The sequence below is a fragment of the Lissotriton helveticus genome, chromosome 3_2, assembly GCF_964261635.1.
Source record: "Lissotriton helveticus chromosome 3_2, aLisHel1.1, whole genome shotgun sequence".
NCBI lineage: Eukaryota > Metazoa > Chordata > Amphibia > Caudata > Salamandridae > Lissotriton > Lissotriton helveticus.
Genome location: NC_136062.1, coordinates 61,250,408 through 61,322,496, shown reverse-complemented (window position 1 = coordinate 61,322,496; position 72,089 = coordinate 61,250,408).

Here is a 72,089-nt window from a genome sequence, read left to right as displayed (position 1 = left end):
CACTCCACCGACCATGGTCCCTACCTACTAACAGTACCTCTGACTTGTTGGAATTCAGTTGGAGGCAGTTGCTGCTCGGCCATTGCCACAAGGTCACCCTGAAATTTAAGGGCATCCCGCTCGGTGATATTAGAGGAGAGTACCACCTCCAACTGAGTATTGTCAGCGTAGGAGACCATGGTCAAGCCCCTGCTGCTGGGTACTGCCGCCAAAGGTTGAACATAGATAATAAATAGCAGGGGACTGAGGGAGGAGCCGGAGAAGCAAACGGGGGAGCAGTTACCGTAAATGACCTCTCATGGAGAAATGTAGCAAGTCACTCCAGAGCCAAGCCCGCAATTCAAAACTCTGTGAGAAGTTTCAGAAGTATATCATGAAACAGATTATTAAACGCGGCGCTTAGTTCTAGCAGGACATTTGCCCCTCATCTATTGCTGACCAGAGATGTTCTGTAACAGCTTGGAGACAGACACTGGTGACACCTCTGTTAAAAAAGCCCTCTCTAGACACTGCCTGCTCCAAAAACTATAGGCCAATCTCCCTTTTGCCTGTTTCGACCAAAATTATAGAACGAGTGGTCAGCACTACTCTTTCTAATCATCTGGAACAGCATAAACTGTATGTACAGTATGGCTTTCGGCCTGCCCAAGCCACTGAGTTGGCCTTGGTGACCATGATGGATGAGATTCGGATGCGGGCAGACAGGGGTCAGGCAGCTGTTCTTATTTTGCTTGACCTGTCTGCCGCCTTCGATACGGTTAACCATGCGATCCTGCTGAGATGGCTGAGGGAGTTGGGGGTGACGGACTGTGCTCTGAGTTGGTTCCAGTCCTTTCTTTCTGATAAGAGGCAATCAGTGTCTCTCCCCCTTACCAATCTGCCTTTACCAACATCACGCATTGCGTGCCACATGGCTCGACAATTAGCCCAATTCTATTTAATATCTATATGAAACCTCTGATTGTGGTCATAAAAGATCATAACATCAATATCGTAAATTACGCAGATGACACGCAGCTGATTCTCTCCGTGGAGGGAGATCAGTCGACATCATTGAAAGTGTTTCATGGCTGCCTGCGTGCCACGGCTCAATGGTTGAAGGAAAACTCTTCGCAGTTTAATGTGGGAAAGACCGAGGTGCTCTATTGCTCAGTGGGTAAGGTTCCATCTGTGCTGCCTAGCAATTTCTGGCCCACAGACACGTCGACAGCAGTGAGGCCGGTAGAGAAGGTCCATTACCTGGGCGTTATGTTTAACAACAAACTCACAATGGAGGCTCAGGTTACTAAAACGGTGGTAGGCTGTTTTGCCATTATTAGATCTCTACGGAAAATCTTCCCCCTGCTCTCTCCTCATGCACGTGCGTTAGTGGCACAAAGTACCATTTTAAGCAGATTAGACTACTGCAACGCATTATTGTCTCTGAAATATCTTCTGGATAGACTTGAGAGGATTCAGTCAATGGCAGCCAAGCTAGCCCTAAGATGGCCAGAAGTTCTTTTTCCTCATTGGCCTTGGCAGAGTTGCATTGGCTCCCGTTGAGACAGAGAATTCAATTTAAGTCTCTCTGTCCAGTGTTCAAATCTATGCATTGGGTCGGGACTTGCTTCCCTGCGGAGAAAGTTTGAATGGTACGTTCCAGCAAGAAGCCTCCGCTCCTCACTAGCGAGACTGGTTAAAATACAGAGAGTCAGAAAAGCAAAATTGGGTGGCAGAACTTTTGGCATAGCAGCCAGACTTTGGGATGAATTTCCATTAGAACTGGGACAAGTAAGTGATCTCTTTCCTTTTAGAAAGAGGCTAAAAACCTGGCTGTTCCCCAAAGTCTAATCTGGCTGTCAGCCTTCGGGCACACTTATATACTGTACTCTGAATATTCTAACGCCAGGATGCCTGATAGGTGAGAGAGCGCTCTATAAATGAAATAAATAAATGACACAGCCAAGTAACACAAAAACAACATGACTGCATTTCACGTTTGTAAAGACAGTCATTAGCCAATGATATAATGCCTTGTCATCGACATATACTTCAGTAGTTTCATTAAATCACCTCAAAACTACTGCAAAAAGTATCTGTAAGCTTTACCCCTATATAACTTACAAAATACCTGAATTGCCTTTAACCTCAAAAAAGGTTATCTGCACACAATAATCTATAATACTGCCTAATGTCATTCAAATCCGACTGGCTGTCTATTGAAATTACAATGGGGATAAAACTTAGTTTTTTGGCCCGTCCTTTTTTCTTTGCACCCCTTTGACCCATCACCACAAAATATTCCATCATTCGCCAATGTAGAATGACTAATAATATATACTCACATTTATATATATATATACACACATATAAATATATGTATATACATACCTATATGTATATATTTACAGCTACTACTATTGTCTGTTTCTATATATCTATATACTGCCTCATAGATTGCATGCTACACTTACTTTACAAATGGAAACATCATTACTCATGATTATGACGTGATCTCTTGTACCCCTTTGAACCCTGGTTTTCTTTCAATAACTTTTTCAAAATCAGTTCAAAAGTATAAACCATATATGCAAATGCACAATGTACAATTCTCATGGTGTATATAGTAGATATAATCTTGTGCTGACAGACAAGCTTGCTAATTGGGTTCTGCGGTGCAGAAATTTTCCATGCAAAACTTTCTCAAATCAAGGAATGGAGCATCCTCAGACTCAATTCATGATTGCAATGTTACAACAAAATCCTTTATCACTGAGGAGTTCTCAGGGAGGAAATATTTTCCCTTGAGTGGCAAGAACCTCAAATGGAATACAATTAAGAAACACCAAACATTAGACTCATCAATCACATACATTAAGGTATAAAAAAAATGGAATGCTGTTACCTAATTCTGTTTCCTTTAGGACTTCCTCACAGGTTGTCTACCCGCCCAAACAAGCGAGATGACTAGAGAGCCCATTTTGCGAAAGAAATGAGAAGTGAGGGAGATAGGGATGTTTAAGAAGAGATAAAGGAATTTAGGAAGGACCACCATTTTGGCTATTGCGATGCGGCCCGCCAGAGATAGCGGCAGATGGCTCAATGATGGGATCCTGGATTCAAGCCAGTCCACCGCCCGCCCGAAGTTTGACCTCCACAGTTCGATCAAATCCCTACTTAACCAGATGCCCAAGTAGCGCGTGGGGCCAGATGTCCACACGAATGGAAAATCAGGTGGGAATGGCACAGTGGCATCAGTCAAGGGGAATAGAACAGAGTTTCTCCAGTTCACCTGGATACCCGAGAACCCGCCAAAACGTATAATTTCCCGGACCAGGGGGCTGAGGTTTTCCTGATGATGGCGGACATATAGGGTGACATTGTCCGCATACATTGAGACGAGTAGGGAGCGGGACGAGAATCCAATACCCCTGTGTGTATGGTGCTGCCGAAACCTGGCGGCCAGGGGCTCCATTGAGATGGCAAAAAGCATGGGCGATAACGGGCACCCCTGGCGCGTGCCACAGGCAATACTGATGGGGTCGGAAACCTGACCATTAATGCAGAGAAGTGCCGATGGATTGGTGAAGAGGAGTTTAACCTTACGCAGAAAGATGTTGCTGAAACCCATACGCGGTAGTGTGTAAAATAAGAAGGGCCACTCCAGCGTATCGAACGCCTTAGTAGCGTCGAGTAGGGCAGCCACTGCCGGAAGATTCAGATTTATTTGATGTAAGACTGAGAAAATGGTTCGAAGGTTATGTGAGGTTACCCTCCCAGGAAAGAAACCAGATTGATTGGGGAGGGCGATGGTGGGCATTAGTAGAAGAAGAAGGGAGGCGATCAATTTAGCAAAGATCTTGTTAACTATGTTTATAATGGAAAGAGGGTGTTAGGAGACGCGGTGGTTGGCAGACTTGTCAGGTTTGAGAAGCAAGGTTATCAGCGCCTCACGCAAAGATGGCGGGAATAGACCTGTGTCAAAAGACTCATTGTACATGGCCGCCAGATGTGGTTCCAGGATGTCAGCAAACGTTTTGTAGAAAGAGGCTGGCAGACCATCCAGGCCAGGGGCCTTGTCACCTGGAAGGCTTTTGATGGCTGCCAGTATTTCATCCCTGGAAAATGGTTCGTCAAGGAATTTGTGATGATAGTCCTCGATCCAGACAAGGGCAATGGACTCAAAGTATTGATCAAACTCCTCACGTGGCAAAGGAGTACCAGCAGAGTAGAGATGTGAATAAAAACCGAGCAAACAGGATTTTATATCCTCCGGGGAGGTTGTCCCCCGGGCGGTCCCCCTCCCGGAAGCGGCACGCCCGACCCTCTCTGCCCAGAAAGGAAAGCTCACGGCCAGCTTCATCCGAGAAGTCGGGATGCTGTTGGCATAGCAGCGCCAATGTCTCAGGGCTATGGTGCGCCGCCTGGGAGGCATCCAGATCTCTAATTTCCCCCTCGAGCTTAGCCAGGGTGGAGCAAATAGAGCGGAGGGTGCCCGCCTGTTTAGAAAGACATTCGCCCCGAATGAAGGCCTTGAAACCCCCCCACAGTGTGGAGGCGGAATCGCCAGAACCTGTGTTTAACTCGAAATAGTGGGTGATCACAGTATGAATGACCGCACAGAACACAGAAACCCGAAGGGCATTGGGCGTAAGACGCCAAGTGAAGGCCAGTCACGGGGAGTGAGGAGGTCTAAAACAAATCTGGACCGGCGCATGATCGGAGAAGGTGCGAGCCATGTGCACTGCATCGGTGAGCCAGGACAAGACATCCGGCGAGGTCAGCCAGCGATCAATTCGCTACCAACAGCCCCTTGCACCAGTGACACAGGTGCCTTCACAAGCATCAGGACGGAGGTGGCGCCAGGCATCATAGAGAGCGTTGTCAGTTAGAATAGACGTAAGCACTGCTGCTACACGTGGATGGGACGTGTAAGAGCCAGAGCGATCCAGGGTAGCCAAAAGAGTAACATTGAAATCCCCACCCCAAACCACCACAGCAGGGCTGCAGGAGGAGATGAGGTGCCAGACGTCGTTAATAAATTCTGGGTCATCGAAGTTGGGGCTGTGGACGGCTGCGATCGTGACAGGCTGGGCCAATAGTAAACCACGGAGGATCGCATATCTGCCCTCCAGATCAAGGAGTACACGGGAAGTCTGCCAAGGAAGGCCCCGCTGCAGCAGAATTGAGACGCCCCTTGAATACGACGAATAAGTTGAAGTGTGGGATTCCCTCCAATAGCAAGATTGGAGTCTGGAGATGTATCCGGGCAACAGGTGCATCTCCTGTAAGAGGCATATATCCACTTTCTGGCGCTGTAGGTGTGAATGTATTAGTCGGGCCTTGCGGTGATCATTCAGGCCCTGGACATTCCAAGTCCAGCAGACGATGTCAGCCATTAGGGGGCGGGTCAAGGTGCGGCACTTGGTGGCACGGATGGCAAACTACACAAGCGAGCACAGCGCACACATGTATCAAGGGAGTCAAAGGGCCGCAGGGTACTGCACGGGTAGGTAGCAGCACAGGCAGATAGAAATAGCTCTCAGTGGAATACCACACACAGGGCAATGCGGGAGAGGTGCGCGAGCATCTGACTGGCAGGTGAGGATCAGAGGGCAGAGCGATCCGGCATGCGGCGAGAGCGCCCCACAGTCCAGTTCACAGGGGGGCGCTGCCCATAGAGGGAGGGAAGTGCCAGACCAGTACTACATGACCAATGAGTGTAAACAGGGCAGGTCGGAGATCACAGTGCTATGTAAAAATACAAACAATGCAGATTGCGGACTGAAATTGGCTTGCAGTGAATCTATGCAGGAAGCACAATGCAGTGTCAAGAACCATGCAGTGTAAGCAAATAATGAGGAGATGATAGTGGTGAACTCGAGTCAATAAGAGGCGAGGAGCACAGTGCAGTGTCAGGATCGTAACTTGTGAGAACAAAACATAGCAAATATAATGCGGCAAAGTGAAGCCACCGACCCAAAAAAGAAACAACAAACCCCAATGGGGGACCCCCCACCCTGTCCCAACCCGACCAACCCAGACAAAGAAATTCCACCAACCCCAAACCCACTACAACCCCCCAAATAGGATGAGCAACACACCCACCCCACCCCAGGAACCCGCAACTGAGAAAGGGAGAAACATCAGGCAGAGAGTGAATCATCCTGTGAGGGCATGGCAGGGCTCGGCTGACACCCTCGCTATGGAGCAGGGTGACCAAGCTAAAATCAGTTTAGGAATCCCTCAGAAAAGGAGTAGGTAATGAAACAATAGGGGCTGCACAATCAATCACAGGAGCAGCATGGATGTGCAGATCAGGTAGGAATTCATTCAGGATGATGCTGGATTCTCGAGCTTGGCCAGCAGAGCCCACTCAGAGTGTGGCCATCTTGCGGCCGGCCAAGCCACGCCCTCATTGATTTCAGGGAGTTGAGATGGGTCTGGAGAGCACCAGTGATTGAACAAGTGAATTCAGATCTTGCTCTGGAATGTGGTAGTGGATTTCCCAGAGAAGGCACAATTAATTTCGCACATTATTGACCATGGTGCTTAGGTTGAACCTTTTATCCAAATTGGGTGACTAATAGGGATTTTTCACTGTCTAGAATGGTGGATTTGCTGTCAAGGATGCTGAGTGTATCCATTCAGGATTGTACAGGTGTGATGATTTCAGTGAGGAGATGAAGATGGATTAAATTTTTGGAAGGGTTTAGTTTGAAATTATGAGAAGTCATCCAGTATTTAATGGACTTTAGAAGGGTGGTGAGATGTGAGATTTCATTTGTGGAGAAGAACTTTTGGTAGATTTGGGTGTCATCTGCATATTGATAATAGAAAATCGCAGCCTTTCTTAATCTATGAGGAAAGATTCAAACCATTTAAGGACCATCCCATTTAGCCCTGGCCCCCTGATATACTTCTGTAAAAAATTGTGTCCGAAGATTTTGTATCATTAGAGAAGTAATTTAGCATGGGTGACATCGCCAATCCAGGACGTATTTTTCTGGAAGAAATTTTTTTAAATGGCGGATGTGTTGCAGTGATGATATAATATCAAAGGAACCATCAATCAATCAGGGTTCTTTTAGGGCATGGCTAATCACCCCATTAGGTTCTTAAGGCACTAGGGGGTGGAGGGGTTTCTGCATTTAAGTTGAAGAGTCAGGTCTTGAGGTCCATCCTGAATTGTGGAAGTCAAGTTGATTGCTTAGATGCAAAGGTAGAGAGCTCCAGGTCTTTGCAATGAGGTACGAGAAGGATCTTCTTTTGAACAATGTCTTTAGGATCCATTGCAATTTCTTTTGGAGTTTTTGGGTGGTGCCGTGTAGAGTGCATTGGCATGGTAAAGCTTGTTGCTGAAGAGCACCTGGGTGACCGTTCTCTTGACTCGGAGGGGATCCACTTGAAAACCTTCCTTAATCAGGCAGAGCATGTGGAAGGAGGGGGAGGAGACAGCTCGCTTTGGCAGTACATTGAGATTGAGGAGTTGAGGATGATGCTGAGGTTACGTGCATGGTAGGTGGGTATGGAGGGGTTCTGAGCTCTCTGGGCCACCAGGAATCATCCCAGGCAGAGGGAGTGGTGCCCAGGATGAGGACTTGAGTTGAGTTTGAGACAGCTGATCTTCATACAGGCAGTGACTGCCTTCATCCCATTGTGAAAGTTGCTGTTAGCGGCTGTTGGTTCATTGGTGAGGGATAGAATCAGCTGGGTGTCATTGGCGAAGGAGACAATGTTGAGTCTGTGGATTCTGACGATTGCTGCAAGCGGGCCATGTAGATGTAGAAGAGGGTGGGACTCAGAAAGGAGCCCTGAGGAACTCTGCAGCTGATCTCTATAGGTTCTGATGAGAAAGTTATGAGCTTGACTCTCTGCCTTCGGCCGGTGAGGAAGGAGAGGAGCCACTCTAAGGCTTTGCCGTGGATGTCGGCGTCGTGGAGCCTTGTGCAGAGGGTGTGGTGGGAGACAATGTTGAAGGCGGCAGAGAGGTCCAGTAGTATGAGGTCTGCGGTTTCACATCATGGAGGAGAATGTGTATGTTGTCTGTTGTTGTGAAGAGTGCAGTCTCAGTACTGTTGCTTCTGAAGCCTGATTGAGAGGGGTGCAGGGCATGGTTTGTTTCAATGAATTCAGAGAGTTGTGTGTTGATGGCCTTCTCAATGACTTTGGCTGGGATGGGTTGCAGACAAATGGGTCTGTAATTCTTGAGATCCTCGTGGTCAGAAGAGGTTTCTTTCAGCAGGGGATTGATCTTTGCGTGTTTCCAGTCTTCAAGGAAGGTGGTATACTCAATAAAGCAGTTAATGGAGTGGCAGAGTTCAGGGGCAATGGTAGCCCCAGCTTTGTTGAAAATGCGGTGGGAGCAGGGATCCAAGGTGTCTCCAGAGTGGATGGTTTTCATAGTCCTAAGGGTGTCATCAGTGGTGAGGGTTGTCCAATTGAGCAGGGTCAGCTGGGATGTGGAGCATTCGGATGCAGTGCTTGCCGGTGGGGTGGGTGGGTCCTGGGTTGTGAAGCTGTCGGAGATATCTATGATCTTGCAGTGGAAAAAGGTGGCAAGGTTATCGCAGAGGTCTTGGGGAGTGGAGTCACTGTGCTGGGTTTGGAGAATTTTTTTGATCTCAGTGAAGATTTCTTTGCAGTTGTGTGTGTTGGCATTGATATGTGCGTGTATGGCAGTTTTCTTTGTGGTTCTGATGAGGTGGTTGTGTGTGGTGAAAGTAGTCTTGAAGGCTGTGGGGTCTGCCAATGTCTTGTTGCTCCTCCATCTTCTCTTGAGCTATATGCAGGTGCACCTGGATTCTTGGAAGGTGGGGGAGAACCAGCTGGATTTTTCGCAGGGCTGCTTGCAGGAGGGTTTCCTATGGGTGACCAGTGTGGTGGTGCAGTTGGAGATCCATAGGTGGAGATTGCGTGCTGATGCGTTGAAGGAGGTCAGCAGTAGGGTTTTATGGAGGGAGGCAGAGACTTGTTCTTCCGAGACCTTGTCCATCATCGGACCTATATAATTCATTTTGGTGTCAAAAAATGGTTTCAGAATCGAGTAGCATTATAGGGACTAAAAAAAAAAAACCCTTATCCCATTTTCTGAAATGGAGGCTCCAAAATGATGTGTTTTAGCCATCATATTGGTAATATATTTTAATACTGTTTTTGTTTCAGGTTTTCCATTGATTACAATTCGCAAACATGAGTGAAGCAAGTGTTAGCAGAGGAGAGAGTGTTGCTCTGAAAAATGTATCATATGACAAACTAAGCAGAACAAAAAGCTAATATCTACTGCAGCTGAACAGCAGAGAGTTTGAGATGCTGCAGAAATACAGCAAGACAAAGTTCACAAAAGAATGAAACTGATGGGGGAAGAGGAACAAATATTTTATCATTGTAACAACAAGAGCTACAAGTTGTATACAATGGAAGAAAACCCTGGAAAAAATGTGTCAAGAAATAGCAGAAACCAGTGAATTGCAACAAGGATTTGAGTCTTCTCAGAACGCAACACCACCCAAACCCAATGCCCATCTTAGAATGTCGATGGCTACCCCTTATCCACCTCCAACAACTGATCAGAAAGCAGAGAATCTCCAATGTGTTTTCTGTGATTTAGCCACAACAAGGGCCACATGTATCGATGACAGAAAAAAGTATGTGAGTCTCAAAGGACAAACATGTTGTATCTGCAGCGAGTTTCTTCCAAGATGAACTTATAAGCCGAGTAGCTAAAACGCAAGGTGAATGTATTTGCTGCGGATTTGTATGCCCACCTAAACTGCATGCGTGCATACATAAAAACGTACAATGGGCTCCTAGCAGCAACATAACCATCAGCCTTTAGTTAAGTTTGCACTCTTTGAAAAAGCAAATTAAGTTTTAAAGCCACTTTTGAATGTTGGCTACAGGTTCACTCCTGGTGTCAGAGAAATAATGGTGAACATTGATGAAACTGTATTGTCCATAGTAATGAAATTAAGATTTTCTGGTGAGAATGTAAATTGTCAGAATTCCTTTTTGTCAGTCTAACAAACAAAATTAGCCACTTATGGTGTTCTCAGCTGATTTGACTCCTGAAGTTCTTGCTGCGAAAATAAGATCACAGTATGCAGTAAAATCAGCAGAACCATTTTAAGAATCGTCCGGAAAGATTTTGATTTTGTCCTAATGACACATTTTGTGATGCGCCAGAGCTCCACAAATCATGGTGAGTCAACAAGAATGCTTGATGTTGTCTTAACATTTTTTACATCATTGTTTAATATCAGCAAAACAAAACTGTTACAAACTAAATTTCTTGAGTTCAGAACTGAAGCTGACAAAAGTGATGAAACAATTGAAGATATCATCGAAAAAGTGGAAGACAATCACATTAACCAACAGGCTTATGCTGTGCAAATGTACTGTCTTTTCCAAATCATGTTTTATTAATTACATCATGGCAAAAAGAAAACTCTGCTACACTTGACGACTGCCCACACAACCTCTGGCAAGTCCAAAAGTAGAGAGCTAATCACTTCAATGAATCGGATTGGCGTATCAACAAGTTATAATGACGGAGTGCGGAGAAGGAACTTGTTAGCTGCTCAAGCTGTAAACTCTTCTGAATCCAAAAGCAGACCACTTCTAAGTCACTTTACCAGGAAAGGATTTACAATTGCTGCTCTTAATGGTTTTGATGTTGTAAGACAGCTCTCCTTTGTCTGGAACATCCAGAACACGTGAAACTGCCATGGTGCTTTTTCAAAACTGTACCAATGAAGTAGCTTCTGGAGAACAAGCTGTGCCAGCTATAGGCATAAACAAAGGAAGCTGCAAACTTATACCCCAACTGCCTTTCCAATGTGTGCAGATACGGAACTGGAACAGAGATGACAGAAAAGCTTTAAGGTAATTGTTGGTCAAACACTAAAAACTGAATATGTTGCTCAATAGCAGCTAGTTTGCCATGAAGTCCTCCTTTTTATTTGAAATTTTTTTAGAAAGATAATAAGTTCAACTAAATTGACCATTATGAAACTGTTTGTCACTATTAACATGTAATAAACATGGTCCCAGGTGCTCCATTGCAATCAGCACACACTTGTGGTTGTCATCCACTCTCACAAGACTAGATAGCTATGAGTTACGCTTTGTGCTTTTTTATGCTATTTTCACTTAAATCTACAAAATCGCATTTTGCCATTTGTATAAATTTGTTTTTTGTTGTTTTGGTGTCTGAATATTTAATTAACAATTTAATTAATAGCCTTCTTCATTTTATTAAGTAGCAAGGAAACCACTTTGAATTGACTAAGGCTGTGTGACTAAACAATTTTGTGACCAAACAATATGTAGATAATACAAAAACACATCTACTATATGTCCTGAAACATGAATCAAAACTATAAGCAGAACTGAAGCAGGAGAGATTTGTATTGAAATAGAAAAAGCTGTTTTGCATATTAACTAAAGCTAATTGTCCACGCTTTAATTGCCTTAGAAAAAGATTTTTGTCCTACCAGCCACTACAAAACAGGTTATAAAAAAAAACTTCCGCAAGTGCATAGAGAGATAGATGCAGCAAAAGAAAGGGGTGAATTTATCAAGGACATTCTGTTGCATGATCTTCTTCCAGTAAACATGTTATTTGATGGATATGAAGCAACCAAACCAGTGAAGCACAAACTCGTACAAGAGCGTGAAGAAAGTTTCACCTGAAGAATTTCAATTAGAAAAGGTGGCTTCATTGAAAACTGCTAATGTTCTTGACTTTATGTCGCGATTGCAAATGGTCAAGATTTCATCCCTGCAAAACTTTGGAGTGGTCGTTCAGACTGTTCTACAGATATCAAAGTAAGTGTGCACCTTGCAAGAACTGCACATTGTCTTTGTCAGATATCTTGAATTTATTATCAAAGAATGTGAGAGATTAGACAAATGTTTACAGGTAGAACAATTGACCTTGCCTGCATCAAAGATTTGACACTATACCTGTGCATCTTGATATGATAAATTCCGGTCATCCACATCAAACAAGAGCAACTTAGAGATGTTTTTTGATGCTATTTTTGATTTTTGATGCTTTTTGATGCTATTTTCACTTAAATCTATAAAATTGCATTTTGCCATTTCTATTAATTTGTTTTTTCTTGTTTTGGTGTCCGAATATATATTACATTTTACTCTATGTTTCTAAATTGGTGACAGAATGTTCTTGTGCTGTGTTTTCACTTTATTGCTTCGCTTCGGTGAAGAGAAACATTAATTTATTTGTTTACTCGCCGGTTCACGAGAAGGAACAACAATGCATTAATTCCCATTTTGAAGTCATTGAAAGGAAAAGTTGTTACTGTCCTTTTGGAATCTGTTTAGGATCCACAAACTGCTCCACACTTGGCACGGCTACCCAAAGTGACAAATCTATTGTCCCTCACTTACACTTAAATAGTAGGAAGGAACCTATAAAGAGGACCTGTTACATTTTCCCCTTGGCCACCTCTGATCCACAAGTTGCATCGCCTGCATATGACCCCATACCAGCCAGGAGGGCGCATCTACCCGGCATATAGCTTGTGCTCTCTGTTACATGATTCATAATGGGCTGAAGGATTAATATACTGTGACTTCAGGCAGCACATAATTTTAGTCCTGTGGCAGACCTTTTTTGATGTTTTTAATAAACACAACTAAGAAGGGTCGAAATGTCAATTATATATATGTTGTACCCCGCATCTATACCAAACGCTGCAGAAAACAGTTAACAATTGAATTGTCTTTGTTTTTTTTAAATCACATTGCAGAATCACTTCACCTTTTTGTCACCATCCAAAGCAGCTTTGCTTTACTTTTTTCTGTAACTTCCATATATGAATGCTAATATACGAAGGAAAAATGAAAAGACAACGTATAAACTGCTGATGAAATATTCCTTTCCTAACAGAACCAATTGTAACTACATACTCTTTTCAAATGTCTTCAGAATTTGCTTGTTGTAGCTCTGTGGTATGGGATTGGGCACTCAATAACAAATAAAATACAAACCTTGAGCAGGTGAATCACACATGAATGCTGTCAGGTGGCAGAGCCGTAAACCTATGAGTCATATGGCAGACAATGTTTCTTTCAACATTTGGGAGTGTAAAACCTGTGCCACCTTCTAATTGACTTAAGGAACAAGATACTTGAGTGGAAATCCTTTCTGACAGAAGAATTAAAAAACTTAGACAAGTGGTGGATGTGGTGGATGTGGTGGTGGTGGTGGATGTGGTGGTGGTGGATGTGGTCCTGGTGGTGGATGTGGTGGTGGTGGAGGATGTGGTGGATGTGGTGCTGGTGGTGGATGTGGTGGTGGATGTGGTGGATATGGTGGTGGTTTATGTGGTGGTGGTGGATGTGGTAGATGTTGTGGATGTAGTGGATGTTGTGGATGTGGTGGATGTTGTGGATGTGGTGATGGTGGATGTGGTAGTGGTGGATGAGGTGGTGGTGGATGTGGTGGTGGATGTGGTGGATGTGGATGTGGTGGTGGATGTGGTGGATGTGGATGTGGTGGTGGTGAATGTGGTGGTGGATGTGGTGGTGGATGTGGTGGTGGTGGATGTGGGGGTGGTGGATGTGGTGGTGAATGTGTTGGTGGTGGTGGGTGTGGTGGTGGTGGATGTGGTGGTGGAGGATGTGGATGTAGTGGTGGTGGATGTGGTGGTGGATGTGGTGGTGGTGGATGTGGTGGTGGATGTGGATGTGGTGGTGGTGAATGTAGTGGTGGATGTAGTGGTGGATGTGGTGGTGGATGTGGTGGTGGTGGATGTGGGGCAGGTGGATGTGGTGGTGAATGTGTTGGTGGTGGTGGGTGTGGTGGTGGTGGATGTGGTGGTGGTGGTGGAGGATGTGGTGGTGGTGGTGGTGGAGGATGTGTTGGTGGTGGTGGGAGAGGATGTGGTGGTGGTGGTAGAGGATGTGGTGGTGGTGGTGGATGTGGTAGTGGATGTGGTGGTGGTGGATGTGGTGTTGGTGGTGGTGGATGTGGTGGTGGGGGATGTGGTGGTGGTGGATGTGGTGGTGGATGTGGTGGTTTAGGTGGTGGATGTGCTGGTGGTGGATGTGCTGGATATGGTGGTGGTGGATGTGGTGGTGGATGTGCTGGATGTGCAGGATGTGGTGGTGGTGGATGTGGTGGTGGTGGATGTGGGGGTGGTGGATGTGGTGGTGAATGTGTTGGTGGTGTTGGATGTGGTGGTGGTGGAGGTGGATGTGGTGGTGGTGGTGGATGTGGATGTAGTGGTGGTGGATGTGGTGGTGGATGTGGTGGTGGTGGATGTGGTGGTGGATGTGGATGTGGTGAATGTGGTGGTGGATGTGGTGGTGGATGTGGTGGTGGTGGATGTGGGGGTGGTGGATGTGGTGGTGAATGTGTTGGTGGTGGTGGGTGTGGTGGTGGTGGATGTGGTGGTGGTGGTGGAGGATGTGGTGGTGGAGGAGGATGTGTTGGTGGTGGTGGTAGAGGATATGGTGGTGGTGGTGGAGGATGTGGTGGAGGATGTGGTGGTGGATGTGGTAGTGGATGTGGTGGTGGTGGATGTGGTGTTGGTGGTGGTGGAAGTGGTGGTGATGGATGTGGTGGTGGTGGATGTGGTGGTGGATGTGGTGGTGTAGGTGGTGGATGTGTTGGTGGTGGATGTGCTGGATATGGTGGTGGTGGATGTGGTGGTGGTGGATGTGGTGGTGGGTGTGCTGGATGTGGTGGTGGATGTGGTGGATGTGGTGGTGGATGTGGTGGTGGTGGATGTTTTGCTATGGTGGTGGATGTGGTGCTGTGGATGTGGTAGTGGTGAATGTGGTGGATGATGTGGTGGTGGTGGATGTGTAGGTGTATGTGGTGGTGGTGGTTGTGGTGGTGGATGTGGTGGTGGTGGATGTGGTGGTGGAGGTGGAGGTGGATGTGGTGGTGGATGTGGTGGTGGTGAATGTGGTGGTGGCTGTTGTGGTAGATGTGGTGGTGGTGGATATGGTGGTGGTGGAGGATGTGGTGGTGGTGGTGGTGGATGTGGTGGTGGAGGATGTGGATGTAGTGGTGGTGGATGTGGTGGTGGATGTGGTGGTGGTGGATGTGGTGGTGGATGTGGATGTGGTGGTGGTGAATGTAGTGGTGGATGTAGTGGTGGATGTGGTGGTGGATGTGGTGGTGGTGGATGTGGGGCAGGTGGATGTGGTGGTGAATGTGTTGGTGGTGGTGGGTGTGGTGGTGGTGGATGTGGTGGTGGTGGTGGAGGATGTGGTGGTGGTGGTGGTGGAGGATGTGTTGGTGGTGGTGGGAGAGGATGTGGTGGTGGTGGTAGAGGATGTGGTGGTGGTGGTGGATGTGGTAGTGGATGTGGTGGTGGTGGATGTGGTGTTGGTGGTGGTGGATGTGGTGGTGGGGGATGTGGTGGTGGTGGATGTGGTGGTGGATGTGGTGGTTTAGGTGGTGGATGTGCTGGTGGTGGTGGTGGATGTGCTGGATATAGTGGTGGTGGATGTGGTGGTGGATGTGCTGGATGTGCAGGATGTGGTGGTGGTGGATGTGGTGGTGGTGGATGTGGGGGTGGTGGATGTGGTGGTGAATGTGTTGGTGGTGGTGGATGTGGTGGTGGTGGAGGTGGATGTGGTGGTGGTGGTGGATGTGGATGTAGTGGTGGTGGATGTGGTGGTGGATGTGGTGGTGGTGGATGTGGTGGTGGATGTGGTGGATGTGGATGTGGTGAATGTGGTGGTGGATGTGGTGGTGGATGTGGTGGTGGTGGATATGGGGGTGGTGGATGTGGTGGTGAATGTGTTGGTGGTGGTGGGTGTGGTGGTGGTGGATGTGGTGGTGGTGGTGGAGGATGTGGTGGTGGAGGAGGATGTGTTGGTGGTGGTGGTAGAGGATATGGTGGTGGTGGTGGAGGATGTGGTGGAGGATGTGGTGGTGGATGTGGTAGTGGATGTGGTGGTGGTGGATGTGGTGTTGGTGGTGGTGGAAGTGGTGGTGATGGATGTGGTGGTGGTGGATGTGGTGGTGGATGTGGTGGTGTAGGTGGTGGATGTGTTGGTGGTGGATGTGCTGGATATGGTGGTGGTGGATGTGGTGGTGGTGGATGTGGTGGTGGGTGTGCTGGATGTGGTGGTGGATGTGGTGGATGTGGTGGTGGATGTGGTGGTGGTGGATGTTTTGCTATGGTGGTGGATGTGGTGCTGTGGATGTGGTAGTGGTGAATGTGGTGGATGATGTGGTGGTGGTGGATGTGTAGGTGTATGTGGTGGTGGTGGTTGTGGTGGTGGATGTGGTGGTGGTGGATGTGGTGGTGGAGGTGGAGGTGGATGTGGTGGTGGATGTGGTGGTGGTGAATGTGGTGGTGGCTGTTGTGGTAGATGTGGTGGTGGTGGATATGGTGGTGGTGGAGGATGTGGTGGTGGTGGTGGTGGATGTGGTGGTGGATGTGGTGGTGGAGGATGTGGTGGTGGATGTGGTGGTGGTGGATGTGGTGGTGGTGGATGTGGTGGTTGTGGATGTGGTGGTGGTTAAAGTGGTGGTGGATGTGGTGGTGGATGTGGTGTTGGTGGTGGATGTGGTGGTGGTGGATGTGGTGGTGGTAGATGAGGTCGTGGTGGATGTGGTGGTGGTGGATTTGGTGGATGTGGTGGTGGATGTGGTCCTGGTGGTGGATGTGGTGGTGGATGTGGTGGATGTGGTGGTGGATGAGGTGGTGGTGGATGAGGTGGTGGTGCATGTGGTGGATGTGGTGGTGGTGGATGTAGTGGTGGATGTGGTGGTGGATGTGGGGGTGGTGGATGTGGTGGTGGTGGATATGGTGGTGGATGTGATGGTGATGGATGTGGTGGTGGTGGAGGATGTGGTGGATGTGGTGGTGGATGTAGTGGGTGTGGTGGATGATGTGGTGGTGGATGATGTGGTGGTGGAAATATTTTGAGACCACCATCTTTAAATCAGGCAGGATCTTCTATGTATACCTCAAAATGAAACATATGTATTATTATTATAATTATTTTTTAACTGGCAGAAAACTGCTTAAATAAGTAACAGCTCCTGCCTATTTACATGTGCTTACCTGTGAATGGGATGCTGCAATGCAGAAGAAATAAACAGAAAAGTACTTCCACTTCACAAATCCTAATTGTAACTTGACACATGAAGTACTAGTGTCTGCCATATTGGGAGGAGTGAAGAAGTTTTATTTTTTTGGGGGGTAGATGGAACGTCTGTGAGCAGGTGGCTAAGGTTCAGCATGTCATGACTGTGAGGACGTAGTGGGTCCTGACATGGAACACAATGTGCCCGTTGAGGAAGCGTGCAAATGCCCCTCCTTTGTAATAGGTATCTGAAAAATGTAATTTCTTACCAGGTCCCTAGAGATGTATGATCCCAGTAATGATCTAAAACGTTTGGAGGCAAAATGCATGGAAAAATGGGAAGTTGGTCTCTCCCACTTGCCTAAACCCACAAAGTGGCAATACTCCCTAGCCAAATGTCTATGAGCTGTCTTCGCCCTGCCTTATAAAACTATATTAATGTCTTATTTATTTCGAGATTAACGTATACAGATATTTTTCGGTGGGAGTAGACGCTCATTTTTTAGGTCTGGATCTAGATTTTAGGTCTCTTTTTTACCAGTGAAGCGTTGTTAGATAACTTGTATGTTTGTATTTGTTGAATGTATGTATTTATATGATATGAAACACTTTTGTATTTTTATTAATGCACGCGTCCTGACGCTTACTGCTGTGCTTTATAAATCTACACCTTTGCAGTGAGCGAGTCCCTTGGCTTCCTGGAAAGCATTTCACAGTGTGTGTAAATCTGATACAGCGGGGGCGGGACAGGTCTGTGAGACGCTCAACGGGGAATACCATTTTTCCATTCAAATATTGACTTCTAGTACTGTGTTTATGCCCTTAGATTGGATATCAGGGGTACCAGCACATTCCGGAGGACTTGCAGGGGGGCACCGTCTTTGGCTGCAAGCAGAGACCCCTGTGCGCCATCATTACTCAGGGCGGATTAGTCCGTCCTTCCCAAAGCCATGCTCTGCCATTTGCGCCACACTCGCGATAGTGTAAATTAGGTTTGAACCGAGGTACAGCGAGAGCCCCGCCTTCCCCTCCACGCCCTCGGAGCTTCTCCGAGTCCCAGCTCTGCCTGTTGTCCCCTCCCCAGGCGATGACCTGAGGCAAGTGCAACGGGAGAACAGATTTCACTTCTGAGGTGCTAGGTCAACACAGAGCTGGGGGAGGGAGGCTCCGCAAGAGCTGTCCCTCGCAGAAAGCCGGACTCTACTAGCAGCTGTGGAAGTGTTCATCCTGCTGCGGTGAGGTAGGAGACGGCCGCCGGAGAGGAGTGGGCTCATACAGCGGGAGGTGAGGAAGATGGCTATTGGGGAGAGGTATTGGTCATGCAGGGGAGAGGGCTGGAAGGAGGGCGAGGGCCAGACAGACCCAGCCACAGAGGAGGGGCAATGCGAGGAGGGCTGGTTGCAGAGTGTGGAGTGGGGACTGGCGGCGGGATTAAAGGGTGAGTGCTCACTAGAACGGAAGGGTCTGGGGGGGCTGCTGAGGGAGCAGTGCGGGGGACAGCACATGCTGTTGGGGAGTGGGGATGGCCCCGAGGCTGTAAGAGGAGGGGGCATGGGAAGTGGCAGGTTTGGTGGGTGGGCCCAGACGTGGAGCGGAGCACGCTCTGCAGCAGTGGCTGCTGAAGAGGGGGGTAGTACTTGGTACTGCCTAGTGCCAGTACTGGAAGAGGGATCCAATTGTGCCCGGTGCTGCCAGATTTTAGATGGGAGAGGCGGCGGGAAACCGAGCAGCAGAGGTCCATGGCGGAGGAGTAGGAGCTTCTCGCAGGAGTCTGTAAACCCCGTCCTTTTCAGACTGGGGGCGTGTTTTTCTTTCTCCCCTCTTCTCCATTGGCTGGAGGAGAGGAGAGAAAGAATCGAAAAAAACACTTCCCTCACTCCAAAAAGGACGAGGCTTACAGCGAAAAGAGATGTCACAGAGACCTCTTCTCCAATGGCTGACCCCAATGTGCGCAGCCTACGCCAGTCTCGACCTGGGCCAAAAAGTCAGCTGAGATCCAGCGCGGCCAGTCCTTTCAACATGGGAAGCATGTGCACTGCACCCTGCCCCCCCCCCCCCCAATGGACTGCACACTTGGGGTGGCCTATTCCCAGCTTAATGGGCATTTGAAAGCCCAACAGCAGCATCAAGCGGATACATTTGTTTGGCAGTTTGTCATGTTAAGTATTTATGCTTTGTTACAGCAATAAATTACAACACATGCCCAACCCAGAGGAAATGTTCTTGAAGGTTTAAGATTTTCACAAGGTGTATGATGATGTGCTTTGTATATTAGTTTGTGGAAAAAGATACCATCACATTTCTGACAGATTTGCATGATCTCTTACTTTTTCACAAATGTCTGTATTTTGAAAAAAGATTTTGATAGTCATACATTTTTTGAATAAACTGACAGGTGTAAAACATACCCCCCAAAAAAAATTAAATGTCTTTTTTTTATGTCTAGATGACAAATTAACATGAAAAAATAGGATACTTAATGGGACTTTTGCAGATGGAATGTTCGCTCACATATAATGCAGAGTTTCCTATCTCAAAACTCACAACCAAGCACAAAGCATCGCACATTTGGAAATTAATCAGTCTATGAAATATTTACTGTGATGTGCCAATTTTTGCCTAAAGTGGCACAGTCAGTATATTTTTCACAGTGCTTCACAATGGTCAAGCACATTGGAAAAAAATTCAGAAATTTGGGACTCAAATGTCGAAATTGTTTTGCTCTGTACTAAAGTGGTTCAGAAATGTATCATATGTATTTACTGCTGTAGAAGTCATTTGTAAATCCAGCAAAAATATTTTTTAATTTCTTCAACAGCACAAGTATATTCATATGGTGCAATTACGTAATAAGCAACTTCAGTGCTGAATCCTTATATTTTTAATGTTTGAAATAAACTTAAGTTTTTTTAAATAAGTGTTACCATTGTGAAATGCCCAAACAAAGGAAACAGGCTTTCAGTTCATATACGTTTTGGTACAACATTGTAGTAATGGTTGATACATATTAATTCATATTTTAATGCTTATGAATGAGAATAATTCAGCTTTTTGCCTTCTGCACACACTGTACAAATTAATTTTCCCTTTATATCATTTTTTGTGACATAAGTTCCCCGTTCTGAACAAAAAATCTTAACCATTCAGAGGTGTTAAAGAGTTCCTGAAAAGAATCAAAACTGGTTAAGAGACATGATCATAAATGATATAGGAGCAGTATTGGTTATTCACAAAAATGTTACATGGTTTCTGAAGATGTTCCCTAAATGTATGAGTTAATTCTAAAACGTAACCAAAGTTCGAAAGCATTGGAGCATGTGAAATCTGAAATATTGGAAACATTTTTAAGAAAAATTATCATTTCTATTTACGAAGCTCCAATAAATCTATTGTATATATCTTTTCAGCATCTTCAGGAGCAGGCAATTGGGATAGTGGCCAGGAAGGCGCTGATGCAGCTGGCCACTGCACTTTGAGCGGTGAGACCACAGTCACAAATCGACACAGGGGCATAGAGGGTGTGGGGACTGGAATGGAGGCCACCAGCTCATCAACATCTTTAGAGGCCTCCACAAACAACCAGTCTCTAGTGGTGGTGGGCCCTACAGGATCTGTACCACCTGCATCCTTGTATAGCACCAAAGACCCATCTCCACCATCCTTCTTGCTCCTCCCTAATTGGCCAAACCTGATCACCTAAAAGGGATAGGATCTCCTTTACCTCAGGCACCTCACCCCCTGCCCATGTCACCCTGGCTGCCGTGAGTGAGGAGGCTATTGACCTTTTGCACAGCATCTCTGTAGACCAGACTGTGATTGTGAAGGGCATCCAGGGCCTTAGTTGCACAATGCAAAAGATGGTTACATTTCTGGATGCCATTCACAGTTCAATCTCTGGCATGCAGAGATCACTTGCTAAAATAGCAAAAGCACTGACCACAGCCTCCCAAACAGCCCAGCCTTCTGCCCCAACTCAGGCCCCTTCCTCATCCCAAATCCCAAGTCCCAGTCCTAGCCAAAGCACGCTTATGTTGTTGCAGGCCCCCATTCCAACAGACACAAGTAGCACATTCACACACACACACCCACACATAAACAGAAACATAAGCACCAAAAGAAACACAAGCAAACACCCAAACATACACACACTATTGACACTACACACACAGGTACCACAACCACACCCACAATCCATCACAACCCATCACAACCACCAGCATACCCGCAAGCACAATAACCACCACCACACCACCAGCACATACACCAGTACTACAGACACAACATACTCACATGCACCAAAACCACACCAACCACCTCAGCAGACTCACCCGAATGCACACGTATATGCAACACAACACCAACCAAACACAAACACACACACACACTCACCTGATTACAAAACACCTGAGACAGCACACACATCCACACAAACACCAGAACCACATGCAACTGAAAATTATACACCCACATGCACCACAGCCGCACCAACCACCTCAAAATCACATGCATACAAACCAACACCCTCACTCACAAGCACACCTAAACACAAACCGCCGTCCACCAAACCCAAATACACACACTTGACCAAAAAACATACACCTGCCAGGAAAAAACACCCAAACCATACACAACATATACCAGACTGACATGCACCTGCAAAATCAACAGCTTCATGCACATCACACAGTGCAGCTCCCTCTATCTCCCAAAACCAATCCTTTCCCACCCCTCCTATCCATACTCCTCCTCCTGAATTTATGTCTTACCTGACCATAAGTTTTTTGAAAAAGTATACGCCCAGGCAGACTTTAGCTACAAGAAGCTGGCTAATTCGCAACACATATTGTGAACAACATATGATAAATAAACAAAGAATAAAACAACAAATAGGGCAATAGACTGATATGATATCAAAAAATTATTTTTTAATCTTGATTTTTTTTTAAAAAGGGTTAGTAAATATCACTTTGTGTATTGGATATATACAATAGAACATTTGATACATTAATTATGAGTGACAATTCCATGATACATTATTAAAACCAGAAGAGAAAAAGTGATTAAAAATTATTCTTTTTTTAAAAAATATTTCTCCAAATATTGATAGACTTGGGCTGTGTCAACGCGTTTCGACAAATCTTTTGTCTTCATCAGGACTTTAGAATGTGCAGACATTACCTGACCATAATCCCTGTCAAACCCAAACCCACCCCTCCCAAGAACAATCCTTAAAGTACCTGATCTGTGCCCACTAGATGCAGCTTCCTGAGGAGGTTCCCCATTGACTGACCGTTTAGGAGGCAAGTTTGGGGAAAAACTCCATCATGCATTGGTGATAATTACTTCTGTTTTACTGTTTTATGTTTTGCAATTATTGACTTGAGAGAAGTATCTCATTTCTTAATAAAAAATATTTTAATTTCACTAAGATTGTTCTTACATTTTTCATTTACAATTATTTGATTCCTAGAACTGTAATGATGAAAATCTGATTTACATATTTTTACGTACAATTATGACACAAAATGAAACCGTTTTTTAAAATGTATAGTTTGTAAAGTCCATACACTATTAAAAAAGTATGTGATGGACATATATATTTTGGTACAAGCCTTCATCATCATGAGGGACACTTACACCAACAAATTATTTTTTTATTTATTTTGATACGTATGTTTATTTGTACTTGATATGTGATGAAAATAAGCACACATCTATTGCACCTCAAGATAATAATGACACAAATAACATTTAATAAAATACAGGAAATGCAGTACATAAGGTGAAACTTTTATTCACAAATATATTAATTGATTAAAAATTGGAACTAACATTGATTCTACAGTTATTTTAAAACAAACGTTTCATCTTGTCTAGTGCAATTTTACATTATATTATATTTCAATTATCCAAATAATGTGTAATGCATATGTTTATGATTGTATAATTTACTAAAATTAACACACATGTATGGTCAGTTTCTCATTTTTTGATTGAAGTGACTGCTATAATGAAGGCAGCTTGCAACAAATTTAAAAATACAAAAAAATGTAATAAATGACAGCATTACAAACAGATGCATTACACATTGGTATGTGATAGAAATGTGGTCTCTAGTTGGCAGTGGTTTGCACCCTGTTCAAGTATGGGTGCTCACTCTCTTCAGGGTAAGGAAGTCACACATCTAAGATAACCTGTGCTCACCCCCTTGGTACTTTTGCACGAGCAGTAAGACTTATCTCAGAGGCAATGTGTAGAGAATTTGGCAATACACATACAGAAATACAGTGAAAACTTTACAAAAGGAGTCCACACCAGTTTAGAAACATAGCCAATATTTATCTGAATAAAACATGACCAAAACGAAAAAAAATCCAACATACACAAGTAAACATATCACTTTTCAAATATAAAATAAGTTCATTCCATAGCAATCTATGGATGCCTTTCTTTTAGCACAAAGTACAATGAATGCATCAAAATTCAAAGACAAGACAGGCGCAGGGGAGGTGATGTGCCAGATAAGCAAAGCAATGCGTTAGTTCCCTACTCCCATGGGAGGAAATGCATTGGTTCCTTACTGCCAGTGGAGGTGTTGTCTTGGTTCCTTACTGCTGTTAGCAGAGAAGGTGGTGTTTCAGTTCCTTACTGTCAGGAGAGGTGTTTTGTTGGTTCCTTACTGGAACGGGAGGTGATGCGTCGATCTCTGTACATGGGGCCTCAGTTCCTTATTGTTGGCCGACGTTAATTAAGAGAAGGTGTTGAGGGACGATGCGCTGAATATTCAGACGCTCTGAGTCAATGCAATGGTGGCGATTCAGGTCCTACCTCGTTTTCAGAGCTGTGAAGCAGGTAATACATTGATTCTTCAGCAGTGAGGCAGGAGCTGCATCGGAGTCAGAGGGGGTGCCTTGGACATCAGTGACATAGTGCTCGGGACTCGGGCTGCAGTGAGATTTCAGCCACTAAGCAGGTGCTATGTCAATTCCTAATGGGCACTGAGAATTGATGCATAGATTTTGTCACCAGGTTACATTTCTAAGGGCCCATAACTGGATTTGGCACCAATTGACAAGTCAGTCCTCTCAGGAGAAGGGCATAGGCTCTGATAAGGGAAGTCTTTTATGGCCCTGAGACTTCTTACCAGGAGGCAAGCACATAGAAGCCCTTGTAGAACATTGAAGGAAGAATGTAGAATGCATAGTCCAGTCCTTTCACTTCCAGGACAGAATCAGCAAGCAGCAGGTCAGTAGAGCAAAGCAACAGGCAGAGTGGCAGTCCCTCCTATATCATCCAGCTTTTGTTCCTGGCAGAATGTCCTTAGTCCAGTATTGTTATGAATTTGGGGTGTCAGAGCTCCAATACATACACCCCTCGATGCTTTTGAAGTAGGCACACTTTAAAGGAAAGTCTTTGTAGTGCACAAGACCCTGCCTTTCCCAGACGTGGCCCCAGAAAAACTTTAGGGGGATGGTTACAGCTTTGTGTGACGACAGTCTCAGCTCTATTAAGGTATCAGTGACAACTCCTCCCACCATTCTAGCTGAGGAAGGCCCTTCAGCAAACCCAGACACATATTCTGCAGACGGCAAAGGCACAGAATGCTTAAACAAGAAAATGCCCATTTTGTAAAAGTTTAGAACAAAGAAGGCTTGGGTCCTACAACGTCCTCGACTGGAGCACTGTAAATACTAGAGAATAGTGTGTCCAGAAGGACACTTTTAAGAGAATACCCTAGACCATCAATTCTAGGGTAAAATATTCACTCATGGTTTTGTTGTTTTTTATAGATACCAACCTTGTCCAAGTCTTGAGGAGACTCTGTGAATTGTGTGGATTCAAAACTTGTTGGCTCTTGTGAGCTCGGGGATTGTGTATATATTGTGCCTTATGGAATGGAGTAATAATTTTTTCCTCTTGTGTAGGCAACATTGTTTTGAAGACATAACCCCTGGTCTCTTTGCCTAGGCAGGACAATTTACAATGTTTAGTTAAGAATCTAACGTCCGCTTGGTGCCTTATGTAAAAACTAGGACTGGTGTTGTACTTTCAATGTTAATGTTATTTCACGCGATTGTCTAAGTTTGTTTCACTTGTCATTTTTGTCTTTGAATTTTTTTGTTTTTAAGTGAAATATAACATTGTGTATAACTGTGTTTTTGTAAATGTGGTGTTCTGTAAATTGAGGGTTTCTTTTCTGAGACATGAAAAAATATTTATTTGCTTTACTAATCTAAATAATTTAAAATAAGCTTAATAAAGCAATAAGAACCCTAGAATTGATGGTCTATGGCATTCTCTTTAAAGTGTGCAAACTAGTCCTTCTGGACACACTACTTTCTCTTGCATTTTGTAAAAGTGGTATTTTCAAACACACAATTTTACAAACGTCACCCAACAAATGTATTTTTAAATTGTGAGTTAAGAGACACCAAACACCACATCTCTATCGGCTCCAAATGGAAATTATACTTAAAATATATTTCATTGCAATATCCATGTTACCCTACAGGAGAGATAGTCCTTGCAATAGTGAAAAAAAGAAATTAGCAGTATTTCATCATTAAGACATGTAAAACACTACAGTACTTGTACTACCTTTTAAATACATTGCACCCTGCCTATGGGGTGCCTTGGGCTTACATGTAGTAAAAGGGAAGGTTTGGACCTGAAAATTGGGTGCACTTAACTGACCATAAAGGAACCACATTTAGGTGCCTATTCAAGTTGCACTGCCAAACCACTGAATGAATCCAATCAATCAATTTTTTTGTTCCTTAATCTTTTACTTAATCACATTTTACTCAGTTTCCTTTTCACCATTTTTTCCTTCTCTTCAATTAATTTTATCCATTTGAGTACAATGCAATGATGTTCACATAAACACAGGAGAAGTACTAGATTACATGTGTCACATATTTGTTAAAAATGCCCAATGCATTTCAAGATGTTCTCTTCATCAGGGACATCTAAAATACATAAAATTCACAGAATTCATCTCCGCTCATGTGCAGAAAAACTTTCTGATTGTGTCCCTTCCATGTATTCCTGATGCAGATGCAGTGGGGTGTGTTAGACCTGCATCATCTTCCCCATCAACATCTCAGGGCCCACACACTGTGTGAGTTGACATACCTGCACAACCACTCCACAGCACAAAACACAATCAGCAAGGGACAATGGCCTTCTGTGCACTGAGTCATTGCCACCTGGAGTGCTGAGCAGGGCATCAGGCCGATGATGGCATCCACGACAGGCCTAAGCAACTCCGTACGTTTGTCAGGACCACCGTTTCAACTCTAGCAGATGGCCGTTGGAGGTGGTCCTTGTGGTGGTGGCGTGTGCGTCCTGCAGTGATGCATCGTCCGGGCCGGTCTGGACTCACTTTGGTGTGTGATCCCTGGTGGGACGCATTAGGGCCCAGGGTCTGCGTACAGCGCAAGGCCACAGAGAATTGGCAATAATGAACCCAAGGCCTATGCTTCAGGGCCCATCCAATATCTCCAGAGAAGGGGTCCCGGACTTGACCAGCACAGAGTTAGTGGCCCCGGATGCACTGCGGCCAGCAAAGGCACCCAGCCACAGGAATGTGACTTGCGGTGCAGTCAGATGGGCCATGCGACCTGATCGGGTCACCATCAATGTCTGAGGTGTATGTTTTGGAGGGTTTTGGGGGACAGTGGAAAGTGTCCTCCAGTGCAAGACACCAAAAGATTTGACTTAATCCGGAAACAGCAAAGGGAGGAGTGGAATGCGACAGCCTTGTTGCCACCACCAATTCAGTATCAGCTACATGAGGATGAAAACTGCCCCATAGTCCATAGACTCAGACACCACCAAAGTTCGACCACAAAGTGTCCATGAATGTCGGGGAACAGACTTAGTGGCTCCAGGGCTGAGTGAGGAAGCAGTCTGCGATTATTATTATTATTATTATAATTACATTTGTTGAGCGCACAGCTACCCGAAGGTTTCCCGGCGCTAGAGAAAGACTGAGAGTAAATAAGTTTAAACGAAGAATCAGGACACAACTAAGTATTAAACAGCCAGGTCTTAATTCCTTTGCGGAATGTAAGGTAGCAACACTCAGATCGTAAAGATTGAGGCATGGAGTTCCATAGGGACGGTGCCAATAGAGCAAACGAGCGGCCGCCCATTTTAGCTCTATTGACCCGAGGAATCAAAAATTTGTTTTGAGTGGAGGATCTCAGAGTACGGGAAGGGACATAGTGCTGAACTAAAGAGGAAAGATATTTGGGAGCTTTACCCATTTTAATGTGGTGCATTATACATAGAGCTTTAAATTTAACTCGGTTCTCAATGCGCAACCAGTGCAACTTGCGCAGATGGATAGAAGCCGATGCCCTGGCCGGCAAGCTACAAAGGAGGCGGACTGCCATGTTCTGGACCACCTGAAATTTCCTTGTTACCTCCTTACAAGCACCCAGAAGCAGAATGTTCCCGTAGTCCATGCGAGAGGTGACAAGGGCCTGAACTACAATCCTCAGGGTATCAGCTGGAAGCATCCATGTGATTTTTCTCAGTCATCTTATGATGGTAGTACAGGTGGCCGAGACTTTTACAACATGTTGCTTAAATGATAGTTGGTTGTCAAAAGAAACCCCGAGGTTGCGAACTGAGGCTGAAGGGGTGGGAGTGGGACCCATCCGATGAGGCCAATGTTGAGGGCCCCAAAGAGAGGTGAGAGGACCGAATAAAAGTAGCTCAGTTTTATCACCATTCAGTTTTAATTTATGACTGAGCATCCAGTTGGCAATTTGCTCCAGCCCGGACCGAAGAGAGGACGTCGGAAGATGTTTATTGGTAGATAAAGAATAGATGATTTGTGTGTCATCTGCGTAAGAGTATATAGTGAGACCTGCTTGCTCAGCCAAAAAAGCAAGAGGTCTCACATAAAGATTAAAGAAAAGAGGGCTGAGGATAGACCCCTGGGGAACACCATGAGAAGATGAAAAGATGGAAGAGACAGACGAAGAAGAAAAAACTTGAAAAGTGCGATTAGAAAGAAAACTAGCAATCCAGGCCAGGGCCGGGCCAGAGATACCCACCGAATTCAGGGTAGACAGCAAGATGGAATGGGAGACGGTGTCAAATGCGGCACTCAAGTCTAATAGAATGAGTGCCACAGTCTCCCCGCTGTCCACCTGTTTTCTGATGGTCTCAGACACACCGAGGAGTGTAGTCTCGGTGGAAAAGCCAGCCCTGAACCCAGATTGCGAGCAGTGTAAAAGATTAGAGGATTCAACGTAAGAGGTAAGAAGAGAGTTGACGTGTTTTTCCAAAATCTTGGAATAACAGGGAAGTAAAGAAATAGGGCGAAAATTAGAAGGATTATTTGGGTCTGCGTTAGCCTTTTTTATCAGTGGAACCACCATCGCATGCTTCCATTCATTGGGGACAGTAGATTCAACCAGAGAAGCATTTAAGAGATTTAAAATGATCTGAAGTATGGCTGGGTCCAGAGTACGCAGAATTTGTGGAGGCATGGAATCAAGGGGAGATCCGGATTTAATTTCCTTAAGATAGTTTTGGAAAAGTGAGAGCGAAATCGGCTCCCAAGAATGCAGTAAAGGAACAGTGGTGGTTAGATTAACAGTATCAGTAGAAACAAGATTAGGCAAATGAGACACGGAGGCAGAGAGAACCGAGGGAGAAGCGTCGAGAATAGCATAAATCTTATCAACTTTCTCAAGAAAAAAGGTTGCCAGGGCATTACATTGGGTTGTGTCCAGACTAGGGTCTTTAGGCACAGAAGACATGCCTGAAAGATCTTTTACCACTTTGAACAGGGCCTTTGGCCGATTTTGAGCATTAAGTATGGTAGTATTGGCATAATTAGCTCTGGCGGTAGGTGGTAGGTTCGCAAAGCGTCCTTGTATTTTATTTTACTAGTCGCACAGTAATTAGAGCGCCAAATGCGCTCCAATTTCTTACAACGTGATTTTTCAAGGCGAAGTGCCTCATTAAACCAGGGAGCCGGAGGATGGTGAATCTGTGATTTATTTCTCTGAATTGGGAGACATAAGTCTAGGGCTGATGTCAACCAGGAGCTGACGATAGACACATCCTGCGTGCTGATGATAGGGCACGTAGGTTTGGAGGTGTCAAGGTAGATGTTCAGCTTATCCTTGTCCAGTCGTTTCCAATTCCTGCTGGCCTTATGGGGGTCAAGGCCAGAAGAAGAATTGTCAGTGGATATCCTAATTGAAAAATCAATAACAAAATGATCGGACCAAATAACCGGAGAGGAAGAGTGATAAGTGATGGATTTAAGATTCGAGATGAGAGGATCTAATAGATTACCGGCTTTATGAGTAGGGCCGGAGTTGAGTAGGTGGAGATCCAATGCAGCCAAGTCCAGTAATAAACGTGTGCTTATGGGGCAAGATGCTTGATTAAAATGAATATTTAAATCTCCCACTATGAGGAGATTAGTGGATTGTAAAATCAAAGGGGCAATAAGCTCAGGAAGAGCAGAGGCCCATGCTGAAGCTGACCCAGGGGGCCGATAAATGAGGATACCTGTCAGAGTGAAAGAGGGAGAGAGAAGAAGTTTAAAGAGACCTGCTTCGCAGCCTGGAAAGTCCAGGTCTTCCCATGAACAGGAAAACTCTCTTTTAAAGATAACAGCAATCCCTCCACCCTCCTTGAGAACACGATTTCTCCCCACAAAGGTGTAGTTGTTGGGGAGGGCCATGGCGATGTCAGGACCAGAGCTCTCGTTTAGCCATGTTTCTGTGACGAACATGGCTGCTGGGCTGGATGACTCAAGGAGATCAAAAATTTCTCTCCTGTGCCTAGGGAGAGATCGGCAATTGATGCTCATAAAATTCAGATCAGGGCATCTCGATTTAGTAAAAGGGACCTGATAAGTGGTAGACGGAGTGTCCCAGAAAGTGGATGAAGAGGAGTCTGTGCCCGAGGGAACCGAGTCAAGCGTCAGAGCACATTTAGGACATTTTAGTGGTGCATCCAGACAATTCATGTTGGGGCCAGAAGTGCAAGGGGATGGTTGGAGACTCAATAGGGCCACCCGTGAGTATCTAATGTGAGGAGGATCAGAGCACGTGGCCCCTGGGCCCGGCATGGCGCGGACGGGCGCAGACGGGCAGGACTTTGGCACGACTTCGGCGCGAAGTCGGCGCTCCCGCTGCGCTCGTCCGCTGCGCTTCCGGCCCAGGGGAACCATTTAAGCTTGTGGGGCGGGAGGCGCCGAGCACTAGACCGCTCGCCGGCTCCTCGCCTCACGCAAGATGGCGCCCACAGTAGTCAGCCCAGCCAGACCTTAATCTTCTGTGGTGGGGGCTACCGTGCTACAAAACGGACAGGTAATCTATAAAATGCAGCGCCAAGTGCGCAATGGCAATGAAAATTGGTTTTTAAAAATTCTTGGGCGAAAGTAAAAAAGTAATCATTTCGAGCAAACACTGTGTTAAAGTGATTAAAATCAGAGTCAGAGCGCAAACATCAAAAATTGTGCAAAGTACAAAGCAGAGTCCCGGCTTTCCGCCTCAGGACTTACTCACTCGGCTGTCAATCGCCGAGTGAGTGAAACGCCGGTGATTTTAAGCTTGTGGGGCGGGAGGGGCCGAGCACTAGACCGCTCGCCGGCTCCTCGCCTCACGCAAGATGGCGCCCACAGTAGTCAGCCCAGCCAGACCTTAATCGTCTGTGGTGGGGGCTACCGTGCTACAAAACGGACAGGTAATCTATAAAATGCAGCGCCAAGTGCGCAATGGCAATGAAAATTGGTTTTTAAAAATTCTTGGGCGAAAGTAAAAAAGTAATCATTTCGAGCAAACACTGTGTTAAAGTGATTAAAATCAGAGTCAGAGCGCAAACATCAAAAATTGTGCAAAGTACAAAGCAGAGTCCCGGCTTTCCGCCTCAGGACTTACTCACTCGGCTGTCAATCCGAGTACACTGATATGAACTCCGTCATTGCTGAATTATGACTCTGTTACCTACTGGAAACGCAGTGAAGGCCGGAGGCAGTGGTCAGCAGTGGCCCACAGCCACGTGTGATTGGCTCACAATGCACAGCGCTGGTGACACCGGGGCAGTTGTCTGTAGTGTACAAACACCACTGTAACGATGATCCTCTTCTCTCCACCAAGATGCAAGGCATCAACTTCTCACGCCTCTCCTTGCATGCAATGATATGTAATCTGCCTTTTCATACTCAATGTTCAGTTCAGAATCTGTGACCTACTTGAGCGCAGCCTAGGCCGAGAGTAGTGTGGGCCGGAGCAGCGGTCAGCACAGGCCATTCACCGAGTGTCGCTGGCATAGGTTGGTGGCACCACCGGCCTGCGTAGTTCAGGTTCAGTGGCACCACCTGTTCGGTCACCTCCGTGACCTGGCTTTTGTCCGGACTGAGCCGCATCTTCCTCTTACTTCTCTCTGTGCGACCACTGGTGTGTACTCTGCCAATCGTGATTCGTGACTAGGTGCTGGATGTGAGACTTACTGGTCTGCAGGGTAGTCCTGGTCCCTTATCCTCGTGTTGTCGGATGACATTGAACAGCGTTTGTGGCAGCACATGTTGCCGGATGGTGTTGAACAGGATTTGTGGCAGCATGTGTTGCCCGATGGTGTGGAACAGGGTTTGTGGCACCATGTGTCTCAAGATGCCCATATGGAACTATGCCTCACTGTTCAGGGGGGTGGGGTCTGGTGCTGTGGCCGCTGGTCTGGATTTGAGGTCACTGCTATTCATTAGCCAGGACAAGGTTTCACATATGGGACCCACTGGGCCGCAGAGGACGCCGGTAGAATATGTAAATGAGAAAGGAGTAATGTGGGCCAATGTCTTGGGGACAGCAGGGGTCTAAAAGGCTGTCCGGGTCACGGGCCTTGGGCTTGGAGGTTACACTAGCATGTGGTGGGCCCTACTTGACACACGCCAGTGTCTGCTGCTGATCAGTGTGGCCTGGCTGTGCAGGGTCAGCCCTGACGGGTCTGTGCACCAGCGGGCCAGGGTACAGCAGGCGCACAAGATCTCAGGCAACTCCACTAACGAGGACGGCGACTGTCTCATGGCAGAGTGGGAGGTGCCACCCTGGCAGACATGTTGGGCTTTCCAGAAGAGGACCACAGCTATGGGCTTTTTATTCATACCCCTACACTTGCCTGGCGTACACCGGCCCATCCAACTCTGCTCACGCTTACGGGGGGGCGTGACAGGCAACATTTCTGCAAGGACCCTCACTGTCTAGGGTGACATGGTTGCATCCACTACACTCCATGTCGCAGTGGATGAGGGTGTGTTCTGCATCCTGCAGTATATCTATTCACCAAGTGATTGGTGAATAGATATACGTGTCTGGTCATGACTATCTGACCATTCCAGAAAGGAGGGACGTTATACGTTCTTCAGAAGTAGAGCAGTAAAACTGTTCTCAATAAAGAGATAAAAATCCTCAAGGACAGCCAAAGCCTTGGACCCTCTCAGGGTCGCCAACTGACAGCCCGGCCCGCCTTGCACTCACACACCAGATGTAGCTGAGTCTCAAGCTATCTCCTCACTCCCAATACAGACCTCCCCCGCATGTGCTCACATCACTGAGCTGTTACAGGCCATGCTGCTCCTTCAAAGACAATCCCATATCATACTGAAAGCCACAGGCATATAGCTGGCTGGAAGTGCGACTCCACGTTGCTCTTTTTTGTTAAGCAAGACTATTTGTGTGAGAGTTGGTATGCCTCAGTGTCAGGTAAGGGTCATTAAGCCACTGTCCATCAATGCGACAGTATCACAGCCTAGAATGTCAGGGGCTCTGTAGAGCTGTAATAGGGAACACAAATGAAGGGTGGATATACTCTGCACCCAAGGAGGCCAGAACGCCTAATCTGTTGTCTATGGGACATATGTAGGAAGCCTAATTGCTCTTGCAAATGCTGAAATTCGTAGAATTTCAGCATTTGCGATTGCAATTAGGGCAGTGTGCTATGTAGCACACAAAAACCCACATGCAAAATAAGGAATCACAAAATATTTTGCAATTACATTTAAGGAATCGCAAAATGCAATGTAGGAAGCACCCAAGTTGTGTGAATTTTGGCTTAAGGAATCGCAAAATACCACCAACTTCAGGTTGGTGGTAATTTACGATTTCTTAGAAAAATGCACTTTTTGGCATTTTTTAAAGTGCCATGTGGGTCACATGCATGCCCTTTGGGCATGTATGTGGGCCACATGTGTACACATGTTAATTTCAGGGGTGCAAAAATGTGTCCTATTGACACCCTTGCAACCCTGAAATTGCATTTTCAATCTGCGATTCCCTAATTGAGAATCGCAAATTGAGAATGTCTTCCCATTCATTCCTATGGGCCTTCTAGCCCATAGGAATGAATGAGAAGGTATTCCTTATTTGCGAATCTCAATTTGCGATTCGCAAATAAGGAATAAGTGGGATTCGCATACCATTTTGCTAATCCAACCTACATTGCGTTTTGCGATTCTCTAATTGCAATTCCCTAAAAATCGCAATTTGAGAATCGCATAACACAAATTACCTACATATGGCCCTACGTGCGGAATTGCTATTGCGCCCTCTTGAATATCGGGCACCCGTCTTTTTGCATGCAGTCTGATAGAGTCTTAAAGTGAAATCTAGAAGCTGTTGCAGTAGTCATCGAGCGCATATGGCAGGCTTGTTGGCTTGATGTGTTGTTTACACCTCAGGAAAGGATCCCCTGGGGAGGAAAGAGAGCTGCGTGTGCTGCACAGAAGACCCCATGTTTGCCTTTTAACTAACGGAGCGTTAATAGTCTGCACTGTCCCCTCATTGGCAAGGATGGTTACAGTGCTTGACTGGGAAGATAGGCATTTTGTGTAAACGGAGTCGCAGAGCTTATATTTTCATGTCTTTCACTTTTATTTTGCAGATCACCCCCCTGCGTCTGTAACCAGAGACTCTCCTCAATGGGATTATCCACTGGGGAGGTATTTTCCCTTCATTGCATCACAGTATTTGTACTGATTGTGCGTTCCTTCCGTGGATCACTTTTCTTTCCTTGTTTAACCATTCTTCAACACCCTCCGGTCCCGCCGTGTTGTTTCTTCTCTTCTACCCACCGTCCTTGAGGCTTATTCCCCTCCCACATGCCTGTCAGTTTCGCTTCTTCCTCTACACCACATTTTGGGGCCGATTAGGATGGCGGTTTTTCCGCATCCTCCGGGCCGGCGGAAGTGTCCGCCGGCCTGGAGGATGCGGAAAAACCGCGGCGGAGACTCCAAAGACCCACCGCCAAATTAGGATGGCTGGTGGGTCTGGAATTCCGTCCGCCGCTTTTCCGCCGCGGTCGGCTTCCGACCGCGGCGGAAAAGCTATAACATGGCAGGCGGTGTCTATGAGACACCGTCCGCCATATTATGATGTTGGTGTAAATATGCTTTTCCACGGCGGCTTTTCCGCCATGGAAAAGCATACGGACATTCACTTTGGGGGCCCGTTGCGGGCCCCCTGGGTGAATGGGGGGTGGGGGGTGCACATGGGGGGTACCTATGGTACCCCCCTGCATTTGCGTACACAAAGCAGCAGGCACCGTGCGGTGCCTGCCGCTTTGTGCATGTAAATGCAACACATGCATTTTTAACATTGCGGCGGGTGCAGCTTGAAGCTGCACCCGCCGCAATGTTAAAAATAGAGGATGTGACCGCCACCCTGGCGGTCACATCCTAATTGCCATGGAGGGACCGCCGCTGCCCATGCGGACGGTCCCTCCTACTCAGGGGTGGCGGACGGACGCAAGTCCGTCCGCCATCCTAATCGGCCCCTATGTTTCGCTTTTCCCCCTCCGTGTTGCTTCTGTTCTGCACTGGTTTTATTTTCAGGGTCCTTGATTTTCTTAACACTTCATCCACAGTGTATTCTTCCATGTTCAGCTTATGTCAGCACTACACTTTACTCCATATAGTGCCCTACAATCCCCAATGTCACTCTCCTGCACCTACATATGAGCCCCCCATGTTCTGTACACGCACACACGTGTACACACGCACATGTGATGTGAAGCTGCCTAAAACCTAAGCTTTTTCTTCAAGCTTGGATGGTCTCTCGTATCGGTTACACCACTTATTATTATGTTTAAAAATATTTTTTGGTTCTTTAACAATAAAATACAGACTTGTTTTCCCATTTGCAGTACGAGCTGTACGAGGTGAAAGCCTTTAGATTGCCATATTTGAATAGACAAATACACAAGGACAAACCTAGCGCCACTGGAAGGATGAATGCATGAGCCACAGTGATGGCAGTGGGGGTACAGGAAGTCACCTGCAGCTCCATTGCTGTATCACAGACATGTTAGGTGATATCGGGTAAGCGACATCACTTCTCAGTGGTTCGGTTAATCCCAGATAGAATCTCTTCTTTCCCTGGAAAGAACAGACCTTGGAGGAGGATGGTTTCTTGACGGCACAGAACTTAAGTGCTTGCTTTAAAAACTAGCAGAGAATGGTAATATTAGCTTTTGAGGAAGATAACGATCTAATTATTGTGATGGCGCCCTTTACAACTGAACCCCCATCAATTTACCGAGCAGGAACCTCTGTGTCAAGATTATAAAATGGAAGGACAAAACACAAAAAAAGACTTGTTCTGTAAAATGCACATCTGAACTTGCCTACAAGCAATACTTGCTGATAAGGTATAGTGACAGACATTTTTCAAACAAGTTGCAACGTTTAGACTAAGGCATGACATTTCCTCTTTTAGCACTGAGTGTGCCTATGTGTCCGAAATAACATGTTTAAGCATGAAGTCAACAAGCTACCTTATCGCTGAACATGTCACCTTCTTGTACGAATACCTGTGGGCCCCACATGTGAGTCAAGGACGGGCTGTCTGTGCCTTTCCGTATACCCCAGTGGACAAAATGAGTACACTTGAGTTGGACTTCCTGCATATGTTTCTTTTTAGTGGCCTCATGGTTCTTTATTTACCTATATCTGATGCGCTATAGAGCTGCATGCTGTAGCAAGGTGTTCTTTGGAGTGGAGCGCTTTAAATAAAACGATGATCGACTGACTCTCTAAAGCAAAGCGTACACTCTCAAGTTCCACAATGTTGTTTACAGCACTGTCTGCATTGTGAGACACTCGGAGTTGTGCGTAAATATGGTGCCTTTGAAATCGCTACACTGTGAATGAACTCTGTGTGGCTGGTTTTCCAGGGGCTGCACTTTGATGTTAAAATATGCCATTTAAATCACAGGCACTGATGCGGTGAACGCAGGCGCTGTCAGAAGTTGTCAGAACACATGTGAGAAAGCATGCACGACCCTTGGCCTTGCCTGGTAGGTCGCTCCCCCACCACAAAGCTCCGCCTGTGCTGTCCTGCCCGCTGCTGCTGCTGGTAAGTTCGTCCCTCTGCTTTGTTGTCCCTGTGCCCTTTGCCGGCTGTCCCCCTCGCTGTCCCCGGTTTTCTGTGCCCGTTTTCCTCTGCTTGTTGCCCTTTTTTTCCTACTGTTCCCCTTGTGTGCCCCCGATTCTGTGCCCATTTTGCCTCCTGTTGCCCTCGTGTGCCCCTGATTCTGCAAGCGTTTTGCCTTCTGTGTCCCTGATTCTGTGCCTGGTTGCCCCCGGTTACCTCGCCGCTCCCGGTTCCCGCCGCGGTGCCCCATGCGGCCCGCCCCCTCACTGACCACTCATTGCCCCTGCCTCCCAGCTGCTCATCCCTCTCAATCCCCGGACGCGTGCAGCCAGCGCACCGCTGGCGTGCAGAAGGCAAGCACATCTGCGCCAGGACCGCGCCCAGCGCCAGAACACCTGGTCCTCGCGCCCCTGCGCCCACCACGACGACCACCGCCACTACGATGGCAGCACACTCCATGCTCTCAACCCCAAACGCACCCACACCTGCTTCAATGCCGACCCGAAATACACTCATGGTACCTTCACCTGCGGGAACTGTGGCTACACCAGCCGTAGAGCCGCCGAAGCGCCTGCCAAGAAGGACCTCAACCACCTCCGATGCATCCTACTGAACACCCTCTCCGTACGCAAACACGCCGTCGAGCTCTGGGACCTGCTCGACACATCATCACCGGGTGTCACCTTCCTGACAGAGACTTGGATGAACAACTCCTCCACACCCAACATTGCCATAGCCATCCCAGACGGCTATAAAATCACCCGCAGAGACTGCACCAACAGAGTAGGAGGAGGAACTGTCCACAAGAACACCATCAGGGTCTCGACCAGCACTGAAAACATTCTCTGCACCGCCGAACACATGCATTGCCAGATCCACAGGGACCCAAACAGCAACCTTAGAGGCACTCTCATCTACAGACACCCCGGACCCTGACCCCAGTTCAGCGACTCCATCACCGACTTCATCAGCAATGACGTCCACCTACTACTTCCTCCTCGAAGACCTGAACTTTCACCTGGAGGACAACAACAACAGCAACTCCACCACCCTGATTGACAACCTCGCCAACCTCGAACTGAGACAGCTCATCACAACGCCGACCCACTCCGCAGGTAACACGCTAGACCCAGTCTTCTTCTCAAGCTCCCACGTCTCCTTCAGCTACACCACCGAACTCCTCTGGACCGACCACCGCTACATCCACTTCACCTTCCAGAAACCCACCACACACCACCGCACCCAAAAGATCCCACGCCGCTGCAGGAATAAAGTCACAGAAGACCAACTAAAGGCAAACCTTGCTCTCAGCTGACCCACCGACCACTCTAACACCGACGACGCTGCCCACAACATCAGACGATAGATAGACGACTACACCAACACCCTCACCCACTGAATAAATCCACCTACAGAGACTCCAGCAAGAGAGCTAGCTGGTTCACCCTGGACCTCCTAGCATCTAAGCGTACCTGCTGGAAACTACAGAATAAATGGCACAGTGAAAAGATACCGGACAGCCACGCAGCCCACAAAGATGCCATCCGCAACCACCATCACCTCATAAGGTCCACCAAGAGGATCTCCTTCAAAGACCGCCTCGAGAACAATGCACACAACAGCAAGTAGCTCTTCAACATCATGAAGGAACTCTCCAACCCCAGCTCCAACACCAATGACATCCCACCATCGCAAGCCCTGTGCGATTCCCTCACCACCGTCTTCCACCGCAAGATCGCCAACATCCACAACAGTTTCAACACCCAGACAGCCCCAACAGATACCGACACACCAGACTGAGCCAACATGAACATCGATGACACCATTAAGACAATGAGCACAATCCACTCCGGCTCTCCATCAGACCCTTTCCCGCACCACATCTTCAATAAAGCCAGCAGTTCCATCGGACCCCACCTGTGCAACGTCGTCAATCTCTCCTTCGAGACCGCGACCTTCCCAGAGAGCTGGAAACACACCGAGATCAACGCCCTACTCCAAAAACCCCAGGTGAACCCGAGAGACCTCAAGAACTTCCGGCCCATCTCCCTCCTTCCGTTCCCAGCCAAGGTCATCGAGACTGCTAACCAGATACTTCAAAGAAAACAGCATCCTGGACCCATCCCAGTCAGGGTTCCGCCACAACCACAGCACCGAGACTGCCCTCATCGCCGCCACCGACGACATCAGGACCCTGCTCGACAATGGTGAGACCGTAGCCCTCATCCTGCTGGACCTCTCAGCCGCCTTCGACATTGTCTGCCACCCGACTCTATGCTCACACCTCCATGACGCAGGGATCCGAGACAAGGCCCTGGATTGGACTACCTCCTTCCTCTCCGGCAGAACCCAGAGAGTCCGCCTCCCCCATTCCGAGCCGACGCCTTCGAGATTTTCTGCGGTGTACCCCAGGGATCATCCCACAGCCCGACACTGTTCAACATCTACATGGCCCTGCTCGCACGCATCGCCCTACAGCATGACCTCAACATAATCTCCTACGCCGACGACACTCAACTGATCCTCTCCCTCACCAACAATCTGTTTTCATGCAAAGTATACCCCAAAGATGTTTGCTGACGAAATCTCCCACAAAATTTTTTTGCTGGCAAGCTTTATGCTCATTAAAATTTTGCAAAGATTGATGTACTTAGCAATTTTGAGAAGTTGCAATGTTACTGACCATCACACAATCAGCAAAAACTATTGAATGTATCACTTGCAATACTTATTAAAAGCGTATTGGCTAGGTCTATATTTGTGTAACTTGCTGAGCCATCTTACCCAGTAATCTTTTCCCACCTCCCTTATGTGCTTATCCCATATATTTTTTCAAGGTGTATTCCAGTTTAGTGGCTGATGCTATTATTAATTACTTTGCTGCTTTTACTTATGCTTCTGATATATACATACATACATACATATATATAAATATATAAAAATGTCCATGGGTACTCGGATGGCTCCATCCTATGCAAATATCTTCATGGGCAAACTAGAGAACAGTATACTTGCTACTTCTAGCATCAAACCACTGATATGGCTACGATACATTGATGACATATTTATAATATGGAATGCAGGAAGTAGAACATTGGAACAATTTACAGCTAATATCAACAATATCCATCCTACCATCAAATTTACCAGCAGCAATACCAAACATAAGCCTCATCTCCCTTTTCTGGATGTGCTAGTCACCATTCATGAACACAAAATTACAACTGATCTGTACCACAAGCCTACAGATGCTCATTTGTATCTAAACTGGACTTCATGTCACCCTCATCACACTAAACTGAGCATCATCTACAGTCAAGCACTCAGAATAAGACGCATCTGCAGCAATGAGGAAACCTGTAAAGACCATCTACAGGAGCTTGCTACATTATTTAGAAGGCGAGGCTATCCTCTGCATATCATACAGCAACAAATTGACAAGTCTTTGCAGTTACCCAGAGAAACACTTATTTGGAATACCAACGCCAGAAACAAAAGTGGCAGAACTCCATTTGTAGTTGACTGTTGACTGTCATCCATCAGCTCCCAACTACAGAAATATAATGCAAAAAACATTTCCCTTACTGTCCACTTGTGAAAAATTGCAAAAGGTTTTTCCAAAACCGCCAGTCATTGCTAACCACAGAGCTCCAAATTTACGATCTCTTATTGTGAGAGCTGAACTCAAGCAAGCTGTAACAAATGCAGGGGTTCATTGCTGTGACTCTAAAAGGTGCATCCCGTGTGAATACCTTTTACAAACATCATCAGTTGCTAGTTATGTTACCAGAAGGACCTATGCAATAAGGCAGCATCTTACATGCATTATTTATGTGATTCAGTGCCAACGGCAAAGCTGTAAAAAACAATATGTAGGCCAAACAGTGAATGACCTCCGCACACGATTCAGGAACCACAAATCAGCAATAATTAATAAGAAAATTGACCAGCCTGTAGCCAATCATTTTAACCTTGTGGATCATTCACTATCAGATTTGAAGATTTTCCCCGTGGAACATGTCTCAAAGGAAGAACTACTGGACTCCAGGGAAAACTTCTGGATGTACCGTTTAAAATCATTGCATCCAGATGGACTGAACATTACTGACAATACAACCTGCATATCTCAAGAACTCTCAGGACTGCACTGATTCCACATTCCAAATGGAATCTTCACTCATGATGCTTTTTGAAAATTCAGCTTTGTCATCTGTGCAGCCACTGAGCTTACCATCTTGAAACTACCTGAGGAAGGCGGAAGCTGAAACGTTGTAGTGGAAATATATTTTTGTTCTTTGGTGAATCTATCTGTTTGAGTCACTTCTTTCTTGGATATATATATATATATATATATATATATTACCTACTGGCGGTCGCCAGTAGGTATATATAGTTAGGATTTTTTCTCTATGGGATTTTTGAAAATTCTATGTCTAATAACTTTGCCGTTTGTTGACGGAATTGGCTGAAATTTTCAGGAAAATGGCACATTTTGTTTCTGAGCAGCCTTTGAAAATTTGGGGGGGGTTCGTCAAGGGGGGGCCGAGAAAAAAGGGGGGTCCCAAAACGCGTTTTTCCCATGTTAATTTCCATAGGGCGGTTGGCCTCACTTTTAGCCCGAACGGCTGAATGGATTTGCACGAAACTTGGCAAAATTGTAGGGACTGGTAGCCCGATGTGCCTTTTGTAGGTCTCAATATATGTGCTCCAGTGGATTTTGAGAAATTAACGTTTAAAAAAAGATATATATCTGTAACAGCGGACCGGGCAGCGGCCCAGGACGCGTACTTTTGGCGCAACGGAGCTTTGTGAAGCGAAGCTGATTGGTTCTCCGGCGTCTGTCAACATTCCAAACAGTCCGTAGCGGCCGCCATCTTGTCTCTCGGTAGGATCGAGAGACAAGAGGAGGCGAAAGCGAAGGGGCAAATGACCATAAGGGGGAATAGTAGATCCTCGCTGACCCCCTAGGTTTGATGTGGAGGTTTTAAAAGGGCCCCGCGGGGCAAAAAAAAAAATAATAATAATAATCGAACGGCTGAATGGATTTGCACGAAACTTGGCAAAATTGTAGGGACTGGTAGCCCGATGTGCCTTTGCTAGGTCTCAATATATGTGCTCCAGTGGATTTTGAGAAATTAACGTTCAAAAAAAGATATATATCTGTAACAGCGCTCCGCTTCGCGTACTTTTCGCGTTACGGAGGTTTGCGAAGCTGATTGGTTTTTCGGCGTCTGTAAACATTCCAAACAGTCCGTAGCGGCCGCCATCTTGTCTCTCGGTAGGATCGAGAGACAAGAGGAGGCCAAAGCGAAGGGGCAAATGACCATAAGGGGGCCTAGTAGATCGTCCCTGACCCCCTAGGTTTGATGTGGAGGCTTTGAAAGGTTCTCGCAGGGCAAAAAAATATATACCGTTTTTTTAGTTTTTTTGCGTGGAGTGCGCTCGGTTCGCGAACCGGGAAGCGTTCTGGGGAGCGTACTTTCTTGAAAATTAGTGAAAAAAGTTAGAGTACAATAATAATTGTGAGTGATCAGATGTAGGGTAGCTCTGAGAAGAGCTTTTGGGTTTATGGTACATTTAGGTACTTATAAGTAGGTACCAATGCACATTCTTAAATTCAGAGTGAAAACTCTGTTGCCCTCATCTGAGAAGTGAACTCCATCTCCTCTGTAGATATCTTGCATGTAGTAACGCAAGTTATTGTTGTAGAGGGAGCCCATTCCATGGTCTCTCATGTAAGCTGAAACAGATTTGTTTACATGCTTCCTCGACTTCTCAATTTGTGGACAAAATTGGTTTGACCACCTCCATTTCTGTCTTTGGCATATATTTGAATATACCAAGGCAGTCTGAGGAAAAAGTGCCATCAATTGCTCAAAGGTGTCCTTTAAAAGCATTTCCAGACCTACCCCAGTCAAAGTGCCCAAATCATTACCTCCACAGTGCACAATTAACAGGTCAGGTTTGGGCAAATGCATAAAGGTTTTCACCAATGGTATCAATTGGTGACATTTTAATCCTCTGTGGCCAAACCACTTAATTTCCACATCTTGTAAATTGAGGTTAGGTAAATTCCTGTTTTCAGCGTACCTTTGAGCCCAATATATGTAACTATGTCCAACAATCCAGACAGAAAACATGGCGAGAGAAGGTTCTGCTGCAGTCAGATGAAGTGTGGCAATGAAATGGCAGTTGAAAAAATGAGAGTGTAAAATGAAAAAAACTGAGGAGTTTCTGTGTTAATGAAGCAGTAAGAGTGATTGGTGGATTTTGATTGCTGAAAACAGAAAGTTAGTGTGAATGGATGAGTTCGTTGAAAGATGTATTTTGAGTGGCGAAGAAAAAATCATTAAATGAAAGAATGCTCTGGATATGCAGGTGCACTGAGAGTTCAGAGTTCAATTGCAACATTGTTGTGTGAGAGGTCTTGCAAGAGGTGGTTGCTATGCAGAAAAAGCAGAGAGGGGGCAGAGGGGGGAAGGGTTTTGCTTTGAAAAAAAGTGAGGGAAGAGTTTTGATTGGGTGACATGAGAGATATGTGTGAGGAATTACAGCATTTCTGTGCTTTTGATAGCTGCAGACTCTGGAGTGAATACCTTTTGCTCTGCTGAAGACAAATTGGTGTGTTTCTGAGACTGTTTTGAAACTCAAAGTATTTGCTAAGGTGAGAAAAGATTTCTTTAATTTAGATAGAAAATAGTGTGCTTTAAGGAGAAAATTATGAAGAAAGTTGTGTTTTTCAAATGTTGCTTTGTCTCAAGTGTTTCACAAATAGATTTTGTTTCTTTGAGAAATTGTAATTGGAGAAAATGTGAAGTATTAGTACTGACAGGGCTTTTATGTGCATAGGAGCTGTGGAGTGTTTTCAAATTATGACTTGTAAATCGTTTTTGAGAAAAAGCAATGGTTTTAATATTGATGAGAAGGACATAATGGTGTCTGCTTCTTTATAAGGTAATTGAGAGTCTGTGATGTTATTTTTCCCATTTCAATGTAAGAAGTTTGTCTGTGGAGCAAATTGCTTGTAAATATGCTCCCACCTGTGCATGGCAAATTTAGATTTTGAATGTTTCCGTTACATAGGCATGTTAAAGGTGACGGAAAATGCTGCAAAGGCAATCAAAAAATGCTTTTATGTGTCTTAAGGACATTTTAAGTCATTTCCCCATGTGCAGTGTTTTCAAATTATGAGTTGAAAATCGTTTTTGAGGTAAAGGAATGTTTTCAAAATGTATGTGCGCCATATGACCCCAAATTTCTTTTTCAGGGGTGCAGCAGGGTGTTCTTGAGACACCCCTGCACCGTCGGAAAAATTCGTAATTTGCGATGAGGTAATTGCTAATCGCAAATTGTACCTTCATTCCTATGGGCCTCCTGCTGCATGGAAATGAATGGGTAATCTTGCTGAAATGCAAAGTCGAATCTGTATTTAAAAGGGTCTGCACCTCTGTACGGGTGTTCGCTGTGTGAAGGACGAAAGTTTCACGGGCCGAACTCAAGGCCACCTCTCTCTGAGACAAAATAGCTCTTATTCTTGCCATGCCGTTGAAATGTGCTGCCAAGGTTGGTATTTGTGGCCAGATTGAAAACTCCCTATGTTCATGTGTGGGAGGAAATAGAACATTTCTGCAGCAAATAACCCGTTCATTTACTGTTACGATAAAATGAATACTTTTAATTAACCCAGAACAATCTTCATTATTGAGCATCAAATAACTACCATTTTCCAAGAACTTGAACGTGGGGATGATAGCAGGAACTGGTGTGCCTTGCAACACGCAAGCCATATTTGGTCGGTGTTTGTTGCATGAACCGTGTAACTGTATGTGCCTACACATTAGTGAATGATCTGGCGTCTCAGTGCATTCCTCTCCATTCAGATAAAGTTCTTGATCATCTTTGAAAATCTGTATGTGTATGGAAGCGACCAGACTTGAAGAAAACCACTACCTAAAGGTTAATAACGACCTATTGGTATATATTTCATACAATTTGAAAACTTATATAAAGCAAAAGGCAGCGTTATTAAACCGTGGATAAGGCACGTTGCCAAAGCAGTCAACCTTTTGGATTTATACTGGAAATGTTAAAGGAAGAATTACGGAGTAGGGCCTGTAAATCTTTAATAGACAACGAGTAAAATTACTCCAACCATCGTATTCCTCTAACTCCGGGATAGTAGGGGTGTTTAATTTTTTAGAAGTAGCCAATCCAAAGCATTTGGTCTGGGAAATTGTTTCATTCACAAACAACATATGTTTTGGGATGAGACATGCACGGTGGAAAGCCTCAGTGCCTCGTACCTGCCAGGTTCGTGAACCCCAAACTGATGTAGATCCTGGATATTTTTACTCTGTATTACGTTAGCATGGTCTCATTACTGGTTTAAACGCCATTTTTCCTTTTTTGTAACTTCTGCACACGACACTTAGTTGTTGCTTTAGCTTTCAGCCTACCTGCGTCAAGATCTATGTCTGCTTCAAGCAGGCGCAGGGTTTTGATGTAGCTTTGTCCTATCTGATTGTAAATGCGGCACACCGTGGGTGGCAGAGCAGCGGTGCACGTTAACTGGTGCATCCCTGGGGATGTGCTAGTTAATATAAATCTGCCCCTTTACATTTAATTATGTGCAGGGGACACAGAGTAGGTGAGGTTTATCCAAGGTTAAGAAGAGATGAGTCCTGTTCAGTGAAAAATTGGAGATAGGCTTCAGTATATTATATACTTAAGTAGTGTGTTAAGTTTTTGATGACTGTTATTAATTTACTGTTGGGTAATAGTGGTTAATAACATTTTTTATTATATTTTACCACAGATTCAACTGCAGATTATTTCAAGATTTTAGGATGCCTAGCAAAGAAAGAGTAAGAAAGGCTGGAAAACGTCAAAGACAGCAGGAGCATGGAATATTGCAGCAGTCCTCTAACAAAAAGATTTGTCAAGTCACCAAGAAAGCACCGGGTAAGAGTCGAAAAACAGTCATAAGAAATATGTGTAGTAAAAAAAATATTACTACAGAAAATGTTTCACTCCAGAAAAGGAGAATGAATTCAAATGGTAAGGAAAGGCCAATGAGAAATGTTACTGCTAGAGTAAGAGATAACTCTATGCATGAAAGTAGAAGGAAACAACAGTTTAGGGATATTCGTAAACGAATGTTCCGCAACAGGATAATTGGGAATTTGTTAAAAAATATTAAGAAAGGTCAGCAGAAAGTGGTTTTTTATAAGAGAAAAAAAATAGTTGAGAAAGTTATTGATCAGGCATTTGAAATTAAACGTAAGTTATTTATTTTGACAATCAATAGAATTAGGAAGCTAAACAAGGTAATTTATGATTTCAAAAGAAATAGTAGATGGAAGAGAATAGTTAATCGTAGTAATTTTTGTGAAGTTTTTTCTGGAGAATGGATGCATAGTTCAAGCTCTGAGGCATTTTTTAATGAGGAGAGTTATTTCCAGGATAATGATTTGGTGCATGCAGTTGACACCAGTGGTCGAGCTTATGAAGTAAAAGATGGTTGTCCAGTTGAAAAAGAAAAACTTGTGAGAACAGAGATAGAAGAGGTGTTAGGTAATGAGGTTTTAGGGAGACGTCCTAAGGGTCCTGTGTACACCTGGAAGTGTAGTAGTATTTGCAGTGTACGACAGGATTCCATCAATTTGCTTTGTGATTTTATACGGTCATTTAGTAAGAAAAGTTTGAAGCAGAAAATGAAGTTGTTGCAAGAATTAGATCCTTGCAGAGTGAGAGAAGTGATAGGTTTGCATGGTCATTCACTGGCTTGTCTTTCCAGGAGAGTATGCCAGAGTGTTTTTCATCATTTCAGGATGCTAGCAGTGCATCATAATAAAGTGAGGAAATTAGTTAGAATGTTGTATTATGCTAAGAGTCCAGCAATTATGCTTAAACAATTATGCGCTGCTCTTTTGCATGGTTCTGAAATAGATGTGAAGAATATATGTGAAGAAATTGAGTTTTGTTACTTTGGAAGTAAAGAGGAGAATGTTGAAATTGACCAAGAAGAAGAGAGTAATGTGGAAGATAGTGTACAGGTTTCCAGTACAGATAATTTCCAGAGGGAAATTGCGACGTTTGAGGTGAAATCAAGTGAGAGGCCAAATTTCACTTGTGTGTGTTGTCGACGCACTTATTATAAGAATCAGACTAAGTTAGTGGATTTATATGGAAAAAGTGAAAGGGAAAATAATAGTGAATGGAAGGATTTTACAACATACTTGATGGTAGAAAATTGTTTTGATTTGGGATTGGATCAACGTGTGTGTACTTATTGTTGTAACAAATTAAATCAAAACCAGATGCCTGCTAGAGCAGTTCATAATAATCTGGAATTGGTTGAAATTCCTTCTGAATTGAAGGATTTAAATACTTATGAATCTATTTTGATTCAAAGTATCCATCCCTTTCAGGCTATTGTAAGAATGGAGCCAAAGACAGGGAAATTGCCTCCATCAGATTTACAGAGAGGATTAAAGGGAAGAGTTGTTTATTTGCCTCTAGATTCGAAGAAAAACATTAACACAATTGGAGTAGAAAAAGTGGAAGAGGAACCTCTGGTTATCTTAGTTAATGGGGTTCCGACAAAGAATAAGAAAATATGGCAAGATTTAGTAGATGTTAGGAAAGTCAAAAGGGCAACATTGTATTTGAAAAAATATAATAAATACTATAAAAATGTATATGTTGCAGAAGAGGAAGTAAGTGAGGAAGAGGATAGCGATTTGTGTGCTGGTCAAATTGAGAAAGTAGAACCCTCTACTAGTGAAGAAATATATGAACATTATAGTGTTCATCCTTTGCATTCCAAGGAAGTCATGGGGAATGCTATTGAGTTGTTTCAAATGAAGCAAGCGAAAGGGAGTCCCATTAGTGTTTGGGAGGAAAGTTTGGAAGCTCGGTGTTTCCCACAGCTTTTTCCAACAGGTCAGGGAGGAAGATATGATGAGCGACCTCATCAAATTCCTGCTTCTGAATACCGGACTTTGCGATTGTATGCAGGAGATCCTAGGTTTCGACAATGCATTCCTTATTTGTTTCATCTCCTGTTTGAAAGCGATCTGTCTGGACTGTCATATGCAGTGAACCACATCTTGAAAAGTGGTATACACATGCAAAACATCTCGGCAAGTGACTTTATGGATAAAGTCAATGTCCAAGACAGTATTTTGGATTCTCACCTGATTAATCTCATGGCGTGTCAGCGTGGTACTAATGAGTACTGGTACCGTCGTCATGGTGATTTAAAATGTATGCTGAGGAACTTAGGAACTCCCACATGGTTCCTCACTTTGAGCTGTGCTGAGTATGGCTGGGAAGACTTACTTGAATTTCTACGAGAGGCAAATGCTAACGTAGAAAACATCGAATTCAAGACACCCGGAGAACTGTGCTCTTTGGATCCAGTCAATGTATGTAGGTACTTCAATCATAGATTTGAAGGTATGATGTCTTTCATCATGAATAAGAAGAATCCACCTCTTGGAGAGGTGTTGGATTTCTTCTGGAGGAAGGAGTACCAAGCAAGAGGTGCTCCTCATATACATATGTTGCTGTGGATCAAGGATGCACCTAAATTTGGAACGGATGCAGACGACTCAGTGATGAGTTTCATAGAACAGTATTCTACGTGTGCTGTTCCAAACGCAAAGGAGAAAAAAAGCCTAAGAGAAAAAGTTCTACGTTTCCAAAGCCATCGATGTGGAAAGTACTGTCGTCGTAAATTCCGGAACAAAGACAAGTTCTACACCAAATGTCGTTTCGGCTTTCCACGATCGGTGATTTCTAAAGGAAGAGTGAACAGTTTGATGTCTTCGCTGCGACATAATGTGATGAAGAAATCACCTAAAAACACATACAATTTGAAGAGGAACGAAGAGTCTAAGTACATCAACGACTACAACCCGGTGATTTTGTCCATGTGGAATGCTAACATGGATATACAGTTTGTGGCTGATAACTGTATGGCTGTGGCTAGGTATGTGACATCTTACATCACCAAAAAAGAGAAGACAGAATTGAAGGATATGTGGGAGGACATTTGCCATGAAAAGAGCCTCAGCAAGAAGTTGTACAGTTTCAGTCTGAAGATGTTGTCGCATCGAGAAATCGGAGCTTACGAATGTTCTGACCGGTTGTCTTCAGCAAGTCTCTATGCCAAGTCCAGGAGTATCGTTTGGGCGAGTGTTGGTCTTGCTGCAACGCGTAATCGAGTTCTGAAACCTGTGCGGGAAATTGAGTATTTGGCGGAAAAGGAGCCAAACAGTACCGACATTTTGAAGAGCAACATGTTGGATACATATTATCCAAATCGAAGCAGTCACCTCGAGAATGTTTGTCTGTATGAGGTTCTGCAAAATTACATATTCAAGAGGAACATCAAAGAAGATACTGAGAAAGGAGTGTATGCTGTAATAGGAAGTGAGGGATGTCTGGTCAAGCAAAGAAAATGCCACTTGATAAACCATCGAAAATTGAGTGGCGAATCTCCTGAAAAAAAGGAGTTTTTCTATTTAGCACTTTTGCAACTTTTTAAGCCTTGGCGTGCAGAAGAGGAACTGCTTGGAGATTTCCTCTGTTACGAAGACTCTTTCAATGCTGCCAAGGAGACCATAGAATGTCCTGCTTTTCCCAAATATGTAGAAATGTTGAATGTGGAAATTGAGCAGGAAGCAACGATTGCAGCCGAGATTGCCAGAGACAGTTCTCAGGACAGTCAGAGTTCTGCTTCATTGAGTCAGGATCCACTAGGAGGACCTCTTATCGAAAATGAAGCTGCCACTGCTATGAATGAAGTGGAAAGAGCCATGGCACATGCTCAGGAGGATGCGGTTAACTTAGAAGAGTTGGAAAGACAACTCAACGTTGAGCAGAGGAAAATATATGACGAACTTACCATGCAAATTGATCATGGATTAAGTCATGACAAGAAAGAGTGCTCATGTACGTCGTTGAAGCCTGTCCGACTGTACGTGAGTGGAGAAGCGGGAACTGGAAAAAGTTTCCTTATTAAAGCAATTTCATGTTATTTGCAGGAAAGGACAGAGTCATCGCTGTCTTGTGTTGTCACCGCTCCAACTGGACTGGCAGCACATAACATTAAAGGGATTACTTTACATCGTTTACTGATGCTGCCAGTGGAGCATGACAACAAATTAGAATATCACAAGCTATCTGGAGATGCTTGTTTTGAAGTTTCAAGAGTCTTGAGGAAAATGAAACTTCTTATCATTGACGAAGTAAGCATGGTTTCCAATGTCATGCTTGCCTTTGTGCATTTGAGAATGCAAGAAGTTCTCAAAACAGAGTATGATGTGTTATTTGGTGGCAAACACATCATTGTTTTTGGAGATCTTCTGCAGCTGACACCAGTGAAAGGGCAACCTGTGTTCAAAATGCTCACGCATGAAGATACCAGGAAGTGCTTAGGGAGTATTGGCAACGTCAATATATGGTTAAACTTCAATTATGCTGAACTGCATGAAAATATGCGTCAGGCAAAGGATGAAGTTTACAAGACTATTCTACAAGATGTTAGAATTGGAAAAGTGACCGAGCATGGGAAAGAAGCTTTACATGCACGATTACTGACAAATTTATATCCAGACGAAGATGTTGTGCCTGAGAATATTTTTCAGAAAGTTACTGAGAAAAAATCTGGAATATGTTTGATGCCAACTCTTGCAGAATGTGCCAAATTCAACAACAAAATGTTGCATTTAGAAAAGCAAGAGATTGTGAAATTGGAAGCTATTGACAGAGTAGAGCATATGGGATCAACAATTATTTTGTCTGAGAATCTGAAAACAAAATTGGATTCATTAGAGAAGAGTATATCTAAAACTGCGGGTTTTGAAAAGACTCTGAATGTGTGCTTGAACTGCCGTATAATTTTAAGAAGGAATTTACATGTTGAAAGAGGTCTGGTAAATGGATCAATGGGTAATGTTGTTGATTTTGTGAAATACAGAAATAGAGATGGAATTGAATTTTTAAAAATTAAATTTGATGGCATTGAGGAAGTACAGCTAATTGCTCGTTGTTCTGCTAGATTTTTGCTTGTAAAAGACTTATATGTTCGTCGTAAGCAGTTTCCTGTTTGCTTGGCATATGCGGTGACAATCCATAAATCGCAAGGTTTAAGTGTAGACTGTGCATTGGTGAATATTGGCAGTTCTGTGTTCAAGGAGGGTATGGCATATGTGGCATTGTCACGAGTTAGGACTTTATCGGGATTGTACTTGATTGAGTGTGATGTCACAAACATTTGTGCGGATCTAGATTGTATTAAGGAATACAATAGGTTGAGAAGAGAGTATGCGCCACATTTGCCTCAGTATCCTTTGTTTGAGAAACGTGTGGTAGGCCGGAAACGAAGAAATGTGACCAATACTGGGGAGGTTGTAGCAAAAAGACGAAAAGTTGATGAACCTGAAATTATAAGCAGAAACAAAAAGGATTCTGTTGAAGATGTTGTTGGTTTTCAATTTGAAAACAGTTCTGGTGTCAACTGCTATGCTAATGTAGTGGTTAATGTTGTCTTTTCTCTAGAAACTTTAAAAGAACAGATTGTGGTCAATTCGGATCAAAGATTTTGCAGTTTGTTAAATTCTGTGTTAGAGAAATGTAGCACTGATAGAACAAACATAGAAAGTGTGTCTGAAATTCGAAATCTGTTAGACAGATGTTCAGGCCAAACACAATTCTCTCAAAATAGTCAGCAAGATTGTCAGGAGTTTTTAATGTATATGCTTGATGTATTGCATGATGAAGGTGTAGATGTAGATCACCTGTTTGGGCTTTCTTATCAATGGCAGCATGACTGCGAGAACTGTAGGGTATCAGCTACTACTAGTGTAGACTCAGAAAGATTTATATATTTAACTTTGCCAGACAGTAAATCAGTCTCTTTTAATAAGCTAGTAAAAGCAGCTGATCACAACATGGAGTGTAGCCAATGTAAATCTGAAATGATGTCCACATTATTTATACGAACATATGGCCAGTATGTCATTTTAATGTTCCAACGATGTAGGCCTGATGGAACAAAATTGACAACTTTAATTAAAAAGTTTGTGGCTTCACAGTTGTCAATATCAGGAAGGACTTTTGTAACTGTAGCAATTATATATCATGATGGTCCTTCAATAACATCAGGACATTATACAGCTTATTTAAAGTGTAGAAATGGCTGGTCATTCTGCAATGATTCTGTTTTAATTTTCAAAAAAAAATTGCCATATGACCTTAAAAACTCTTACCTGGTGTTTTTAAAACCAAAATTTTAGGGAAAGAATCTCGGGATGTGCTCTGAGGAATTTCAAGAAGTTCTCATGGCTCCTACACTATTTGGCCTTGACGATAAGTGTAGTACAGAGACATAACTTTTTACCATAACACTGGACGTTATTGAGAAATACGTGCACTTTGAATGAGTTCAGAAAAACTATTTCTTTTTATAAGCTAATTGAAGCAGCGAATCAAAACATGGAGTAGAGGGAATGTAAGTCTGCAATGCTGTCTACTGTTTTACATTGCTTTGTGATTAAAAGTGATGTAGAGAATTAAATAATTGTACTAGTCATAAAGGTAGTGTAAGTCTGCTTCATAGTAAGCAGTATCAGTGTGATAGGAAATGTAGAACATGATTGAGCAAGAAGGGGAAGATATTACTAGTCCAGGATTGTGTAAATAATCTTCAACATTTTAATTCTGAAAGTTGCGGAAATGCGAAAAGACGGGATTGGCTTACAAGAAATCCAAGAGTTATACATGGCTCTGACACGATTTGGCCTTGTGGAATCGTGTGGTAGAGAGCGAGAAGTCATTTATTGTATGTAACATGTTTTTGAAAACGATGGAGGTTTTCTTTCAGAAAGTGGCGGGTTGAAAGTAATAACAGCACAACAGAGTGTAAGCTGTTCATAGGACATCCTTGGCCGTCATGGAAAGTAAGTTAACTTTAAGGAGTTCTGAATTCTGATTTGTAATGTATGGGTTTTTTAAACACAATCATTTTGATTGTGTTTTTTTTCCCCGCTGTTATATGATGAATACCTTCAAGTCACTGTTTTAGTGAAATTTGATACATTCTGAGAACAGCAAAAATAAACCATTTAACATGTATAATTAATTCTGTTCTGTTTGCATTTATGATGTACATGTAGAACTGTGTAGGAGGCATGGAGAAGGTGAGGCTTCTGTCAGTGTCAAAGTTGTTGCATACAGTGCTCATATTCTACGTAGTCTTTTATATTTCATTACTTTCACTGTTTCTGACAGATCTAAAAAATTTTTTTTTAAAAGAACAGTAAGTATAAGGGAAGGAAACAGACAGTTATGTTAAAAGAAACACAGCTATAGGGAATAAACTAGGGATACTGTTACCCGCAATCCTCTGCTGATGATGTCACTGAGCATGTCATGAATGATGTAATATGTGACATCATCAGCAGTGGATTACGGGTAATAGTATCTCTAGTTTACTCCCCTATAGCTGTCTTTCTTTTAACATAACTGTCTGTTTCCTTCCCTTATACTTACTGTTCTTTTTTAAAAAAAAAAATGTTGGGTTCGCTTCCGGTTCGCGTACCGGGGAGCGAACTGGGAAGCGAACTAAGAGAAATAGAGGTTGGCACAGTTGCAAATATTGTACCAATTTTTTTATAACGGGGAGGTAGTTCTGAAAAGAACTTTTTTTTAAATTGTTTTTGTTGTTTTATATTTTTTTTATTATTTTTCTGAACTTTTTTTACTTTTTTTGAATTTTTCTGAACAGTTTTATATTTTTTTTGTTTTTTTTTCGGAGGGGGCAACGAAAACGATTCATTGTAAAGGGCTCAACAGGAGGAAGAAAACAAAAAAAAGAATTTATTGTTTGGGGAGTTTCGGACAAACATGAGCATGATTGTTAATAGCTCTGTTGATCAGAGTGATGCTACTTTCTGCGTAGCAAATGATTCCACTGCAATGTACGCAGACTTGTTTTACTTCACGAAATCTCGTTTGTATATTTGGCACCATCTCCCTGCCCTCTGGTCCCGTTACTTCCGGTACAACAGATCTTCTGGCCATAATAGGGAGATTATCTAGGTCGTCCTGTTCCTCTTCTTCCTCTTCTTGCTGAATTATAACTTTAGCAGGTGGTCCACTCTTCCTTGGATGTGGTGGAGGTGGTGGGGAAGCACCAGCTGAAGCTAGTAAAGAAGCCATTGCTCACTGGTAACAAAGGGTCTTTCTCTCACAATGATGAAAGTCAGAGTGAGGAAAGAAGGAGGGATTTTCACCATTTGGGAAAAAAAATAGTTCTCAACCAATGAAAAGTGTTCATTTTAGATCATATGACCTAGTCTTACATCATTAGGAAACCGAAAGTGAAATGAACCAATGAAAAGTGTTATTACCAAGTCACATGACCTGCTGTGTTTACGTTACGCGCTTTGCAGGGCCTCCCGGTTTGCTTCCAGAAACCTGTGCTTTGCGACTCGGTAAGCGTACGAGTTCGCTAACGTAGCACGTCATATGACGTATCACGCGACAACGCGAAACGTCATGCGGACGGGAGGTATCACGATGTTGTTTTCTAACGCGGCAGTTGCGGTAAAGAAACGTTTACCGGCTCGCGGTCTATTTCGCGGCATCAAGGTCAGCTAACGGGAAGCTTCCCGATTCGCGAAGCGGGAACGAAGAAAAAAAAATATTTAAAAAAAAAATTATTCATAAACATATAAAATATATTTTGGGATTTAAAGAAGAATACATTTTACAGCTACAGATATTAGCTGTTAAAAAACCAATGAAATTCACTGAAAAAACCATAGGTTATAGACCATATATAGTTAGGAATTAGCATTTACAAAACCTTGAAAATTCACTGAAAAAACCATAGGTTATAGACCATATATAGTTAGGAACTAGCATTTAAAAAACCTTATTTTACTCACACAAAACCATTGAAATTCCATATATAGTTAGTTGCACTAACTATATATCGCGCACCCGCAATCCACTGCTGATCATGTCACATATTACATCATTCATGACATGGTCAGTGACATCACTGATGACATCACTGATGACATCTCATTTGACATCAATGACCACATCACTGATGATATCATTCATGTGACAATACAATGCATCTCCTCACGTTTTAATATAACCTCTGTTTCACCCAGTGTTAAATACAGAGTATAATTTTTGAAACCATTGACACACCAATACTAGTTACTACATACGTACTCACTGATTCCTACGTCTACACACACATTCACTCATTCACCCATACAATCATTCATACATACAATCACTCATCTTTACAACACTATCATATGCACTCATACACCTATACAGACACTTACACTCTGCCACTCATCCATGGAGTTACTCACACACCTAGTCAGTCCTGTAAAGAATCAATCACACTTCCATTTTCTTGTCTATACAGTTAAACATAGAGCACCTTACATTTTCAAACATATACTAACACATACTTACTTTCTTATACAATCATTGATACAAGTACACATTGATCTGCACAGAGTCACACACCTCCCAGCCAGCCACACACACACTCAGTCTCCTATACAAATACTTGGACAATCAATCAATAACCCATATAGTTAATCATATAGCTACTGATCAACACATGCAGCAGTTTACAGAACAACAGACATAATGATGCACAAATTAAGACAGTTTAGTCACTAACCCATGCACTCAGTGAGACACATTTAATCACTCACTCATACATTCAGTCATGCACCTACTAAATCCTTCGTCCAGACACTTATACATCTACTCATTCTTCAATATGTAAAACATATTTAAACTTCACAGAAACACACAGTCACTGGATGACGTCATCAGTGATCTCATCAGTGATGTCATTTGAGATGTCATCAGTGATGTCATCAGTGATGTCACTGACCATGTCATGAATGATGTAATATGTGACATGATCAGCAGTGGATTGCGGGTGCGCGATATATAGTTAGTGCAACTAACTATATATGGAATTTCAATGGTTTTGTGTGAGTAAAATAAGGTTTTTTAAATGCTAGTTCCTAACTATATATGGTCTATAACCTATGGTTTTTTCAGTGAATATATATATGTATATATATATATATATATATATATATATATATATATATATATATATATGAAACAGCAAATGTCCTTTTCAGGGGGCACAACAAATAGCTGGTGCCGACGGCGGGTTCAGGACATTCCCGCAATTATTTGTTCAGCAAACCTTTCACAAAGGACGCCGCAGTCTTTCTGGATGATTCAAAGATAGGTTTATTGACCCATTATCTTTCTTTCACTCCTACACGTTCCGAACTTCAACAGTTCCTGTTCACGGTAGCATTACAAGTCCATCATTAGTTTCTGGCTTTTTATACCAAGTCACCACTTGCACCATTATGAAGCTTTGTGGGCTTGGTAGTTTTTATACTTCTCTAATTATCCTGGACATCGTCTGTTAGCGTAGCGTTATTCTAACCGCTCATCATTTAATACCTAAGTGGTGAATTAAGCGTGACTCATGTATCTGCAATAATTTGCATAAAGTACATGTATGTTTACGCTTATATTAACAAATTGCAAATCAGAGGTTGTGTGGCTAAGTGCCATAATATTACTCACTGTCTAGTGAGTTAAGATGATTTGAGCTGAGTGCTTGTTAACATGATTTGCGTTATATACTCAACGCTTCACTTCAAGGCAATGTCCCGGGATACAAAGTTAACTACCAATCAACATATGACATTTAGAGATACCTCCAGTTCAATGTTATCTATTCAATACTGTAAAATATACCATTTTGAAACAGTTTTTAGGTCAAAGGTCAAAAGTTCATACAGGATTCCAAATAGTAACAAGGAGTTTTTGCTTTGCTTTTCATAGTCATTTTTACAATCTGTGATGTATATTCCTTGCATATACATGTTATAGTAGCATGTTAAGGTAGAGTTTTACATTTATTGCTTCCGAGAGTTCGTGTAAGTGGCGATGGTATTCAGTTTTGTTGATCCAATTACAGTTATAAATGTACATACATTTCTTCGTCCCTGTAACTGTATTTGGATCTCAGTTTGATATTCTTAATCTTAGTCAGTTGATCGTATTTCACGGATTCTCCGACTTGTTTTGCAAAAAGTGTAGAAAGATTTCGTTTTGAGCCGTAGATCAGCTATATGGGTCAAATGTATTTATATCCAGAAAAGTGTTTAGACTTTGTCAGTCTTAGCCTCACTCTATTTTCTTGTGAAAAACAATTGAGTGGATTACACTCGCTTTCAGCACACACCACAAAGAGTAGTCACGTAACTGGCAACCATCCACTTTCCCAGGAGGCTCCCGATCTGCTTGATGTCCTCCGACACCTCGCGTCGACGCTCAACCGGGCATTGCCAGGTGAATTCCCTCATAGTTGTTGATCTTTGAAAATCCGTGTTTGATAGGTGTTCGGTTAGGTTTGAGCACCCGCCGGTTCAATTACTTTTGAATAGTTCCGTTGCTGGTTAGCTTGTCGGCGCTGCTTTGCTCCAAACACTCTTTTCATTATTCCAGAGTTTAAATCACGGATTCTTAGCGCTGGGCTCTCCCCCGTACCACAATGTGAAACAGCAAATGTCCTTTTCGGGGGGAGCAACAAATAGCTGGGGCCGGCGGCGGGTTCAGGACAATCATACAATTATTTGTTCAGCAAACCTTTCACAAAGGACGCCGTACTCTTTCTGGATGATTCAAAGATAGGTTTATTGACCCATTATCTTTCTTTCACTCCTACGCGTTTCGAACTTCAACAGTTCTTGTTCACGGTAGCATTACAAGTCCATCATTAGTTTCTGGCTTTTTATACCAAGTCACCACTTGTACCATTATGAAGCATTGTGGGCTTGGTAGTTTTTATACTTCTCTAATTATCCTGGACATCGTCTGTTAGCGTAGCGTTGTTCTAACCGCTCATCATTTAACACCTAAGTGGTGAATTAAGCGTGACTCATGTATCTGCAATAATTTGCATAATGCACATGTATGTTTACGCTTATATTAACAAATTGCAAATCAGAGGTTGTGTGGCTAAGTGCCATAATAATACTCACTGTCTAGTAAGTTAAGATGATTTGACGGGGGAATTTCAATGATTTTGTATGAGTGAAATGTCCAGCTAACTATAACATGTGTGAAACCTATGGTTTTTCAGTGAATTTCTAAGGTTTTTTAAATGTTAATTCCTAACTATAACATGGCTGAAACCTATGGTTTTTTCAGTGAATTTCAAAGGTTTTTTTATGATAATTTTTAAATATATTAATTATTATATTTCTTTCTTTGTATACTAATTTCCTACATTTCTATTATAATTATTTATAGTTATTTTATTACTTAAGTTATAGTCCATATTCTTAATGTAAAATAATAACAAAACAAATTTCAAAAATAATTTAAAAATGTTTTTCTCAATATATTAAAATTAAATTCTTTATATTTACTTTTTCAATATTTTGGGGGGATAATCGTACAATACCCGTACGGTGTTTGCTCTGTCCTTTGTACAGCTAATCGTACTCTGTGCGTACCCGCGCACACGTCACAAATACGTTTTGGCGTTACGCGGCACATCGGCGCTTCCACGTGACGTCATGTACGCTTGTACGGCGCCCCGTATTCGTACCCCACGAAAGTTTTAAAACGTTTAAAACTATATATCTCTGTATCTAATGTAAATTTTAAGGGTAGACATTATCTGGGATAATCATGAAAATAGTTTTCTTTAACTTTTAATAAGCGTATATTACTTTTAAAAGCAATTAGGCAAATCGCGTTGGTACGTCGTTCATACTCGCACTGTAAGATCACCGTAAGCGCCCCGTAAGCATACACAAAGCCATGTGACTTTCAAAGAACAGAATTGATTGGTTCATCACACTTCCTATTTCAACTGTTCAAAGACCCCTCCCATTTTAATCATTCTACTTAGACTTTCTCTTCAGAAGCATCTCTTCTGTGGAGCTTCAGTCATTTAGAAAAAAATTCACCATGGCTCAATTTGTTGACTCTTCTTCTCAACATTCCGCTGATGAATAATTTCTACCTGAGCAGCCTCAGAAGAAGAGGAAGGAAGCTTCTATTTGGAATTTTTTACATTTCCTTAAGGGGGAAAAAAAGGTCAACGCTACCAAAGTGACCTGTAAAATTTGTGAGGTTACTCTCTCCAGGGGTAACCCCAACAAAAAATACTCCTTCGGGACGGCAAGCATGGTGCGCCATGTGAAGAATCTGCAACCGAACAACTACGCCAGAGTTGCAAAACAAAGGTTGCAGGAGGAGCGTCAAGCTGCTGTTCCTAGCACATCAAGTGCACCACCACCTTCGCCTAGCAGTCCGCATGCAAACATACAACCATATTTTGCTGATCTCACTATTCGTTGCAAATTTTGCGATAAATTATTATGCTATGGGAACAATCTATTGCCCTCATTGTACACCGGAAACGGGAGCACCGTTGCCCACGGCAATATTTTTTTGTTACTGTTTTCTTGCTGTTCCACAGTTTTTTTTGGTTGCAGTTTAATTTTTTTGTTTAAAAAAGAAGAAAAAACTTACAGAAAATACAAAAAAAATACAAAACTAAAAAGACAAAAAAACAGTTCTTGTCAGAACTAACTTCACTGTTCAAAAAAGAGCTATATTTCTAATATAGTGTGTAAAACCTTGATTGAATGTGTAGTACATGTATGGTGAATGTGAAAGTGCAGAACTATAAGGAAGTGGTACTGCATAAATCTATAAGGTGTTTACGTATAGTGTACTGTAGTACTTTCAAAGCACTGCAATGTAACATATTTGCATAAATATGTTACAAGTCTATGCTTCCCTCTACACTGCTGGCGAAACTGCCTGGGTGAATTTGTAAGTGTTAGGGGCAGATTTAAAACCACCTTCTGCCTCTTTTACACTGCTATTGCATCACTCTTCTGACACAGGAGTGGTGCAAAAGATGTGTCATGGTGTGTGATATTTACAATATGAAGCATGTGGGAGGTGCATCACTTTAGAAATTCCTGTACCAAAAGGAGACATTCCTACACGGGGGAAGAGGGGGTGTTCCGGCACAGGAACACCTCCTAAAAGTGGCTGAGTGAAGATTTCACTTTGTCACTTTTGAGCTCATGCTGCGTCAAAACCCTGCACTTGCTTGAAACAGGTGTAAGGATTGACTCAGCATTCTGAGCATAGAGCCCCCAGAGCATTGCTAGAGATGCGTTGCGCTTGCAACACAACTCAAGCAATGCGCCGACTTCACGGCACAGATACATCACATATCTGTGCCATTTTTTCCCCGTAGTGCAACACATTGTAAATACTGCGTATCCACAGAGGTGATGTCACAGTGCACAATAACTGGCATATCCCTGGGGATGTGCCAGTTATTGTACATCTGCCCATTAGTGTTTTAATGTAGTAAATGGATTACTACACACTGATCAATGAATCACTACAAAACTATAACAGGAGTGACAGAGTGTTTGGTGGAAGTGGAAGGACAGGGGAATTGAACATATAAAAGGCAAGTTTGCAGGTGCATAGAAGACTGCAAGCATAGCCTATAGGAGTTTAAAGCAGTCCATGGCCTAAGGCCTACTTTGCTCCTTAATTACTGGCTACTGACTGGATGATTACAGTTCTGCAACAAGAGTGCATGACTGAATGTACAAGAGCTTCATTTTTAGCACAGTATATAGATAAGGGCATTCTGCTGAATGGCTCAGTACAATACTGAATCAGCAATCACAGAGTGTTTGCTGGAAGTGTAAGGATACAGACTCAGGAATTGAAGGTATTAAAGACAAGTTTGCAGGTGCATGGAAGAATGCACGCATAGTCTATAGAGGTTTGAAGCAGTCTATGGCCTAAAGCCTGTTTTAATGCATGAGTACTTAGGTACTGAGTGGATGATTAAAGTTCTGCAACAAAGTGCCTGACTGAATTTATAACAGCTTCAGTTTTAGCACAGTGCATACATATGGACATTCTGCTGAATGGCTCAGTACAATACTGAATCAGCAATAACAGAGTGTTTTCTGGAAGTGTAAAGATACAGACTGGAAAATTGAAGGTATAAAAGACAAGTTTGCAGGTGCATGAAAGACTGCATGCATAGTGTTTAGAGGTTTGAAGCAGTCTATGGCCTAAAGCCTGTTTTAATGCATGAGTACTTAGGTACTGAGTGGATGATTATAGTTCTGCAAGGAAAGTGCCAGACTGAATTTATAACTGCTTCAGTTTTACCACAGTACATAGATAAGCACATGCTACTGAATGGCTCACTACAGTACTAAAACAGTAGTGTGAGAGTGTTTGGTGAAAGTGTAACGATACGGACTAGGAATTGAAGGTATAAAAGAGAAGTTTGCAAGTGCATAGAAAATTGCAAGCATAGTCTAGAGGGTTTAAAACAGTCCATGGCCTAAGGCCTACTTTGCTCCATGATTACTTGGGTACGGACTGGATGATTACAGTTCTGCAAGGAGAGTGCCTGACTAAATTTATAAGACCTTCATTTTTAGCACAGTGCATAGATAAGGACATCCTGCTGAATGGCTCAGTACAATACTGAATCAGCAATGCCAAAGTGTTTGCTGGAAGTACAAGGATACAGCATGGGGAATTGAAGGTATAAAACATATGTTTGCAGGTTTATAGAAGACTGCATACATAGTCTATAGGAGTTTAAAACAGTCCATGCCCTAAGGCCTACTTTGCTCCATGATTACTTGGGTACTGACTGAATGATTACAGTTCTGCAAAGAGAGGGCCTGACTGAATTTTTAAGAGCTTCATTTTTAGCACAGTGCATAGATAAGGACATTCTTCTGAATAGCTCAGTACAATACTGAATCAGCAATGACACCACTATCCCACTGTAAGTAATATCTTGCTTAATCTTCCCAACGCCCCAAGTGCCAGCACACCTTTCCGAGGGTAGGTTTACGATTTACAAATTCTAGCATTTTTTAAACTAAGAAGCATAATAAAAAGAAATATTAATCTTTTTTTTTCTTCTAATGATAACAATATTTGTTTTATGTCTTCTATTTAGATGTTTTTAATCATGAAAATGCAAAGAACACAGTTTTCCGAGTAACATTTTTTAAACTCTCCAACGTATGTAGATAATAATACCTTATACGTGTTACTATCGAAATCGAAACCTTTAGAGCTTCACAGTTTGTAACTTTTCCCAAAACGTGCAGAAGTAAAACAGTTAAAACGTGAGCATGTGTAAACTGCGAAACGTGCCATCTATATAGGCGGAGCCACATCTTCCTTCAGTAGACTACTAATTAACCAAAAACTATATAAACCACACCTACTGTGCTATTATTTTCGCTTTTGCGAGTTATTTCTGAGTCGCCAATCTGTGTTGCAGGTTCCGTTTCTACCATCAGATTCTCTTTTTACGTCAACAAACCTATTCTGGAGTTGTAAGTTGTTTCAATATGGCATAGGCATACTACTTAGTTATAATTTGTGGCTATTTGTCAATATTTAAACATTTATTTCTAGAAAAAAATGTTATTGCATATTTTTCGCTTTTTCTCTGTAATGTCAGCAGCTTGCTTTTAGAAACAGATAGATCACAAAAAGCATTGCTCCTTTTCCGGCTCCTTTCAGCTTATATATTGTGACTTTTTATATTATAATATTGACACTGTACTTCGCTTGAGAGGTATTGGTGACCCGTCGGCGCAAACCCAAAACATTTACAATCAATGTCACCATCTTCCACTTGTTATTGTGTTTTCCCCTTGAGATCACATACTGTTAATATGTATATTATAACATTAATAGTCTTGGTGATGTTAATGGAGTTCACGATCCGTCGTCACAAAGAGTAACGATAAGTAAGCAACGTTCCCGTTTTGCGTTTTTCAGTCTATTTTCCCCTTGTGATCATATGCTGTGAAAATATATACATATTATTATTCTTACCGTCATGATCTCAGAGGAGTTTATGACCCGTCGCCTCGAAGATCAAACTTTTTCACCTCCTGGAGAAAAGATGTTCAGTAATGAATTACTGCTCGAAAGTATTTCATTATGGATGTTCTGTTAAATACATATATTTATTTTCCTTTTCTTTTTACTGTAAAAATGGTATCAATCGTTAAATTATAATAGATTGTCCTGTTGCTACAGAAGAGGAATGGGTGATTTTTCAGCGCCATCTGTAATATAACCTTCAAATATTAAAAAGTACTTATTCAGATATTTGTTTCAAGAAACATATTTTACGAAACAGCAGTACAAAAAAATATAGCTATCATGCATACTTTGTTACTTTAAATATTTAATAAACCCTACATTTCTGAATGTTATTTTCTAATTTCTATTCTTATTTGCGGTTCCTATCCACCTTCTCCCTAAAGAATATATAGGACCTGTACTATATATTATAAGAGTACCATCCTATATATTCTTTAGTGAGTATGTGATTTGTCAGCGGAACAGTTTGCAACCTCTAAGCACTACGACAGCACGTTCCTGAATTGTACAGAATACAAATTTGAAAAATAATAATGCTTACATTTCTATGTAATATGAAGTCACTTGTATTTAACTGTTTTTTACTTGTTCTCTTGATCTCAGATAATGTAGTGAGGGAGGGTTTGTTGTAGCACTTCTCTTCTACTATATCTAAATTAACTGATGCCCTCTTACATCATCAAGAATTTGGGGCAACACTTTTACAAACTGTAGCCGAAAAAAGAAGGATATAGCTCGCTTAACTGATATTTTATGAAATTCTATTTTTAATTGTCACCCCTTTCATATATACAGCGACAGTTTCTGAAGAAAGTTTATTTGTATATGCTTAATAAAAACTGTTTCAAACCTAGACTGAATTTTTTGCTGCACAACCACACCTCCCCATCAGGAAAGTAAACACCACATTATAAGTAAATAATACTCCTAAAAAGTATGTCACCCGCAAACTTGATAAAAAAAAACAGCGCCACACACTGTCATTTTTCCGCCTGATTTATACACCACACGGCAATTATATAAATGGCCCTGGAAACATAAAAACAATTTTTTCCCTCATAATCCCTCTCCACCACCTTATGGGCACTGTACAGAGTTCATAGTGTTCCTAACCTGCCCTCTACTACTTTCTTTTCCCATACTCCTTTAGAAAATGCGTCACAATATCACTGGCATCAGTGAACCGTACCCACCCAATAAGGAGAAAACTTGTGCTCGGAACACTTTAGCCAATAAAATGTCCATGTTGTTCTGCACAGGAGGAAAGAATGACTGCCAAAACGTATACTTTTAATACTTCACAGCCAATGACCCGAACAGGTTGAAATCGCTTACAAAACTTTTCCACTGACTTCTTCTACGACTCACGATTCCTATGAAAAAAATATAAATCTCCAGCACAGTAACTATTTCCATTAGCAACATATTGTGCTGAAATTCTAACCTCTGTGCTCACGCAAGTGTTCCATGAACTATTACTATGGTAACAGGCAGAAAGCCGTTTGAGGATAACGTTGAAAGGTACCGGCTGTACAAAAAACGTTATATTTACCCTGGATCCTATACAAGAAAGGAAAGCAAACTAAAAGAAAACACTGTGTACCACATTTATAACTCCCTTGCGCCACATGCGCGTCCACCCCCCCACGAAATTAAAAGTGTGTGGACCTCAAACCCCAGGAACAACCACCACCTGGAGATTTCTGTATTGTGTGACAGGGGCTCGGTGGCCCTCCACCTGGTGCTCTCGAGAGCCCTGGAGACCACCACGCCCAAAGCCAGTTCCTGCAGTGTCCCAGGGTGCCTTCTCCTGGGATACTGCTGTTTGCTATGAGAGGGCGGAAGTATTATGGCTCCCGCCCTCCCATAGCAAACTTAGTTTGAACTTTGAAAGACACAACAGTGAAATCTGTTCTCACTTTCAAAATCCAAACAAGATTGCATTTCCACAAGCAACTTACCATCTCCCCATGTGTATAAGCAAAGCCGGCTCTAGAAGGACACGAGGAGTCGGCGGGACCGTGGGGGCATTGTACGCTCCGTCTTTTTTGTAGATAGGCTCTCGTGTGTAGTGACGTGTGCGCTGGATGGGTGTTGTGTGGGTGTATACCAACCATGAGGGACTGTGTGTGCCGATCTGACAACTAGACCTGGAAATAAGAAATCACTACAATGGAAATCTGGGCCATGTAGTGTTGTTGTGTTTTCCTGGTAGCGTAAGCACAGTGGGCTGTACCAATGGATTCAGTCTCGATTAATTTACACCTCCCCCTGGGGCTTTTAAATGTTGGGAGGGACACTGCAGGAGCTGGTCTTGGGGCGTGGCAGTCTCCAGGACCTACGGGGACTCTGGGCATAGAGTCACGCAGTCTGCCACACACAATACACTAAAAAGAAGTGAAAGTGATGAGAGATGATTTCTGACATGTTTAGACTTGAGAGCCTGGATAATCATTAAATAGGGTCTAGCAGTGAAGTGCGAACTTATTCAAGAAGAAGCCTTTCGGGGTCTTGCGAAAGCAAGTCATCTTTAATAATTCCCATGCAAAGATATCTCATTTACTCGTATGTTAAAAGCAGAAACTTTCAACACCTCTTTTTTATTGGTTGTGAAGCATTATAAGAAAACGTATTAGCGACCAATCGCTTTCCTTGCGCAGATTTTGAAAAAAATTTGATTGGCTGTTGAGTACTTACGTCTACCTTCTTCATGCTAATTTTGATTGCCTTTCTTTTTTCTATGTGACCTTACGATACAGTCACCAGGTATATAGCCCATTTTGTGACGCACTTTATTTTACTATGCGTTTCAAAAACTAGTTGTGGTAGGGGGCTTTTAACTTAAACTGTGTACTCTGCTTACGAGTTTGTTGACTGTAAAAGTATTTTAAAATATTATTCTATTTTCTATTCTATCATAATTGTGCTGACTTTTCTCCTTTAGTGTGCAGTACTATGTTCTTTTATAAAATGTATAACTTTCAAACCATCCTCGAATGAAAAATGCTCATGTTTTCAAAATATTTTCATTGAGTCTTTTATATTCATCATATGGGTGAAATGCAAAAATTCTTTTACATTCATTAGTATCACGCGTTCCACCACATTTATTTTATTTTATCATAAGCACTCATTCCTTATGTTTACATTATATAAGTGTTGCCCTATCATCTTTTTATAAATGTTTGGGCTTCTTTTACTTTAAAAAAAAAAGTAGAATAGAAGTGCTACGACAAACACTCCCTCACTACTTCATCTTTCTTTTTTGATGTACATTTCATGTCATTATTACTTTTAACATTCATGACATTTTAAACCACAATTATATTACTTTTTTTCAAAAAAGTACTTCCGAAGATAATCCTCCTATTCTTCACGAGTGAAATTTGCAAAAATCACTACTTAATATAAATATTTTCAGCCCAATTTCACTCTAGAAGATAAAGAGTTTTGGTTTTAGTACATTTTTTAATCATAAAGAAATACTTGCATATTAAAAAAAAATTGTCGGTTGTAACTCAATCAACTCCAGTTGAAGGATCATACAGTTTAATATAAATTAGAATATACATTAACAATATGATCCCTCTCTGGAAATGAAAGATAACTTGAAGATTATGACATTGCTCCTAATCAATACTTTGCACGTACTAATTCATTAAATAACCTATATTCCGATTCAGATAATTTACCTCTCTTCGATATTGTTTCCTTCCTTCGTTGAAATTCATCCAACTCCTCTGGAGGGCACATACAGCCTGATTCATGTAGCCAATAGCGCTCGCAAAAGGGCCAGATTCTGAGAATCTGGCCCTTTGCGAGTGCGATTTTTGCATTTGGTATTCATGATCCCAAATGCAAAAATCGCTATTTAAGAATTAGCAAATATGCGAGGAATAGCATTTAAGGAATCTCTATTAGAGATTCCTCAAATGCTATTCATGACACATTAAAAAATTGCGATTTTTCACTTTTGGGGCCGCTATTTACCGAGAGGTCAGACCTGTCGGTAAATAGCAAAAACTCAGAAAAATGCTTTTAAAAGCATTTTTCTAAGTTGCATGTTGCACACACACATGTCCTTTGGACATGTGTGTGCGCAACACCTGTTCAAATGTGCATTTTAGGGGTGCTACAGGGCGTCCTTTGGACACCCCTGGCACCCTTAAAATCGCTATCTTATTTGCGAGTAGCAAATTGCTACTCGCAAATAAGGGATACTCCCCATTCATTCCTATGGGCCTCTTGGCCCATAGGAATGAATGGGGAGTTTTTGCGAGTAGCAAATTGCTACTCGCAAATAAAGAACATGTAGGAATCGCTATTTAATTAGCAATTCCTACATGAATGCCGTTTTGCGTGTCCTCAATAGCGAGTCGCTATGATTCGCTATTAGGGCCACGCAAAACGGCCTGTACATGAATCAGGCTGATAGTGTTTTATGTATTTTTAAATATACATTAACAATATGTACCCTCTGAAGAAATTAAAGATAATGTGGAGATCTTTCCGCAGTCCCGAATCAGTCCTTTGCTCGTAGTTTCTTCGCCCGTATTGATTCTCTGAAACGAAACTAATCATCCCACGGGTGTGGTTTATATACTTTTTGGTTACTTAACAGTCTATGGGATCAATTTGATGCTCCTCCCACTATTAAGTCACGTTTTTCAGTTGACAGGAGTTCTCATTTCACTGTTTTAGCGTGTCACGTGTTGATGTAAATGTGCCTCTTTCCATACTTTTTAACTTTTGTATAATTTCTAAAATGCTTTATTTAAACTCGTTTTTATTATTAAAGCATTTCTATAGGTTGCTATTTTTTTAATAGGAGGATTAACATTCATTCCCCTTTTTTTTTACTTATTATTCTCGGAACTTCCCTTTGTTAAAAACTTTTTTTAATTCTCTTTATTACCGTATATTAATGTAATCATTCACTCAGTAAGCATGTACTCATGAAGTGAGGCAGGCTTTTGGGAATGCACTGATTCAAAGTGCTATGTATTATGCATTTTGTGGTGTAATAACCTTTACATGCTTCAGGACTACAATTCCCCAATCACTGTATATACCAGGAGTCTCCAACTACTAGCTCGGGAACTACTGGTAGCTCACCAGCACCCTAAAAGTAGCTCTCAGACGTGAAGCCAAACCAAACCAATCTCAGAGATTCTCTGTATACTAAAGAAGGTAGCACTGCTCATTTCACTACCTTTAAGAGTTACAGACAACCTAAGCAATGGCTGGGCCTGTTCATAACACTCAAACACAAACTGTGGTGGCGTATGAATTAATTAATTAGAGATGTATAGACCTCACTATTCACCTGTGAGGATTTCCAAGCGCTGGGCGAGTATGTGAGGGGGAATTGTGCAGCTTTTGTCATTCGAAAAGGCAGTTGTTATGGCTCTTCCTGAATGCTTTCCGTGTGGGGGTTCATCTGATGCTGAGGGGGAGTTTTTCCAGGTATTGGCTATGATGTACGACAATGGTGTGTCTCTTGTTTGGTTATCTCATTACAGAGTATTTCGGCCAAGGCCTGGTCAGAGGAGTGGGCCACCTTCTGGGCCACTCATCATAAATAAAAACATTCCCCCCGGGATTTGGCCCCCCCGGGGGCTAATTAACAATAAAGTGGGCTTCCGTTTTTTTTCTTGTTTTTCACAGTATACGCGTATACCGCGACTTTTAAAACATTTTTTTTTAAATCTTTGCCTAGGGGGTCCTTGTGAGACCCGCTGGGCAGGCCTACGGGGCCAGGGTGTTTCTACCATGCCTACTTTGCATGTTTTTCATGTTTCTTTTGCTGCTTTCTTGTGCATCGGTTCTACCAATTAGCATGCAGCTTGTGCTCGTAGTGGTACGCACACTATCGTCAGACAGTACTCGTACGGTACTTCATCTATAGATATATCTATGATTTTACTTTACATTTTCTCAGAAACTACTGAATGAATTTACACCATTTAAAAAAAAGTGTAAAATGCGAACCAAAATCTACCTTTTTGCCAAATTTGGTGTAATTCCGTTCAGCAGTTCAGGCTGTAGCCTCACTTAAAGGTCCCTATGGAAAATTGCATAGGGAAAACACATTTTGGAACCCCCTCTTTTCTCGGCCCCGCTTCACAAATCACCCTCAAACTTTCAGGGAAGGAGCAGAGCGGAGCAGGCCATTTTCTTGGAGGATTTTGCGAAGATTCATTGACCGGCGCCAAGTTATTCCCAATAGAATGTTGTGGATTTCCTATGGAAACTAGGTCCTAACTATAACTACCTACTGGTTAACTCCAGTAGGTTTTATATATATATATATTCACTGAAAAAACCATAGGTTATAGACCATATATAGTTAGGAATTAGCATTTAAAAAACCTTATTTTACTCACACAAAACCATTGAAATTCCATATATAGTTAGTTGCACTAACTATATATCGCGCACCCGCAATCCACTGCTGATCATGTCACATATTACATCATTCATGACATGGTCAGTGACATCACTGATGACATCACTGATGACATCTCAAATGACATCACTGATGACATCACTGATGACAACATCCAGTGACTGTATTTTTCTGTAAAGTTAAAATATGTCTTGAGTGGATGTATAAGTGTCTGGATGAAGGATTTAGTAGGTGCATGACTGACTGTATGAGTGAGTGATTAAATGTGTCTCACTGAATGCATGGGTTAGTGACTAAACTGTCTTAATTTGTGCATCATTATGTCTGTTGTTCTGTAAACTGCTGCATGTGTTGATCATTAGCTATACGAGAGGCTATATGTGTTATTAATTGGTTGCCCAAGTATTTCTATGGGAGATTGAGTTTGTGTGGGGGTGGCTGGAAGGTGTGAGACTCTATGCATAGATGTGTGAGCAGTTTATTCACTAGGTGTATGAGTTCAAGAGTGCATGTGGAAACAGCTACATGGGCAGTTGACTGTGTGCATGAGTGTATTGATGAGTGAATGGATATCTCAATGCTACATGTCATAGTAAGTACATATGTAAAACACAGTACATGTGAGAGTTGGCATATATAAATAACTGTGCATGAGAGCCACTGAATGAGTGAGTGGTTGTATCGATCATTGTGAACTTGTATCAGGGATTGTATAAGAGAGTAAATATGTGTTAGTATATGTTTCAATAAGTAAGGTGTGTTTAACTGTATAGTTGAAGAAATGGAGGTGAGATTGTTTCTTTGCATGACTGACTGGGTGTGTGAGTAACTCCATGGATGAGTGGCAGTGTGTGAGTGTCTGTATACACTGAGTGTATCTAAGGTTATATTAGAGTCTGAAGAGGTTTATCGTATTAGCACAAGAATGATGTCAAATGAGATGTCATCAGTGATGTCATCAGTGATGTCATTTGAGATGTCATCAGTGATGTCATCAGTGATGTCACTGACCATGTCATGAATGATGTAATATGTGACATGATCAGCAGTGGATTGCGGGTGCGCGATATATAGTTAGTGCAACTAACTATATATGGAATTTCAATGGTTTTGTGTGAGTAAAATAAGGTTTTTTAAATGCTAATTCCTAACTATATATGGTCTATAACCTATGGTTTTTTCAGTGAATTTTCAAGGTTTTGTAAATGCTAATTCCTAACTATATATGGTCTATAACCTATGGTTTTTTCAGTGAATTTTCAAGGTTTTGTAAATGCTAATTCCTAACTATATATGGTCCATAACCTATGTTTTTTTCTGTGAATTTCATTGGTTTTTTAACAGCTAATATCTGTAGCTGTAAAATGTATTCTTCTTTAAATCCAAAAATATATTTTATATGTTTATGAATAATTTTTTTTTTTAATATTTTTTTTTCTTCGTTCCCGCTTCGCAAATCGGGAAGCTTCCCGTTAGCTGACCTTGATGCCGCGAAATAGACCGCGAGCCGGTAAACGTTTCTTTACCGCAAGTGCCGCGTTACAAAACAACATCGTGACGCCTCCCGTCCGCATGACGTTTCACGTTGTCGCGTGATACGTCATATGACGTACTACGTTAGCGAACTGGTACGCGAAGCGAGTCGCAAAGCGCAGGTTTCTGGAAGCAAACCGGGAGGCCCTGCAAAGCGCTTAACGTAAACACAGCAAGTCATGTGACTTGGTAATAACACTTTTCATTGGTTCATTTCACTTTTGGTTTCCTAATGATGTAAGACTAGGTCATATAATCTAAAATGAACACTTTTGATTGGTTGAGAACTCTTGTTTTTCCCAAATGATGAAAATCCCTCCTTCTTTCCTCACTCTGACTTTCATCATTGTGAGAGAAAGACCCTTTGTGATCACTGAGCAATGGCTTCTTTAGTAGCTTCAGCTGGTGCTTCCCCACCACCTCCACCACATCCAAGGAAGAGTGGACCACCTGCTCAAGTTATAATTCAACAAGAAGAAGAAGAAGAGGAACAGGAGGACGAGCACGAAGAGAGGCAGTTTTTGCCTGAGCAGCCCAGGACGTCTCACCGGAAAGAAAACTTCATTTGGCAATTTTTTAAAATTCCCAAAGGTCAGAAAAAAGTAAATGCAAGATACGTAACTTGCCTTATATGTCAAGATAGACTGTCCAGAGGGACCGACAAAAAATACAGTTTCGGAAACTACACAATGCATCGCCATATGACTAGGTGGCATCCTAACAACTATAGTGCTGCACAGTTTCGGAACGACCTAGATAATCTCCCTATTATGGACAGAAGATCTGTTGTACCGGAAGTAACGGGACCAGAGGGCAGGGAGATGGTGCCAAATATACAAATGAGATTTGGTGAAGTAAAACACACCTGCGTATTTTGCGATGGATTCATTTCCTACGGAGAAAGAAGCATCACTCTGATCAACAGAGCTATTGACTATCATATGCAAGTTTGTCCGAAACGCCCAAAATAATAAATACTTCTTTTTTTTGTTTTGTTGCTCCTGTTGAGCCCTTTACAATGAATCGTTTTCATTGCCCCCTCCAAGAAAAACCCAAAAAAATATAAAACTGTTCCGAAAAATTCAAAAACAGTAAAAAAAGTTCAGAAAAATAAAAAAAAAGTTCTTTTCAGAACTACCTCCCCGTTATTAAAAAATTGGTACAATATTTGGAACTGTGCCAACCTCTATTTCTCTTAGTTCGCTTCCTAGTTCGCTCGCCGGTACGCGAACTGGAAGCGAACCAAAAACAGTAAGTATAAGGGAGGGAAACACACACTTATGTTAAAATAAAGACAGCTATAGGGGAGTAAACTAGAGATACTATTACCCGTAATCCACTGCTGATGATGTCACATATTACATCATTCATGACATGCTCAGTGACATCATCAGCAGAGGATTGCGGGTTTTTTGACAACATGCCTTATCCACGGTTTAATAACGCTGCCTTTTGCTTTATATAAGTTTTCAAATTGTATGAAATATATACCAATAGGTCGTTATGAACCTTTAGGTAGTGCTTTTCTTCATGAGGTCTGGTCGCTTCCATACACATACAGATGTTTCAAAGATGATCAAGAAGTTTATCTGAATGGAGAGGAA